This window comes from Papaver somniferum, chromosome 6 (assembly GCF_003573695.1).
Source record: "Papaver somniferum cultivar HN1 chromosome 6, ASM357369v1, whole genome shotgun sequence".
NCBI classification, from domain to species: domain Eukaryota; kingdom Viridiplantae; phylum Streptophyta; class Magnoliopsida; order Ranunculales; family Papaveraceae; genus Papaver; species Papaver somniferum.
In genome coordinates, this window is record NC_039363.1 from 149,487,988 (window position 1) to 149,560,076 (window position 72,089).

General features: G+C 38.4%; 2 long non-coding RNA genes and 1 pseudogene across 5 annotated transcripts; all 3 read right to left on the bottom strand.

The window, feature by feature from the left end:
• Positions 1 to 3,034: 3,034 nt before the first annotated feature.
• LOC113286303 lies at positions 3,035 to 5,020 on the bottom strand. The gene is made up of 5 exons (XR_003329208.1): positions 4,812 to 5,020; positions 4,547 to 4,665; positions 3,977 to 4,138; positions 3,719 to 3,799; positions 3,035 to 3,283 (listed from the first exon to the last, which is right to left on the bottom strand). It is a non-coding gene; the product is annotated as an uncharacterized LOC113286303 (long non-coding RNA).
• A 5,221-nt stretch (positions 5,021 to 10,241) lies between these two features.
• Positions 10,242 to 10,341, bottom strand: LOC113292152 (annotated as a pseudogene).
• Positions 10,342 to 51,654: 41,313 nt separating this feature from the next.
• On the bottom strand, positions 51,655 to 53,535 carry LOC113286304. Of its 4 annotated transcripts, XR_003329212.1 has the most exons (5): positions 53,344 to 53,535; positions 53,079 to 53,197; positions 52,773 to 52,851; positions 52,252 to 52,672; positions 51,656 to 51,815 (listed from the first exon to the last, which is right to left on the bottom strand). It is a non-coding gene; the product is annotated as an uncharacterized LOC113286304 (long non-coding RNA). The 4 variants fall into 4 exon arrangements; XR_003329209.1 differs by having other exon boundaries at positions 51,655 to 51,815; positions 52,252 to 52,851; XR_003329210.1 differs by having other exon boundaries at positions 51,655 to 51,815; positions 52,252 to 52,851; positions 53,339 to 53,535.
• Positions 53,536 to 72,089: the final 18,554 nt, after the last annotated feature.

A 72,089-nucleotide genomic window follows, 5' to 3' on the forward strand; every position in this document is an offset into this window, starting at 1 on the left:
TTAAAGAGTCGGTTGATTATATGCTAGAGTCAACTTCGTATAGGTTAGATTGAAAGTTTTAGGATATGAGACATTACAAGTATTACGTGAAGAATTGAAGAAGCGAAGAAGTAAGGAGCTACAACGACGACATCATCCTTCCTCTTGAGGTTAGTAATATTGAACTGAACTGTTTCATTACCTAAAGTATCATTCAAGTCGTGCATATTGAAAACATAGATGCGAAGATGTGAATGATTATACTCTAGTTAGACGTAGTATTAAGGAATACAATACGAAGTATAACGCTTATATTTTGAACTTCGTATATAAAACATCGACATAATCGTATGAATGCTATTGTGATTATCTATGGGTATGGGTGAAGATTTCGTCCTAGGAAACAATGTTTTACATTCGTTTAAAGGAAGTAAATTCATAAACTTGTTTTATGAATCGAAAGGTAAATCGCTAAGCTTATTGGTATTTGTTATTCATTGCAAATATTTGTATTACCAATATGTGTGATTAGTATAACCGCTCATGACTTGTTTACGTTCTTGGTAAAGTTATTCACAAATCCTGACTTTTGTATTGATATGACTTTTATTAATGACACGATCTTAAGTAATCACTTGAGATAGTATGATCGATTTGTTGTAATTGGTAGACCAACTCTAGACATTGGGTAACCAATCCTAGTAAGAGGTGCAACCGATCACAAGCAAGGGGAATCGATCCTTGTAAGAGGTCCAACATGATTTAGATATTGGTAACCGATCCTATGACTTATGAAACCGAATACAAGTTAGATACCATAAATATTTGGTAACCGATCCTAGTACCTAGTCAACCAAATTTTGGAAAGCTAGTGTGACCGATCCTAGTACCCACATGGAGGTAGAACCGAAACTTGTTTTGGTAGAACCGTGAAAGCTATGATTTGTGATTGAGTGTTCTTGATCAATCACGTAGTTCTTGGAAGTCAGATGAACCAATTCTAAACTTGTTTGGAAGTGTGGAAAATCGGTTCCAAGATTGTAAATATGAAAAAGGATTTACAAAGTTAAGATGTCGACATACTTTGAACATGTGCAGTAACTCTTATCTTTTATTGTTCAAAAATATTCCTTAATAGCTAAAGGAGAATCCCGGATCGAAATAAATTGAGAATATTTTAATTAAGGTTTTTAGTTTTATATGCTTTTAAAAGTTAAAATTAGTAATGTTCATTTATTAGTTGAAGATTTTCTACTGAGATTTATGTCAATATTTGGACAAAGCATTTCCAGGAATTATGGAAACCGAATTTGGAAATATATTGCATATCTTGAGAATATTTTCGGTTTTGGAAATTCCTTGGTTTCCAAACTTCTTTGGTCTATAAATATTGAAGCTTTAATTTCAAGAAAAATAATCCTCAGAGCCAGCAAAACTACCTTGTTGTGTTGTTACAGGTGGAGTCGTCTATTCGGAGAGGAAAGTAACCTAATTAGGCGAAATCTCTTACGACCGCCCGTTTTAAAGACTTCTTTGGGATTGGGAAGCTCTACGAGTAACGTTGGTGGGAAACTAGATAATTGCAATTTATTATTAGTTTTCGATTGATTTGATTGACTAACGGTTGTTAAACTTTGATTGCACCTAGTTTGTTTATGCTTGAGAATATTCTCTTCTGATATAAGATTCACTCAAACTAGATCGAAGTTTCGACGAGGATCTTTAGACCGTTTGTAGTTCTAAAGATGTCTTGTGATAATCCAACGTTAACAGACTCCGCTCTGTGTGTGATTAATCACAAGAGATTCAAGTTGATTGTGTGCAGGTGTTTGTTGAAGATCTAAGAAGATTTCTGATTTGGGCTCATAATCTTTGGTGTGCCCAAAACTTGATCGGTTGGGGATCCAACTATAATCGGTTTATATTTTGATGGATTTTATTGATTAGTTGTGTAGATCGGCATCAATACGTTTCTTCGTGATTCGAAATATTGATTGCATAGTCTTAACAATTACTTTGGTAGTTGTTGAAAAGATAGATCTTGAAACCCGACAAAGGAGTTTATTGGGATAAACGGAAGAGACTTTTGTCAAACTCATATCACTTTGATTGAAAAAAGTTGTTACCGAACAGATTTTTTGTTCCTTTACTGTTTGGAATACGAACCAAAGGAATTGTTCCAAGTGCGTGACTTATTGCAAGTTGAAGGCGCGGGGATACAGACGAAACTAGGTGAACTATATGTTTAGTTTCTTGGTCTCAACTATACGAAGTTGGTTTAGATTTTGTATAGCGGCTTAATCCTGAGAGTACTCAATTTTGGACAAGGTCCCGAGGTTTTTCTGCATTTGCTGTTTCTTCGTTAACAAAATCTTGCTGTGTCTTTTACTTTTCTAATTATAATTGTTTTATAATAATTAGAAGTAAAATACACAAATGTTAATTCCTATTTACTTGAAAGCAATCCTATTGTGTTTGGTTAAGTCTGAACCTATTATCAAGTAAACATACTTCGTTGTTGTATTGTCTCGATCTTGTATCCATAGGTAATCACGCAAGTTATCTTGTTGTCGTATTGTCTCGATCTTGTATCCATGGACGATCACACGAAGTACGAACCGATTAGTTTTATTGTCTCGACTCAGTCCATAGACAATCACTTTCGTATAAAGGACTTATAGGGGGAAAAGTTCACTACACCAAATTTAGTGATTAGCAACAATAACTGGCAGTTACAAAGTAGGCTTGCAACAGTTCAGCTCTATTACGAAGTCGATGTTGTAAATTTTCGGAACGGCTTATAAGCAGTTGTGAATTTTCGGTTGCCACAGTTTTAAACTGTTGCAACGTGAATTTGTCGCAACAGTTACGAAATTAGATGGTCGCAACAGTTTGAAACAGTTGCGACACTGGAATTTCGCAACAGATTATAACTAGGGCTGCACATGGTTCGGTTCGGTACGGTTGTTGGAAAAAAAACAACCGAAACCGAAGTACCCGGTTTTCCAATATTAGAAACCGATTAAACCATTTAGGCTACTCGGTTTCTTTCGGTTTTGAACCTCCCGGTTTCGGTTAACTGAAGAACTGACAGATAATTTTACTAAAAAAGAGTTATAAATTAACATGTTAAACTAATTGTTTTAAAATATCAAATACATCACTCCAACAGACATTGCCAAAACAAAAAAATCTAATAACTAAAACATAAAATCCATCAGATTTAGTAAAAATCGTTGTTCTTGACGGCATGAACGGTCGGGCATCCAAAGTCTCCAACTGCACTTGCCACTCCAATTGAAGCCTGCATCATAAGTCACAACCAACCAAATCTAAACATCAGGTGGAAGTTTCATGACTAGATAAGAAATCAGGAGTTAAAATATGCTAAGAATAAGAATTGTGCAATGAAATATTAGACATTTTCATATGCTTCTACAGATTCTGTGCTTGACAGATTAATTTGTTCAAGTGTAATGAGTTTTAATTTGCTCAAGTGTAATGACAGTTATGGATATGAATAAACAAATCTAGATTTTATTACTCAACAAAAACAAATGAACATGGTTGGGCAAAAGTGACTAGAAAAACAAATCTTCATAACCATCTTTAGATACATGCTAAGGAGGGGATTACTACTAGCATATGAAAAAAAATCATCTTCTACTATTAAAAGAATCTAGACACAGCAAAGGTTCTACATAGATTGATTGGAAAATTTTGATGTTAATGCTTTCACCTTAGATATAAATCTTGTTACTCCAAGTATCCTTAACAATAGCATCATACATACAATATCATACATCACTTCAACTCCAACCTGCGACTTCAAAAAAATAATCAATCAAAACACCATAATCCAAATTAGAGGCGGTTATGTCTCCAAGATTGCTACCTGATTAATATAATCCAGAGCAAATTAACATTCAATAACCAATCAAAACAAATATAGAAGGAAAAAATTACAGAGATTCAAAATAATGTAGACTGAAACAACCTTTTGAGTTATATCAATCCCATAAGAGCTCCAACAATTAGTGCTTGTCATTTTAGCACATCAATCTTGTCTGGAGCTCCCAATTTTAGCACACCTAGTTCTTTTTATTTCCTTTCTCTATGCTTTCAAGTTCAACCGTGCCATTAGAATCTCTGATGCTTCCTACAATTAACAAACACAAGTACATCAACACCAAAAAAATCCTGATATGTATGTTCGATTCCTCAAATAAAATTGAAAACCCAATACAAAACCTAACCAACCAAAAATCAAACTTTAGTGCTTCTCAGATCTCTTGGATGCAGGTCTCTAAAATGAAACCTTACCAATTGCAACAATCGCCTTCAAAATCAAGAAAAACCCTTAACCGGGTAACATAATTCGAATTAACACCCAAAACACATCAAACAATTCACCTCTTGAACTTTTAAATAGCTTCCATTTCTTCCTATTAAGTTCCTCTTACAAATCGAATCAAACAACTTACTAAAAATCCACTAAAAATTAAACAAATTAACTCAACAATCAAAAAAAATAAACAAAACCCATACTGCAAAATAAAGTTTTAACCTGTTCATCTTTCTCTTGAATTTTCACACTGAGTGATTTCAACCATTAACATCTGATTTGAACACTGCATCTGGTTATGCTGCTAGCCTGCTACAATTGTTGATTCCTTCATACGCATTCTAACCAAAGGCAAAAAAAGAAAACAAAATCAAAAACAGTTAACCTTTAATCCACTTCAAAAACTCATTAAGAAACCCATAAAAAGATGAAGACTAGCTACAATTACAGTATCCAAAAAATCAATTAGAAAACAATGAAACCTTACAATTAATCTTTCATGGACGTTTGGAGCTTAATTAGTTGATTCAAAGAAGAGGAAGAGGGTTGAGATGGATCTGATGATGGAGCGATGGTAAATCTCTCTTCTACGATCTGGTGATGGAGCGGTAGTGAATCTCTCTGTGTAGAAGAGAGAGGAATATCAATCGAGGATAAGAATAACAAGAGTGAAAGTTGTTTTGCTCTGTCGAGAAAAAATATAAGGAACTATTAAACCTAAGATGAAGAGCTATGATGAATTGTTTGTATAACATCGATGGCAACAACCGAAACTGAAACTGGGACAGTCGGTTTTCTTAAACTGACAACCGTGATTAAACCATGGGGATTCGGTTTCACTTCGGTTTGGTTAATAGACGCACGGTTTCGGTTAGATTCGTGGTTGTGGTTCGGTTTTGTGCAGCCCTGGACTCAGCAGCACCTTCATGACGATCAACCTTCATCTCCAGATTACCAGCGGATACGGTTTCCATGATTGGAGACACAATTACATCTTCATTTCCATGAATCTCCATCTCAGGGTTATCTTCAGAAGCGGCTTCTTCCTGTAAATATCACCAATTGAATATTTATTCCGTATAAATAAATAGTCCAATAAGAAAACGTGTGGGAAACTCACCGACTCATCTGCGGTCCCATTGGGACTGGAAGAAGACTCACTGCTAGGCTCTGAAGTACTTTTCTCATCACCGTTGGATTCTGAGCTTTCTTCTTCTTCTTTATCTTCCTCTTCACTGTTAAGGGGCTCAGTATCGCCAGAATTTTATTCAGAAGGCGCCTTTTTTTGGCCACGTGCAAGTCTGGTGGAGGTGTTTACCTTATTAAGACCCTGAGTCAAAAAGGGGAAGGGATGTTCAGTGGCGACAATTCAGAATATCTATGCAATGCGGCCAAATCAAAAAGAAAATCATACATACTTGCATGTTGGAAGAACTGAAAGTCATAAGGGCCGTCGAACCCGATTGGATGCCGCCTGCACGAATTTTCGACCTTCGCTCTTTTTCCCGGGGACTGTCAGATTTCCGCTTACCCGAAGAAAGCAACCTCAACAATCCGTGTTTTTCCAGAACTTTAGAAGAGGGATTGCCGCGTGGAACTGTCACAACATCCTGCACGAATTGATGAATAGAGAGGAAATCTTCCTTCCAGAAAACATTATATTTAGAGGTTTCACCGGTTTTCGTTCTGGGAGCAGAAAGGGGAGACTTTTATGGGACGCAAAGACACGACTACTGAAAACGGTTGGCAACAGTTCTTTTGGAGCCGTGAATGGATGGCGAAACGGAACCCCCTAATCAAAACCCATATGACGAGCAGACCTGTCAATGTTGTAAGGAACCACTTCACAGGATCCTTTGAAAAAATGACACATATCCAGGAATGCAGCTTCGCATAAACACAGTTTCTCCAATGCTCATGTTCTCTTCGGCAGAATGCAACGTCATGTTCGAGGCAGAAGCAAAAGTGTTCGGCTGAACTATAGACGTGCGAACTGGATCCCAAGGACGAAAGTCAACTCTATGCGCGTTGTCAAGAAATTCAATGAGATTTGAGCCAGGTTTTGGACGCCTCTCCAACCAACGAAGTATCATGGAGCCGCCATATGTATCAGCAAATGATGTTTTCGGTTTAGGAGCGTAATCTTTGAAATGCTCCCACAACCATGCTTAGAGAAAGGCGACATGGACATACGAGTCTTCTTTCATATACCCATTAGAAACATACATGTCAGTTTCTAAGTGATCCAGATGGGTGTACAAGGAGCCAAGGAACAAACTACCGATGGGAAGAGCAACGCCTTTCGCTAATTTGATAGCAAATTTGAAGATCTTCTGCCTTATCTCCTTCTTGCCAGAACCATCAAAAAAAATGTTCCTGGATAACCACAGAGCTAAAAATGCAGCAACATGGATTGTATCATCCAACACCTGATCCGGCTTTGGCTCATCAGGGAACCATTCGGACACCCACCAGTTATAGAAGCATTTTTCCTCATAATGTTACCGAACATATTCTGTTGATTTCGTGACCAGAGTAACATGACTTGTTCTTCTTCCTCAGACAAGACAACGTCCAGATTCCCCATTATTGGAAGACTCAACAGAACGACTACACTTTCTAAAGTAATGGTCATCTTTGACCATCTACATATAGCCGTGTGAATTTCCGAAAACCATATGGAGATGAAAGTAATAAAACCTGTAGCATCTTTTCTGATTTGAAGTGTGATAGACACATTTTTGTGTCCGATTTGTCTCGATTCTGTATATTGTCAGGGCTCATTTTTGTACTTATTATGGTGTTTTATTTATTTGTAGGTATTTTTGGCTAAGAAACATTTTTGGAAAAAATTGGCTCGAAAAGTTGTCGGAAAGCACCCGGAGGACATTTGATATTCAGACTCTCACTTTGGATAAGGGGTAACCTAATTACTAAGGGGCATCCCATTTCCAGGCAGTTGCTAATCGCACCCCTACTCTGGATAAGGGGCAACCATCTTCAACATTTCAAAAACCAGGTTTTTGGCGGGAAAATAGTGCAGTGAAGAACAGTTTTGGCAATCGTGATTTGAAGGAGTTTGAGGTCGATTAAACCTCTGATTTTCATAGGATAGACTCCTTATGGGTCTATGAATCTGATATGGGTGTTTAAATCGATTAGACTGGGCTCAATCGACGGATTCTTCTCACAACAGAAAATATGGAAAGTCACGTGTGTGACCTTTTTTAGGGAATTTTAGAGAGATTAAAGCACTGTAAACCTTCCCAAAGATTTCTATCTATCTAAGGAAGAGTTTAGAATAAAAAGGAAAGCTTAGAAACGCGTAGAAATCTTAAAACAAGAAATTGCAGCAACTTGGCCGTGAAGAGAAGGAAAGAGATTTTGGAAGATTTGGGAGAGATTTAATCGGTATTTTTGATATAAATAGATGTCTTGGATCATATAGAAGAGGTGTCAAGAGTTTGGGAACCTAAGGAGAGCCAGAGAAGAAGAAATCAGAGCTTTACCAAACTCTGTTTCTGCTGCTGCTGCTGCTGGAGAAGAAGAACGCGAAGAACATTGACGCACGGTAAACAGTCGCAGAACAGTGTCGTCGTTTAACAGCTGAAGAAAATTAAGCTGCGCAGGGCAGTCGTATTTTAGGGTCTTAAAATCAGTTACAAAGCAACAGTTTTTCTGTAACAGTTCCATTGTAACAGCTGTTTTGCAACACCAATACACTGTTGCAAACAGTCTGTGTTATTACTTTTCACTCTTCTAATCATCTTTTGAGCAACAAACACATATTTTGAGATCATGATTAATATGAGGAGCTAAACCCCATTGCTGAGGAGATAGAGGAAGCTATTTTTCCAACAAAAAGTGGTATATTCTATTTTATCTTTTTATTTTCAATAATTATATGATTATTTGCCTTGAACTATTATTAAATATGATTTTTATTTGAGTGATTGTGATCTATTTTGATGAAGTATGCTTAGTTTTAAGACTTTTGATGCTTCATACTTGGTATTTACAATTATTGCTTTTGAAAATCTACTTGTTGCAATACTTTAGAATCAAATTAAACAAGAAAATTGCATAAATATAAGTATTGATTTAATCACTTTGAACTTGGAAAATAGTGGAATCTTAGCCTCAGTGTTTCTTTTAGTATTGATATCATCTTTTATTGAGTTTGCTATATCTTTTAGTGAGTTTTCTATTTTAATATTAGAATTTAAGTCTAGTTAATATCCTTCACAAGTCTGAGAATCGAACCAGTTTTACCACTATCTACAAATCACATCAATTTTTGACGTCGCCGACGCGGACTCGTTTTTAGGGTTTTAGATTTATTTTATTTTTTATTTTTATTTTTATTTATTTTATTTTTTATTTTTGTCCTTTTTTATGTTTTTGGGTATTTATCTTGTGTCTACAGGTTCTGGATCATAAAGAAAATTGAGCCAAGGAGTTTGGTGATTTCATAAAGACTTGGAGCTAAAGATTAAAGCAAAAAGAACAGAAAAGAAGACAATTTTATTTTAGATGATTTTAGTTTTTTTTATTTTATTTAAAAAAAAAAACTGTATTAGGGTTTATTATTTTTGTAATTTTTCTTTATTTTTTTGGACTTTTGGACGTTATTTTTTTTTATTACCCTACGGAAAGGTACTTTAAATATAAACTGTTTGCAGAGAAGGAGGACAATTACGATATTGTCTCTGCACCTTGGGTTCGTACACTAGACATCGGAGTCAGTGACCCAAGTCGATTACAACCGATTCATCCCCCGTCTGGAACGGGAAGTAAGATTCTAAACACTCACGAATCCCCTGTCAGTGAGTTACTGGACTCCTTCGTATGCATATATGTTGAGGACTGAATACGGACATTTATTTTTCTAGTAAAGGGAAAGGCCTGGCCATACAAGATAAGGGTTCGGATTTCATCACCGTTCTCTTCTTGCCCGCTTTAGGAACACGTAACCTACGCGAACCTAAGCCTAAAATTTTGACTAGAACGAGACCGTTAGGGTAACGAGCTTAACAGGAAAGTCATTCGAAAAATATTGGTTACTCTTTTAAGCATACTTCGAAGTTCTTGACGATTTCTGTAAGTTGAATGTGTGACTGCGCCGCCTTGTAATACCGGTGAGGCCTTGGGTATCAAAGCTCCACCGAGCTTCCCTCACCTCTATTCAACTTACATTAACTCGGATTGATTCCAGAGGGGTTTGCTTAAGTTGTAACGAATTCCCGTTCGAAGGATTAGAAGCTAGTCTAGAAACAATCTAAGTGGATCCATCATGCTTTTTGTTTGCTAGAAATCAATAGGTTTGATTTGGTTGAGTCGGCCTTGATCTGTGTTTGCTTACCCTTCCAACTTAGAAAATTCTATTGTATGCCTGAACGTAAAAGAGACGCACTAGGTAGATTTGTTAAAGATAAACCTAGTAGTTCGAAGCGTCTCGATTACCTTAATCTAGAAAGTCCAGCTTTTGAAGAGTCTGTTTTTGAACGTTCTTTGACTGAGGAGAGAATCCGTGTTGCTCCGATAGCGCCAGAAATGGCAACTTTGAAAGATTTGTTGAATCCAACTAGGACTACCCGTCCTTCGTGTATTAAGTTAGCTGAAACGGAGGCACCCTATGAACTGAAACCTGGGACCTTACAGATGCTCCCAATCTTTTTAGGGAAAAAAAATGAAAACCCTTATTACCATGTTAGGGATTTTGAGGAAATTTGTAGTACTCTAAGAATTAGAGGCTTAGATGATGATGCTTTGAAACTTAGGTTATTCCCATTTTCCCTGAAAGATAAGGCCAAGTCGTGGATGTATAGTTTGGACTCCGAGTCAATTGAGACATATGAACCACTTACATCTGCCTTTTTCAATAAGTTTTTCCCTAGGCACAAAACATCGTCTATTAGGACGCAAATATGCACATTTTCACAACAAGAGGGAGAATCTTTATATAGGTATTTGGAAAGGTTCAATGATTTATTATCCCAGTGTCCTCATCATGGTTTGGAAAAGGTTAGGCTAGTTCAGATCCTTTATGAGGGTTTAGATTATTCCACAACGACCATGGTTGAGTCTCTATGCACTGGTGGATTTGAAAACCAAACTGTTGATGCGGCGATGAAATTTTTTAATGAAATCGCCGAAAAAACCCAGCAATGGGAAAATAGTAGGGCACCCCAGAAAAAATTCTTTTAAGTAGAGGAAACGTTAATAGGGTAGAAGGAGGCTATGAATCAGATGCCAAAATTGCTGCTATAGCAAAAAGGTTAGAAGCCTTAGAAGTGGGCCAGACTAGTGGTAGAGTGGAGCCTTTTTGGGAAGGCCAGAATATTGAAGAGCAGGCCAATGATCTTTATATATAACACTAGATTTGATAACGTCAAAAGATTGACCCATATTCAGAAACCTATAATCCTGGTTGGAGAAACCATCCGAACCTTTCGTGGTCTAAGGGCCAAAGTCAAGGTCAGTTTAGTAATTCTAATGCTCCCCCAGGTTTTGGCTATACTAAGAATCCTTCAGGACTAGCTCAGTTTCAGAATCAGTCAGATAAGAAAATCCTAAGTTTAGAGGAATCTCTCGCCTTGTTAACTCAGCAAACTGCAAAATTCAGTTATCCGTAGAACAGAGTCTACAAGCTAGTAACAGGATAGACGACAAGAAAATAGTCAGGCTATTTCCGAGTTAAAAACCCAGGTGGTCTGATAAGTGATTCTTTGAGAGAAAAAGGTAAGTTTCCTAGTCAAACACAACCCAACCCTAGAGGAGTTCATGAATTAGGTGCAAAACCATCGAATCAATTGAATGCTGTTAGAACCCTTAGAAGTGGTAGAGTTGTAGACAATAAGGTAACCATGCCCGATAGTGAACATACTGTAGTTCACCCCTCAGGATCTCACCTCTCAGGACCAGTAGCTGAAGAGACTGATAAAGTTTCTGATGATGTGAATTCGGTTCCTGAAAGGTCTGATTTTAGGCCTAGAGCCCCATTTCCTCAGCTATTAGTACCAACAAAGAAGGAATCGAACTTTAATGACATAGTGGAGGTTTTTAAGCAAGTTACCATAAACCTTCCCTTATTAGATGCAATTAGGCAAATTCCTGCTTATGCCAAGTTCCTTAAGGATATGTGTACGCGAAAGCGAAAACTTAGCGTCCATAAGAAAGCCTTTTTAGCTAGTCACGTAAGTTCAATCATTCAGAACACCACAACTCCAAAGTACAAAGACCCAGGTTCTCCTACCATTGCTTGCACAATAGGTAACTTCCGGGTAGAAAAAGCTTTACTTGACTTAGGAGCCAGTGTGAACTTACTGCCATTCCATGTATACTTACAGCTAGGACTTGGTGAAATGAAACCTACTCAGATGACACTGCAGTTAGCTGATAGGTCTGTTAAAATCCCTCGAGGTGTTATCGAGGATGTTCTTATTGAGGTCGACAAGTTTATTTATCCAGTGGATTTCGTGGTCCTAGATACCCAACCTGTCCCTGACCCAGAGAACCAGATACCTGTGATTTTAGGTCGCCCATTTTTAGCTACGTCTAATGCGATCATTAACTGTCGAAATGGTGTGATGAGTTTATCTTTTGGTAATATGACTATGGAGATGAACATTTTTAATGTCAGTAAGCAACCTCATGAGCTAGATGACACATGTGTTGAGGAGGTGAACATGATAGAAGCCTTAGTTCAGGAGTCATTACCAAACATCTTGTCTGAAGACCCATTAGAAAGTTGTCTATCCCATTTTGGTTTAGATTTTGACGACGATAGCACTATTGAACAGGTGAATGCTCTATTAGATTCTACCCCTGTGTTAGACACTGATAGATGGAAAGCTAGGTTCGAACCGTTACCAGTTTCTGAGACTACCCTAATTCCTTCTTTAGAAGAGCCCCCAAAGTTGGACCTTAAACCACTACCCGATACTCTAAAGTATGTGTTTTTAGGCCCATCTGAGACTTTACCTGTGATTGTAGCTTCCAATTTGGATAGTGATCAGGAAAGTAGGCTAGTAAATGTACTTCAAGACAATAAGGAAGCTTTAGGGTGGACTATAGCAGACATTAAGGGTATAAGTCCTACTGTGTGTATGCATCAGATTCATTTAGAGGAAGACTCCAAACCTTCTAGGGAGATGCAACGTCGACTGAACCCTAACATGAAAGAGGTAGTTCGAAAAGAGGTGCTTAAGTTGTTAGATGCGGGTATTATTTACCCAATTTCAGACAGTAAGTGGGTCAGCCCTGTTCAGGTTGTCCCCAAGAAATCAGGTATCACTGTAGTCCAGAATGATAATAATGAATTAATCCCAACCCGAGTGACCACGGGATGGCGTGTGTGTATTGACTATAGGAAATTGAACAAGGTCACAAGGAAGGATCACTTTCCCCTTCCTTTTATCGACCAAATGCTAGAGCGATTAGCTGGACATAGTCACTATTGCTTCTTAGATGGCTACTCCGGTTATAATCAGATCGTTATTGCCCCAGAAGACCAAGAGAAAACCACTTTTACCTGTCCCTTTGGTACCTTTGCGTATAGACGCATGCCTTTCGGGCTATGTAATGCCCCTGCAACTTTTCAGCGTTGTATGATGAGCATATTTTCTGATATGGGTAGAACGGTTCTTAGAGGTCTTTATGGATGATTTTTCAGTGTTTGGTTCATCTTTCGATGAGTGCTTGCATCATTTGACATTAGTGTTGACTAGGTGTAAGGAAAAAAATTTAGTGCTTAATTGGGAAAAATGCCATTTCATGGTTAAATCAGGAATTGTATTAGGGCACATCGTCTCTTCAAAGGGTATAGAGGTAGACAAAGCCAAAGTTGACCTTATTAAGACTTTACAGGTCCCAAAAACCGTAAAAGATATTAGGTCATTCCTAGGGCATGCAGGTTTTTACCGTCGATTCATTAAGGATTTTAGCTTGATTTCTAGACCTCTTTGCAATTTGCTTGCAAAAGATGTTAAGTTTGTCTTTGATGATGCTTGTTTAGAGGCTTTTGAGAAGCTTAAAACTTTACTCACTACTGCCCCGATAGTCCAGGCACCTAACTGGAACCTACCCTTTGAGATTATGTGTGATTCTTCAGATTATGCTATAGGCGTCGTTTTAGGACAACGAGAAAACAAATTACTTCATGTGATTTATTATGCTAGCAAAACTCTGAATGATGCCCAAATGAACTACACAACTACCGAGAAGGAACTTTTAGCCATCGTGTTTGCCTTGGATAAGTTTAGGTCCTACCTATTAGGTTCTAAGATCATAATCTATACAGATCATGCTGCTTTGAAATACCTTTTATCTAAGAAGGATACCAAACCTAGATTGATTAGATGGATCCTATTGTTACAGGAATTTTCCCCAGACATTAGAGACAAAAAGGGTGCAGAAAATGTAGTAGCAGATCACTTGTCTAGGCTAGTTGTTAGTTCCCCTAGTGATTCCCTTCCTATAAGGGATAGCTTTCCTGATGAACAATTGTTCTCTGTTTCCCAATCACCTTGGTATGCAAATATAGTGAATTATCTTGTTACTGGTCGAACCCCTCAACATTGGGGTAAGCAAGATCGTTCTAGGTTTTTAGCCGAGGTTAAGCATTTCTTTTGGGACGATCCTTATCTGTTTAAGTATTGTCCGGACCAGATTATTAGGAGATGTGTATCTGAGAGTGACCAGTCTAGTATTATCTCCTTTTGTCATGAACATGCATGTGGGGGTCATTTTAGTGCTAAGAAGACTGCTGCTAAGATTTTGCAGTGTGGATTTTACTGGCCTTCGTTGTTTAAAGATTCCCATAGTCATTGTGTTTCTTGTGAGCGTTGCCAGAAGTTAGGAACCATTTCCCGTAGAAATATGATGCCTTTGAACCCTATTTTAGTGATTGAGGTCTTTGATGTGTGGGGCATTGATTTTATGGGTCCATTTCCTATTTCGTTTGGTTATCTTTACATACTTGTCGCTGTAGACTATGTGTCTAAGTGGGTTGAGGCGGTTCCGTGTGTAGAACGAATGACCACAGGGTCGTAGTCCAGTTTTTGAAAGAGAATATACTTACACGTTTTGGTACGCCGCGAGCTATAATTAGTGATGGAGGTTCACACTTTTGTAATAGACCGTTTTCTCTTTTAATGAAACAATACGGTATTACCCATAAAGTAGCAACCCCATATCACCCTCAGACTAGTGGTCAGGTAGAGGTTTCCAATAGGGAAATTAAACGTATTCTAGAGAAAACAGTTAATCCAAATAGGAAAGACTGGTCGTCGAGGCTTACTGATGCCTTATGGGCTTACCGTACTGCGTTTAAGACACCCATTGGAATGTCACCTTATCGTTTAGTGTTTGGCAAGGCATGTCACCTGCCTGTTGAGTTAGAGCATCGAGCCTATTGGGCTATTAAGAACTTAAACTTTTCACTTGACAAGGCAGGAGCTCAAAGAAAGCTCCAGCTCAATGAGTTGGACGAGATTCGTAGAGATGCATACGATAGTGCTAAGGAGTATAAGAACAAAATGAAACTTGTGCATGATAGGAATATTTTACGAAAGTCATTTTCTCCAGGTCAAAAAGTTCTTCTGTATGACACTCGTTTGCATCTATTCCCCGGGAAGTTGCGCTCTCGGTGGACCGGTCCTTTTGTGGTCCGTACTGTTTTTCCTCATGGCGCTGTTGAGATTGAGACACCAGATGGTAGTAGTTCTTCGAAGGTTAACGGTCAGCGATTGAAGCCCTTTTTAGAGCCTTTTCCTACAGGTGATGTTGAGGAGGTCCCTCTGGAGGACCCTGTTTACCTTGATTGACCATCGAGGCGATTTTGTATGTTGTATAATATTTTTGTAGGTTTTTGGTTACACTTCACCCAGGTACTATCTTTCCGACTTCTCTCTTTACATTTCCTCATGTTCTTATATTTTGGTATTGTTCTTGATTAGAAACATTGAGGACAATGTTAGATTTAAGTTTGGGGGTGGGGTAGAAATTTTTGTTACCTTTTCGTTGCAATAAATAAACTCCAGATCCTAGAAATTTATCCCTATTAAGGATGGCACTAACCAATCTAAGTGGATGGAAGCATTTTGGTTGTAGGTGTTGAGTAACCAATCTGACTAGATGGCAACATCTAAAGAGTCTATTCATAAAAGCACAGAGCTCAGGTGTTAGAAATAACATGATAGTTTCACCATATCTCGTTGAGTCCTTTTCACTTCTGTTTTTATTTTATTTTGTTTTTAAACTATGTTTCTCTAAGTGATTAGGTGGGGCTCACGATTCAAGTTGTTACCAATGCTAGGGTGAATTAGAGTGATTGAGACAAAAAAAAAAAGACCAGACCAGACCATCAGACCAACTGGAATAAATTCAATAAAGTCGACCACTGGAACCCTTGTATATGTTAGTTGTGTTGACCTAGAGTTAGGATTATCAACCACTGTTACCCTTGTATATGCCAGTGTGTTGATATTAGTCAGACCGATATCTCATTCCATTAGGATAGGTTCATTTTGGAGGAGGCCTTCATACAGATATGAGAAACACCGTTCACCTAATAAACATCAAAACCATCTATGTTTTTCTATATTCATCTTCTTGATCTATCCATGTGATTAGTTTTGACTCCGGATATTGATGTCCATAGTGCGACTATCTGAGTAGAGCTCTGTCACTTCATATGAATTTTAGTATGCTTGAGTGCAAACTCGTGTACAACAATTGGAATTTCGCATCAAGGTACTTCCTCTTGTAGTCAATAAGTATGCCAACCAAGGAGATTCTTTAGTGCCTTCCAAGGTTCTGTGTAGATAGCTAGGGTCTGGAGTATAAAGGTTTTGTGGGTATACATCTGGTAAGCCCTCCGGAGACAACAATCCGCCATTAGGGACACCTAGGGGTTTAAAGGCTTAATGCATACGCTAAATGCAATCGACGATGCCTGCGACAGTGAGTTATTATTTTATTTTTGCTCGAGGACTAGCAAATAATAGGTTTGGGGGTATTTGATAGACACATTTTTGTGTCCGATTTGTCTCGATTCTATATATTGCCAGAGCTCATTTTTGTACTTATTATGGTGTTTTATTTATTTGTAGGTATTTTTGGCTAATAAACATTTTTGGAAAAATTGGCTCGAAAAGTTGTTGGAAAGCACCCGGAGGACATTTGCTATTCGGACTCTCGCTTTGGATAAGGGGTAACCTAATTACTAAGGGGCATCCCATTTCCAGGTAGTTGCTAATCGCACCCCTACTCTGGATAAGGGGCAACCATCTTCAACATTTCAAAAACCAGGTTTTTGGCGGGAAAATAGTGCAATGAAAAACAGTTTTGGCAATCGTGATTTGGAGGAGTTTGAGGTCGATTAAATTAAACCTCTGATTTTCATAGGATAGACTCCTTATGGGTCTAGGAATCTGATATGGGTGTTTAAATCGATTAGACTGGGCTCGATCGAAGGATTTTTCTCACAACTGAAAATATGGAAAGTCACGTGTGTGACCTGTTTTAGGGAATTTTAGAGAGATTAAAGCACTGTAAACCTTCCCAAAGATTTGTTTCTATCTAAGGAAGATTTTAGAATAAAAAGGAAAGCTCAGAAACGCGTAGAAATCCTAAAACAAGAAATTGACGCAACTTGGCCGTGAAGAGAAGGAAAGAGATTTTTGAAGATTTGGGAGAGATTTAATCGATATTTTTGATATAAATAGATGTCTTGGGTCATATAGAAAAGGTGTAGAGAGTTTTGGAACCTAAGGAGAGCCAGAGAAGAAGAAATCAGAGCTTTACCAAACTCTGTTTCTGATGCTGTTGCTGCTGGAGAAGAAGAACGCGAAGAACATTGACGCACGGTAAATAGTCGCAGAACAGTGTCGTTGTTTAACAGCTGAAGAACATTAAGCTGTGCAGGGAAGTCGTATTTTAGGGTCTTAAAATGAGTTACAAAGCAACAGTTTTTCTGTAACAGTTCCATTGTAACAGTTGTTTTGCAACACCAATACACTGTTGCAAACAGTCTGTGTTATTACTTTTAACTCTTCTAATCATCTTTTGAGCAACAAACACATATTTTGAGATCATGATTAATATGAGGAGCTAAACCCCATTGTTTAGGCGATAGAGGAATCTATTTTTCCAACAAAAAGTTGTATATTCTATTTTATCTTTTTGTTTGCAATAATTATATGATTATTTGCCTTGAACTATTATTGAATATGATTTTTATTTGAGTGATTGTGATCTATTTTGATGGAGTATGATTAGTTTTAAGACTTTTGATGCTTCATACTTGGTATTTACAATTATTACTTTTGAAAATCTACTTGTTGTAATATTTTAGAATCAAATTAAACAAGAAAATTGCATAAATATAAGTATTGGTTTAATCACTTTGAACTTGGAAAATAGTGGAATCTTAGCCTTAGTGTTTCTTTTATTATTGATATCATCTTTGATTGAGTTTGCTATAATTTTTAGTGAGTTTTCTATTTTAATATTAGAATTTAAGTCTAATTAATATCCTTCACAAGTCTGAGAATCGAACCACTTTTACCACTATCTACAAATCACATCAAAGTGTCACAGACACCATAACATCATTCATGATTTGCGCCCCAGTCAGATTACCCTTACATGGTCTTGGCCTATCATGAATTTCATCCATTTATCATAAGAGCGCAATGGACTATGATAGATTTTTAAGTCCATGGGAGAGGCCGGATACTCTTTCTTCTGGAGGAAAAACCTCATTATACGCCCTGGATAGACCGGTTGGACTTCTCCTTCATTCTCTGAATCAGTCAGAAGGGTCGCCACGAATTTGGGATGGGTCCTCGTAATTGCAGCAGATTTTGTAAAAAATTCGCCATCCATGTTCGGCTTGGTGTTGTTAGCATTTCTCGACGCAGCGGCAGAACTGCTTTCAGGTGACATCTTAACAAAATTCCTTATGCTGCTTTTCACTTTCGAAGTAACTACAACAGAGCAAAATTGGAAAAGTTACTACTTTGAAGAAAACCATGCATGGAGATTTTCTCAAAATCTGGGTACAATAATCGAGAGTCAACAATAAACTTTCTACGGGAAATTTCTCCTTTGGCCGCATGTTATAACACTCACGTCCAAAAATAATAGGGACTGATGCATGCTCAACGAGATATATGTGATGTCGCGGGAAATATGCTCTTGACCAAAATCATACAATGCCGCAGGAAATATGCTCTCGGCCATATCATGTTTTGCCACCGGAGTTGTACTCATGGACAAAAGGAAACCCTACAGCTAGGTTTTATGGAAGGAGCAAACATAGTTATCCGCGCATACATTCTCACATAACATATTGATTGGTTTCGTTGTTTTTCATGTTGTGGCTAACACTGCTACAATATCATGAGCGAAGAGGAATCATTCATATTGAAAGTATTTTTGTAAATACATAGAGGTCATACCTATGGCTAGGGTTTACACCAACACAGAAGAGCAAGCAAAAGAAGAAACGTCGAAATACGTACCTGAAATATGCTCGCCTGCTTTATTGCTGCTATTCCCTCCATTGATTTATACCTTTGCCACTAATACCAAGACGTGGAAACAAAACCAACAATAAAAAATAAAGAAGATAGGCAGTGCCTTTTATAGGCATATCACTTTTGGAGTTCGATTAGAGGAAGGTTTCTCGTTTGACCTATGCACGTAAGAAGGCATTCGGGCCCGAGGTAGCAACGCCCCATGACGCCAACAGTCCGTGGACAAGCCCGGGCCAAAATTTCGCGTCCAAGCCAGCAACGCCATCTCTGGCATTCCGTGGTCAAACTAGTAGTGCCATCTCTGTCGTTACGTGGTCTAGTCAGCAACGCCATCTCCGCCTTTCCATGGCCAAGGTTGTAGCGTCATCATCACTGTTCTGTGGCCAAGGTTGCAGCGCCAGCATCAACGGTTTGTGGACGAAGTTACAGCGCCAACGCCAGTACCATGTGGCCAAGTCAGAAATATGCCAAAGTTGCCAACACAAGTATCATAGACTGCTCGTGTCTCCTGCCAAAGGTTAGTCGAATTTTTCCTGACAATCTTTTCATGACTTGCCTTTTCGATTTTTATCCTTGTACGACACCATCTCATGCTTACCCCGCAACAAGGCCACTGTTACGTGCTAAGCAGGGGACTTAATGTCGATGGTGGTTTTTAGTTCAAGGCTAAATTTATAAAACCCTGCATTTAATATGCCGTCATTCTACAAAGAAACCGATCCATGTAAAAGTGAGGAGTGTTCAACCTCTTCACTGGCTCATTTATTGAGCAACTCAATATTTTCTTATGAAATTTACCCAGAATGGTGCATGTAGCAACAATCCCAGATATTCTGTAAATTTTGGCACCTTGCATGTATTATTCAGTTAATATAAGTTTATTTGAATGCCTTCTGTGCTATGTTCCCCGGCTGAACCCTTAATGTTGATATGGCATGACAATTTGTGTTCACTCGCAGAAGAGTAGCACAAATTTCCAAGTATCAAGGATAAGGTCTTTGCATAAAGTATTCAATCAGAAAGCATACTTCTCTCTGGCAATGAACTTAAAGAACTATGTGTCAACACATATAATTCAATCAACTTTGTGATAATTCACAAAATTCATATATTACCCTGATGAATTTGCAAAAATTAGGGTTTTGCGCCTTGCGCAGTATATCAGACCTTGCCTGTCGAAATTAAGCCTAGGCAAACTAGGTAATCAATCCGCCATGGATTAGTAGGTGCAAAACCTTGCCCAGAATCAGAAAACAAGAAATAAAGGAGTCGCAGAATAGGAACAGCAACAAAGGTAGGCGTGGTCATGCCTTAGGCCAGCCGGCGCCATTTTCCATTGGCCACGCCCCATGTTGCCTAACCGACCATATTTCCCTCGACCAATCAGGTCGCCTTAAACCCGCCACACACACACACACAAGTTGTGTCTGGGCCCATACTTTCCATCCTATTTCCCATCGACCAATCAGGTCGCTTTAAACTTGCCACACCCACACCAGAAGTATGGCCACTCCCGCGTTTGGCCGGACCTCTATTTTTCGACCAATCAGGTTGCTCTAAACCTGCCGCAGTATTAAAAAAGAGAGGCAAAATTGCACCAATACCAAATTGGCTTTCCAAAGTTGCGCCAATGCGCTAACTGACATACCAAATGTGCATTCCCAATGTGACGGACATGCCACTTTTCCACAGAAGCATTCCGAACGTGGAAACATACCATAAATAGTGCACTTACGTGACAACCCATCTTCTGTTCGTGGCTAACATCATAACAGTCTCAATGTGGTTATCCTAACCAGAAACACGACCTTGCATGGTCGAAACCCTAGTTTCCAGTCGTGGTACAAATTATGCCACTTCGGACCCACAACATGCCACGAGCCATGCGGGACCCAGGAAACCCTAATAAAGATGCCATATCATAGCCACCCACGGAAATCCTTACTCATGTGGCCGTTTTCACATGATGGTCTGGCTATGGTTCCTTTGGCGATTTGAAAAAAACTTCGATGCGCCACGGCCACATGCCGCATGCCGTATGCACTAATTAAGGTCTTGGCACGCCAAACCCTAATTTAGGAAAAGTTACTACGCCAACCAAGCCAAGTAACGTTTCCCATGGTATTTGGATTGATGTGGCAACATGGCCAATGTTTCCACGCCATATTTGGGTCTAACACTAATGAGCCAAAAATCTAGCGGTCATGGCTATGCCCGACGCTACTTGCACCATCGTCCCACTGGTATGCGCTAATTATATCATCCACGCCACCGTGCCGCAGCGCACGTGCTAATAAGGGTTTCGATACGCCAAACCTTAATTTAGCTAAAGTCGCCATACCAACTAGGTCAAGTGATTCTCCTAAGGCCTTAAGTTTGATTTAGCAACAAGGCCAATGTTACAGGAGCCATATTTGGGGTCTAACACCAATATGCCAAAACAGCTGCCATGGCTATGCCATTGGCATACCGCTATACCATGGCTACACCAGGCGTCACTATGCGAATGGCGCCGCTTTGCTATACAACAAGATGTGGCCATAATCAATGGTCATCATATCTCATAAGCTACAATCTCAGTTGTCCAAATTCGCCATGGAATTGACATGCCTGTGGCAAGTTTTAGGCGACCAGCCAAGGAAATCCTAATAGCATCACATGTTATTTTCCTATGGCAAGTATCCTGACTTTGACTTGCCACACGTAGCAATCTGCTACACGTTTTTCATGAAAACACTCGAGACATCAAACATGTCACAAACTGGGGGATGCTCATCAGAGTATTGGTCTGGCGGTTTACAGCGTGCGGCGTGCAACACGTCCATCATAAGAAAGGATCAGGAAAACAGGGCAGTTAGTGAAGGAAAGAAGTAGTTGGTGTAAATGAACCCGCTTCCTTCATAGTGGAGGCGTGGTTTCTGGCAGTTACACATTACTCCACTCTTCTATCACTTAATCACTCCCACTTCCTACAAAACCAGGATGTATTCAATTATGACTTGTATAAATAGGTTTTACCTATTTTCCATCAAAAAAAAAGTTTTGGTGAGAACAACAACACAGTATCAAGAAAAATACCAAAGAACTGATAGCTATCATTCCGCAAGCCAGTTCCAAATTCTGATACAAGTCATAAAATAGCCACACCTTCAGAATTAACCGTTCTGGTCTCAACACCTTCTTCGCTTCCATCCCTAATACCAACTTTTCTCTTTCACTTTGTGACCGAAGCAAGACTGGAACGACCATTTCTTGGTTTAGGCCAGCATTGTACAGATTGATCTCTCGAATCTAAAGTACTCCCGTGCAGTGCATTTTTTTTAGGTTTAGATTTGTTTCTCACCCACACACCCAAATTTACCAAAACCAGCAAAACATTTTTTACCCATAAACAAACCCTAATCAATCTCACACTGATTCAAGGTACAATTACGCTCCTTACGTCTCTGATCCCAGCAGGATACTACACACTTGATTCCCTTATATGATCTCACCCACAACCAAGAGTTGTTACGACCCAAAGTCGAAGACTTGATAGACAAATATGTCTCACACAGAAAAGTCTATAGGACTGAATAAATCTGTCTCCCACAGAAATACCCAAGAATTTTTGTTCCGTCTTTTGATAAATCAAGGTGAACAGGAACCAATTGATAAACCAGGCTTATATTCCTGAAGAATAGCCTAGTATTATCAATCACCTCACAATAAAATTAATCGACTAGCGAAACAAGTTATTGTGGAATCACAAACGATGAGACGAAGTTTGTTTGTGATTACTTTTCTATCTTGCCTATCGGAGATATAAAATCTCGAGCCAATTATTTCAATTGCACTCAACACGATAGAAACAACAAGATCAGATCACGCAACTACAAAGATAATAGTTGGGTCTGGCTTCACAATCCCAATGAAGTCTTCAAGTCGTTAACCTACAGGGTCTCGATAAGAAACCTAAGGTTAAAGGAGAATTGACTCTAGTTATGCAACTAGTAACGCACATGAGGTGTGGGGATTAGGTTTCCTAGTTTCTAGAGTTCACCTTTATATAGTTTTCAAATCATGGTTTGCAATCCAAGTTACCTTGGTAACAGAGCATTCAATATTCACTTTTAGATGAAAAACCTGATTCAACCAAGCTAATATCTTTCAAACATTAGATAGAACTTTGCTTGTTATACAAATGAAATGTACCCTCATTTAGGTTTATGTAACCGTACCTAAACGTGTACACCATGTTGGTTCACAAATAGTTAACCGAGGTTAGCCATATGATTACTCTCATATCAACCTTATTCATCTTAACCATAACTAGTTCAAATGACTCAAATGAAACTAGTTAAGAGTTGTTCAATTGTTTACAAAACACAATTGACATCAAATTGGTTTGATTCACTTGAATCAATCATGAACATTATAGACACGGTTTGCAAAGATTGCATTCCTTATGATTTAAATGTTTAAGTTCATGGACTTGACCAATTTGACAAAGTAACCAGCTTACGTATGCGTACTTAAGCAACCGGTTTTGAGTTTGGGAACTCCCAAACTCAGCAAAAAAAATTCGGTTCAAAAACTTCTGCTAGTATGAATACGGGTACGCATACATAAGGTGACTAGTTAAGAATTTTTCCAAAACCAAACTCAGCAGAAATTCTCGGTTCGAGAACTTCCGCCAGTATGCGTACGGGTACGCATACTTAACATGTCTCCTTCACCAATTTCGTATACACACATATGCATACTCTTGGTTTCCGTTTTATGGACTTATATATTAATGTGCGAACACACTATATATGCTTATATCCAAAGATGGTTACATCATCAACTCTTTATTTCAATCACTGAAATATTCTTCTATAATGTCAATAGCCGTTTTCACACACTATTAGCATCAAAGCAATTTTTTTTGATGAATCACACATTTTATTAAATTGAAAGGCAAAATCCAAAACAAAAGTTTTACAGGACTAAAGTACAGACCACTAAATTACAAGACTAAAACAGAACTTATTCAGGACCAAAATAGAGTGGAATAATAAAGATTGGACTCTTGAATTAGCATAAGCTAAGATAAGCTACTCCTGGCAATTCTATTCTCTTTAGGAAACATGGTCTTCCAACATGTATGATTTTCTCCCCTGCATTCAAACCTGCTCCTCTTTCTGCTAATTCATTTGCTGTGAAATTCATCTCCTTTGGGCGTTGAATAAATTCAACTTCAGCTAATTTCATGCTTACTTTCAACCAACTTTCTCTAATATACCAAGGTATTTTACTATATTTAAAACATTCAATAGCAGTACTTGAATCTGATTGAATTATTATATTGGTGCATTCTAGATAAACAACCCATTCAAGTGCACAGAGTATTGCATATTCCCCTGTAATAGAAGATAAAACAACACCAATTCCACCTGTAAGAGTGCCAATTGCCTGACTGTTGCAGTCTCTTGCAATTACTCCCATGCCTGCTTTTCCTGGTTCTCTGATAGACACATTTTTTATGTCTAAGTTGTCCTCAATTTTCTGTATTGTTGGTAATCGAATTTGTGCTTATTTTGGTGTTTTATGTGTTTGTAGGTATTTTTGGGAAATAAACATTTTTGGAAAAATCGTCTCGAAAAATTATGCGGAGCACCCCCGGAGGACATGTGTTATGCAGACTCTCATTTCGGTTAAGGGGTACCTCAGTTGGGCACCTGCTAAGGGCACCCCAGTTTTGTTTATGGGGAAACCATCTTCTTCTTCACGGGAATATGTTTTTGGCGGGAAAGTCACATTCAAATATTTACCACCTCCGTAACTTTCTGTATCAGATTTGGAGGAATTGTAGCGAGATCCAATCGCTAGTTTTGGCTGGGATAGACTTGATTCGATTCAACAGGGTCGGTATATGTGAAGAATTCAACTAAGTTGGGCTGGATGATCGGGAACCCGATGAAACATGGGAGGATAGTTTTCTCGGGTTTTCTGGTAATGATTGGAGGGAGATTTAACCGGAGTTTGACGCGAGATTTGATAGACCTGTTTCACTGAAACAAGACAGTTAAGTGAGCTGGAATCGAATACCAAGGGAAGTTACGTGTTTTTCCCACGAAACAGAGGATGAAGTATTCTAGGGATTATTCCGAGATACTTTTGGAATATCCGTGTGTTTGGAGAATTTAAAACACGTACTCAACGTGTTTATATTATGCCAGATGCAAGAAGCCACGAGATAACATCGTGAATGAGGAATAGAAGGAAATAATCCTGTGAAAATATATGTTATTAATACGGAGATATTTGGGATTTATGAGGGAAGAATCTTTTCACTATCTAAATAGCCCTGTCATCTTTTCTTTGTAACAGTAGGTTCTGTAACATCTGTGAAGCGTTACGAATCTCTGTTCCATAATAATTCTTCAATAAAAACACCTTTTTGAGCAATGAATTATCTTTTTGAGTGTGTTTTCACCATGCGGAGCTAGACCCCATCACTGGGACAACGGAGGAAGTTGTATTTCATCCTTGGGGTAATTTAGTTAATTCCTTATTTACTTTTTGCACCGATTTTAAATGATTTATGATTTCTATTAATCAATTGTTATCTTGTTTGATAGTGTACGCTTAGTCTTAGGTGCTTTTGATACACTATTCTTATAATTTACATTTGATGTTTTACGAAATATATTTTGTAAAAGAATAGAGTTAATATTTCTTGTGTTTGGAGATATAATTTCCTAGGATTAATTTATGAACCACTTGAATATGAAAAACAGTGAAATCCAGAGTCCCAGTAAATTCTTCATCCCGTGACATATTTTGTATATAATTTCTTATTTTTAGTATTTTTATATTTAAGCCTAGAATCAATTTCAACAAGTCCGAGTGAACGACAACCTTCTTACCACTATCTAAAATCCGATCAATTTTTGGCGTCACCGACGAGGACTTGTGTATTGATTTGTTTTTAGGTTTTATTTTTATTTTTATTATTTTTGTTCTTTTTTATGCCTTTTGGTATTTCTTGTTTGTTTTCAGATTTGGAATTGAGCTAAAGAAAAAGGGAGAAAGTGCTGAAAACAAAAGCGAAGCCAAAGAAGGAAAGAAAAAAGGAATCCAAAAGGAGTGAAGAAGAAGATTTTTTGTATATAGATATTTTATTTTATTTTGTTTTATTTTTAGAAACTGTAAATATGTTTTTATTTTTGTAATTTCATATTTTTTGGACTTTTTGAACTTTATTTTGGAACATTGGACATTAATATGTTTAAAACCCTAAGGAAGGGTGAATTAAATAAAACTGTTGCAGGGAAGGACGGCGATTACGATATCGCCTCGGCCCCTCGGGTTCGTACATGACATAGGAGTCGTGGCCCGAGTCGACTTCAACGGTTCATCGCCCGTCTGGTACGGGAGGTAAGACTCTATCCAACCACGAATCCCCTGTCAGTGGGTTTTATTTTGTTTTGAGAATGCCAAACTGGTACAATAGCCAATACAACGAATATTCAACTGAACAGAATGGACATTACTACTTTGACCATAGTGTGAATAGTGGTTGGGAACATCAACCTTTTGAAGGTTACGGGTCATACCATGGTGAGCCCAATTACTATCCACATGCGCACGGGTCATACGAGCAAAACGATCCTCCTATTTCTCTAGAAGAGTCTCTCAAGAGTTTCAATGAGTCAACACAGAAGTTTCACTTATTTATGAAGGAAACTTATAATATTCCGCTTCCAGAAGAGTCCTTAGATCAAACAATTAAGATGTCTCTAGAAGATTCCCTCAAGCAATTTACTGAAAGTACAAATAGGATTGTGGAAAGATTTGCTCAAGATAGTCTTAAATTCCAATATAGTGTTCCCAATACCACCCTTGAAAATAAAGATAGTTTTTATTCACATAATCAAGATGACGAGGTTATAATTGTTAACACTACTTGTTTAGATGAGGTTAGGTCATTTTCATGTTATTATAATCATGACTGTGATGAGGATAGTATTAATGAAGAATCTGAAATATATAGGCATAGTGATAAGGAATCTGTTACTCCCAATGAGCTTTATAATGATAATGTTAATTCTAGTACAAATCCAAATAATTTTAATTATTCACCTATTCAAAAGGATGAGTATTTGGCTAGAAATATCCCTGTTTTAGACGATGTAGTATTTCCTTTTCACGAAGCCAACAAAGGTTTAGAGGAACGAGTTTATTTTGAGTCTAGAGATTTAGAAACAATAGTCTTAGACAAAGAACTCGTAGAGATGAGTGAGGATGAACCTAACTTAGAAGAATCAATTGACCATTTCCAGGAATCTGATGACCTAGAAATTAGGGAAGTTGTAACTAGTCTTTCTAGAGACACTGAAAAACTCTAAGTTTGGGGGTGATTATCATTATCCATATGCTTTAACTCTTAGAAAGGTTCCTCACTTGGGACTTGATATATGTGCCTCAACCATTGTGCCAGATTACCTTCATGTTAGCTCTCCCGAACCTAATAATGTCCAGGAAGAAGTTCAGTTGTTAGAAACCCATCCTCTGGTTGATGTGGTTTAGCTAGGCGATAATACCCAGTTTGACTTTGTTTTCCCACCAAATATTTTTCAACCAATTTTGGGAACGTATAAGTTTCAGATGTGTCAATTATTAAGTTTTGAGACTAAACCTAATTACTTTAGGATATTAGGGTCGACATATTTGTTTAAGGAAGACCACCATTCTTATTGTGGACAGCTGTATAAGTCAAATCTGATTGACTTAGAAGATCCTCAATTATTCAGGTTATTATTATGTGCTTCTAAGTTTTTATTTGAGTTTTTCCAGACTCTAGAACCTGAACATTCGGATCTAACTTATGAGGAAACGCAATCCATGAAAATATTTTATCTAGACCCAATTATTGAACCTGAACCCGAACCACAGCTAGATGTAGTTGTCTTAAACAGGAAACTAGACAAGGGTGTGCTTTATTTGTTAATTTTCTTGGCATGTTGCAGATTCCTTTTGCTTGTGATATCTCTATTTGGTTTTGATGACCCACTAGATATTTCGGCTATTACTTTATGATTTTATAAGGTGACTAATCCTTTCTTGGTCTGGCTGAAGACGTTAAACTTAGCACTTCTTGGGAGGTAACCCAATCTCATGCAACACGGTAATATCTTTCCTTAACTCTTTTGCTTCAAATGGTAACAGTTTCTCCTTGTTCGTGCTTTTAATTTTATCTTTAGAACATTGAGGACAATGTTAGATTTAAGTTTGGAGGTATGGGAGAAACTTTTTAGTTACAATAAATAAACTCCAGAGCCTAGAAATTTATGTTTATTAAGGATGGCACTAACCAATTTAAGTGGATGGAAGCATCTTGGTTGTAGGAGTTGAGGAACCAATCTGAGTTGGATGGAAACATCTAAATAGAGTCTATTCATAAAAGCACGGAGCTCAGGTGTTAGGAAAAAAAAACATGGTAGTTTCGCCATATCTCGTCGAATCCCTTTCACTTCTGTTTTTTTATTTTCTTTTCTTTTAACTATGTTTCTAAGTGATTTGGTGGGGCACACGATTCAAGTTGTTACCATTTCTAGGGTGAAATAGAGTGATTGAGATACAAACAAGAAGAAGAGAGAAATTGAGACCATACCATCAGACCAACCAGAATAAATTCAATAAAGTCGACCATTGGTGCCCTTGTATATGCCAGTTGTGTTGACCTAGAGTTAGGATTATCACCCGCTGGTCCCTTTGTATATGCCAGCTATGTTGATATTAGTCAGACCGGTATCTCAGTGCATTAGGATAGGTTCATCCTAGTAGTGGCCTTCAGACAGATATGGGAAACACCGTTCACCTTAGTCAACATCGAAACCATCTACGTTTTTTTCTACATCCATCTTCTTAATCTTTTCATGTGATTGGTTGACTCCGGTTATGATTTCCAGAAACTATCTGAGTAGAGCTCTGTCACTTATATGAATTTTAGTATGCTTGAGTGCAAACTCGTGTACAACAATTGGAATTTCGCATCAGAGTACTTCCTCCTGTAGTCAATGAGAGTATGCCAACCAAGGAGATTCTTTAGTGCCTTCCAAGGTTCTGCGTAGATAGCTAGGGTATGGAGTAAAGGTTTTGTGGGTACACCTATGGTAAACCCTCCGGCCCTATTTAACGGCTTCCTGCACGTGCTAAGTGTAGTCATTTTATTTTCTAGATTAGATTTGCTAGAGGACTAGCAAATAATAAGTTTGGGGTATTTGATAGACATATTTTTTATGTCTAAGTTGTCCTCAATTTTCTGTATTGTTGGTACTCGAATTTGTGCTTATTTTGGTGTTTTGTGTGTTTGTAGGTATTTTTAGGAAATAAACATTTTTGGAAAAATCGGCTCGAAAAATTATGCGGAGCACCCCCGGAGGACGTGTTATGCAGACTCTCATTTCAGTTAAAGGGTACCTCAGTTGGGAACCTGCTAAGGGAACCCCAGTTTTGTTTATGGGGAAACCATCTTCTTCTTCACGGGAATATGTTTTTGGCGGGAAATTCACATTCAAATATTTACCACCTGCGTAACTTTCTGTACCAGATTTGAAGGAATTGTATCAAGATTCAATCACTAGTTTTGGCTGGGATAGACTTGATTCGATTCAACATGGTCGGTATACGTGAAGAATTCAACTAAGTTGGACTGGATGATCGGGAACTCGATGAAACATGGGAGGATAGTTTTCTCGGGTTCTGGTAATGATTGGAGGGAGATTTAACCGGAGTTCGAAGCGGGATTTGATAGACCTGTTTCACTGAAACAAGACTGTTAAGTGAGCTGGAATCGAATACCAAGGGAAGTTACGTGTTTTTCCCACGAAACAGAGGATGAAGTATTCTCGAGATTATTCCGAGATACTTTTGGAATATCCGTGTGTTTGGAGAATTTAAAACACGTACTCAACGTGTTTATATTATGCCAGATGCAAGAAGCCACGAGATAACATCGTGAATGAGGAATAGAAGGAAATAATCCTGTGAAAATATATGTTATTACTACGGAGATATTTGGGATTTATGAGGGAAGAATCTTTTCGCTGTGGAGTATAAAAAGGGTCTTGGATTAGCAGAGAGAGGATGGGGTGTTAGGGGGATACGGCAGAGACCTGAGGCCGGAGAAAGGAAAGTTGCAGAAGCCATTGCTGCACTTCCGGTGAAGAAGAAGACGAAGAATAGATCACTATCTAAATAGCCCTGTCATCTTTTCTTTGTAACAATAGGTTCTGTAACATCTGTGAAGCGTTACGAATCTATGTTCCATAATAATTCTTCAATAAAAACACCTTTTTGAGCAATGAATTATCTTTTTGAGTGTGTTTTCACCATGCGGAGCTAGACCCCATTACTGGGACAACGGAGGAAGCTGTATTTCATCCTTGGGGTAATTTAATTAATTCCTTATTTACTTTTTGCACCGATTTTAAATGATTTATGATTTATATTAATCAATTGTTATCTTGTTTGATAGTGTGTGCTTAGTGTTAGGTGCTTTTGATACACTATGCTTGTAATTTACAATTGATGTTTTACGAAATCTATTTTGGCAAAGAATATAGTTAATATTTCTTGTGTTTGGAGCTATAATTGCCTAGGATTAATTTCTGAACCACTTGAATATGAAATACAGTGAAATCCAGAGTCCCAGTAAATTCTTCATCCCGTGACATATTTTATATATAATTTCTTATTTTTAGTATTTTTATATTTAAGCCTAGAATCAATTTCAACAAGTCCGAGTGAATGACAACCTTCTTAACACTATCTAAAATCCGATCATTCTCCAAAATATTTTTCATCACAACAAAATAAAATAACGCCATTTGCAGGAGCAGTCCAGAAATTCTCTTTGATGTAGTTAAATTTGATGTTTCTGTCACCAATTTTGAAGAAAGATAGTACCTGAGAATCATAATCTTGACTCAATTTATTCCCTTTCATTCTGTGGCTTCCTTCCTGTATTAGTTTATATATTCTGCATTTAAACAGTTATTGCGAGGCTTCACTTCCTCAAATAAATTCTTATTTCTTTGGAACCACAATTCTCTCATGGTTGCACAGGCAACTGTCATCCATACCTCCTTTATAATGGGACTTTTGTTTTTTGCAGCTGCACTCAGAAATCACTTGTTAGCTCTCCCATATGTTATCTTTCCACTTTATGATACAAGTCGTCAAACAACTACTCTTCCCGAATCAACTATTCTGGTCTCAACACTTTCTTCGCTTCCCTACCTAGACCAACCCTTCTCCTTTACTTTGTGACCGAAGCAAGTCTGGAACGACCATTTCTTGGTTTATAACGAATTTGTACAGATTGATCCCTCGAATCAAAGTACTCCCTTACAGTACATTGTTTAGGTTTTAGACTCGTTTCTCACCCACACACTAGAAATTACCAAAATCAGCAGAAACTGTTTTTACCCTCAAACAGCGGGTGAGTTTATCAGCGACCTCCAAGAGATTCCTAGTCATGTAACATAGAATGCGAACGTCCAGCAGACCCGCCTTCGCCCTATGACCACCACCACGCTCCACGACATCTCTATAAGTAGTGGCAAAAACGGTTGGAACCCAAAAGTCGTGAACAAGGGTGTGAGTGGAGGGATCTACGCCAGCCTCGACGGCACTCACCACCGAAGGGAAATGAAGCTCCGCGTCTTCAGAATCTTCTGACACAACAGGGATATCCGGCGCGTTGACAACAGGAACATCAGTTTGTTTTTCCGAAAGAGCAGATGAACCGCTATCGTCCATCCGAGCACGTTTGGAAGACCCGTCGCCACTGGGGACTACGCGTCGTGCGCCGTCCATGTCACGATTCGCAGTTTCCTTGCGCTTTTTACTCATATCCTAATGCCAGTAATGAAGCTTTAGCACGAAAAAAAGCGAGAACAAAAGAAAAGAGAGAAGGGAGACTAACATCAGGAATTGACGAGTCAGGCGGGATATCAGTAGGTTTAGGACGAGATGCATAGGAGCTGGAAGATGACTCGGAATCAGTAGTGGAGCCTGAAAAACGAGAGATGAGTACCATTGCGAAAAACAACTTAGATTTAAAAAAAAAGGGGGGGAGAGGGAGGGGAAAGAAGGAAGAATGATAAATACGAAGACATGTATTAAATAGGAAGTTACCTGCAGGATCATTAACGGTTAATGCCACGTGGGATGAGGACCCACCAAAAACTGATCGGCTAGACCCAGACGGGCTCATTGATTGCAGAACGACACTGGGAGACACTGGAGGTTCTTCCCTAACACGGACAATCTCAGCCCGAAGAGGATGAACTGACGATACCTGAAGACGAGAAGACACCCAACCAGAACCCTTAGGAATTTCAACCCTAAGGTTTCTTAATTGATCTACAAATGAGGGAGTTGGACTGTTGCTCATACCCCTGGGAGACTGTGACACGCTTCTCTGATGACTTTGTCGAGGCTGTAAGGGAGAGGCGCTAGCAGAAAAACAAGGGCGCGGAGTTCTTTGCAAGGATCTTAGCAGTCCATTCGCTCTCAGGCATATTCAGATACTCTTCCATCACATAATAGGGGGCCTTCCACCCCAAGCGACTAGGATGGGGAACTTCCTGAGAATAACTCCCATCATTCATATAATTAAAGAGTAAAGGGGCGACGACAAACAACAGAAGAGTGTAAAAAAAAAGAGGGGTACCTGCGACGCCAAAGGGTTAGCAGACGGCTTTACTTCTATCGGAGAAGGCTTACGATCGTAAAATTATTTTGAATCCTTATTTGGCTTCGCGGGCTCAGGACCCTCAGGAGGAGCCTAAGAAGTCACCAGGGGTTCCAAGGGGCGACCTTTAGTGTCTAGAACGAGGCTGTGCTCAGCAGCTACGGCATCATCGAGTTTAATTCGCCCAGATGTATGGATTGTCGAAGATCTTGAACAGACAGGTCACTGGGAGGAGATGACTCGCGCATAAGAAAATTTAAAGCTCGACGCCATAATAGATCATGGTACTCGTGGGACCTTTCAGTAACCGCTAAGGGGCACGCGGAGATAGGCTGCTTAAATGAAAAATTGATCCCTCGATCAGACAGGCGCGTCGCCCCCTTAAAGACAAAACGATCAAAACTAGGGATGACATCCCCAATATCAGAGCTTTCCAAAGGAGGAAACCTATGGTGAACCCCTTGATCAAACCCAAATTGCTGAGATGCACGATCAGTGTTATAAGACATGGCGATAAGCTTACCAGCATAAAAACCAGGGAGGTAACCAGGCAACACAGCCATCGCTGAATCCAAATATGCCTCTGTTAGCAGCTTCATTGAGTCTAACTCCGTGTCAAAAGGCGCAATGAAATCATAATGCGCTGGACCTGATCGACCGTCATGGTAAGGAAACGGCGTGAAGTCCTTAGCCACGTCTAAGTGCTTGCCAACATTGACCTTGGGTATTTTCCTCTTAAGATTCCAAAGGGTCATCCGCGGATAGCCATAAATAACGGGGACCCTCTTGATCGAACCATCATCTTTCCTAACATCCTCCTCACGGTGAATTGCTAGCTCATTAGGATCAGGCGCGCATGGAGGAACATGCTTCCAATACCATGCTTGCATGAAGGAAGACGGGATATAATTTTCAATCTTGTGATACGAACCCACTGTCTGAAGGTCCTGACAGAACAAGTCTAGATGGCGATACAAGACACCTATGAACATCGGCGCAAGCGGGAAAGAAACGCCGCGAGACAGCGATACCGCCATCAGCACGAGTTCACCCTTAATGGTATCCTGTGGACTGTATTCAAACACATCATGACAAAGCCAAAATAAAATAAAAGTGTCCAACTCCGCGCTGGGATTTTTTTGTTTTTGCTTTGGGGGAAGAACTTTTCCATCAACTATCTGTGGAGCCCAATACTTCAGCCAAAGAGGAAAGGAAGCACGTCGGTTGGTTTTTATAACCCATTCATGACCAGCCTCTGTTGAAGGAGCTGACGAGCCATGAATCGCCTCATATGAGCGGATAGAGCTAGATAGTAGTCGCTCGCCCGTTGGGCGCGTCGAAGGAACCTTCTTTTCTTCAACCCACTTAGCCTTCCCCTTCACAACAGGTGAAGATGCCCCTTTCTTGTCTGAACCAAAAACTTTCTTGCCCTCACTTTGCTTCGGTAACACCTGGTATTTCCGCACCAATTCACGACGATAATCGTCCTTACATTTCAACAAATAAGTACACATCTCTTTTTCCTCGTTGTTCAGCGCTCCATAGACATCAGCTTCGTCATACGAGTGACTACCATGGATTGGTAGCCCTGTAAGGGAGACTATATCCTCCAGAACGATGGTTGCTTCTCCCCATGCTGTAAAAAGAGTATGAACAGGGGGAACCCAGCGCGAAAAAAGTCGTGTTAGATCACGTATACATCTCTTCACTTCCCGCTTGAGACGAGTTTATAGCTTCGTCAATACCCGCCCTACGAAGGGCAACCGCGTAACTAGGATTGAAGCATATGTGGGATACCCAATGCGGCCACACCAGATGAGTTTTTGACTTGTACCGAATATCAATGAGGGGAAGATCATAGTCGCCACGATGAATAGCTATTCGCGGCACCGTTTTAAACACAAAAGCATCCATAGTCTCTGACTCGGGTTGCATGAGCCATCCAGGGGCAGAAGGAAAAGGAAATATATGAGGATTTAGAACGCGAGGAACTAAGACATCGTCAAGAGGAAAAATGCGCTTACCTCCACGGAGCTCCTTCAGCCTCAACGCGTGTTTCAGAACGGACCCGCTTGTAAACTCTGCGATTGTATAGGATTTACCATCTGCTGGAGGAGGTAAATAGACTTCATCCTGCTCCGAGTACTCGGTCTCCTTGGAACCTTCGTTCACGGTCCCTTCAGATTCACTAGATTCTTCAGACGAACTACGGGCGGAACTGCTAGACATGGCGAGTGTATGGATACGTTCGAAGAGAGTGGAAGAAGAAGGAAGATGAAGTGAAAACAAACTAACACCCTTATATATAAGGAACCTCATCGACTGAACGTGGCAGTTATGCAGAGAGAATGGCAACCGACAGAAACCGAAATTTGCACGATGGAAGGTAAACGTCGCCCATGATCATAGAATCAATGGGGAAGAAAAAAAATCCTCATCTCAACCGTCTACGAAGAGAGAGGCGCCCAAAGAAGATTTTATATGACTATTGGGTCATTTAACAATTGACCCAACAGTCAGGGGACTAATGTTGATACATGAAAAATGAAACCCGCTAACGGGCTGGGGGTGCCCCTAAAGGGAAGGATAAATCTAGTATGAGATATGGGGACTTGGGGACTAGGCCCAAGTCCAATGAAGAGATACCCTTGAGGTAAGAAGGACAAATGAGGTTATATTAAGGAATGGCATGAAAAGTAATTAAGGAGGTTTAAGACACATGGCATGATGTCATAAAAGGAAGGGGCTTTTTGGAAAGTCTATATAAAGAAGGACAAGGTATAATGGAAACAGAACTCTCTCTCCTACTATCCTTGGTAAAGTGAGGTCATTTGGTTAGTTGGGATGGGTAGAACCTCAAACCTAAAATCACCCTTCAACAATTTACATTATCAAGATCGGCTAAAACTCATTTCGAAAGAGTGGTTTTGAGCCGATGTGAGACACTATCAGACGGACTTTACTCAGGTCGGAGAAAATATATAAGGGAAAAATGAGAGAAAGTATCTTCTTCTTTGGAAAATTGAACTCCAAGCTTTTTTATATATATATATATATATATATATATGTATATATAATTTTGTTCAACAAAAATTAAACATATCATATGATATAAGAATGATCATTAAAAATTGTACTCCATAAGTATCATTCTCTCTGTTTGGAATAGAAGCTTGTTCTTTAAGCGTTGCAGAAATATGTTCACCTTATTAAAAGATGAACAAATTAAGTTAAAATCTTTATGAGTGAGAATCTGTATCGATGATTTTAATGAGTTAACTCAGTCATCTTCTTGCTTGTATTTATGATTGTTAATTTTAGGCTTTTATGTATGATTGTTAATGGTAGGCCATAAGGTGTCTACTTCATGTCAGTTCTTCTTTCCTCCCTCTTGTTCTTTATATCATTTTCATATATCTCTAATTATTTATTTTTCAATGGCAATAACACTTCAAAGGTGGTACAAATAGAGTCAGAAATACAGATTCTATTGTAAATCTCCTTCCCAATCATTTTCAGAAAATAAATGCATGTTTTTAACCAACAGATAGTTATGAGTTCATTCAACATATTCTGCATTGTATTTCTGATTTTAACAATGAGGAACTTCTTCAAATCTCTGATAATATGAAATTTATGAAGCTTTCATGTCATTGGAACCTTTGATATCTCCAGAACTAGATGGTTTTATACCTGAATTCTATCAGACTCAACGACATTTGGTTAAACAAGATGTTTGTCAGAGAGTATATCTCCTTGAGTAGTTAAAAAACCAAGGTTTACTCTCATCCATAAAACTAAGACCTCACTATACCAAAAGAGTTTGATTTTTGTTTGAGGGAGAACAAACAATGATTCGAGGAGTGCAAAAATCGTATTTGATTTATTAACTAGGACAAGTTCGATACACATTTAACTCAGACACATTTATCCATGCTAATCACACCAGTAACAAAAATACCCACCCATCGTCATCACCGACCCACTACGCACTCTCAACTACAATATTACGGAGTACCTTTTTCCTTATATGTTGGGATTTCAATGACTAAAAATCTCTAAAATGGAAGTTGGACAACAATATGACAAATGAAATTATTTTCTTTTGGTTCGCTCCAACAGAGACAAAGTCCCATTACGAGCAAGTCTTGATTTAAATTTAATTTTATCTAATGATTAACGTACAGTCGTAACCAGCGGAGGAGGGTTTAGATCCCTCCATGAACAAATGTAAACACAACACGCTTTGTTAGAAAATCACGCTTACTTCCTTCGTTAAGCGATTATAAGAACCCATATCATAATCAAATCCTAATGAAAAGACGTGGATACCCAAATACACCACAATCGCTTAAATATCAACCTATAAGTTCGATACCAAGTGTGATAGTCCATGGACAAAGTCGAGACAACACGAAAACTATGGTATTCACTTTGAGTGATCGTCTATGGATATGAAATCGATATAATACGAAAACAAAGTGATCACTTAATAATAGGTACTGTGTTGAACTGAAACTCTATAGGATCAATATCAAGTGACTAGGATTAACATACGTGTGTAATTTACTTGATTATAATAACAATTATAATGCGGAAATAAAGTAAATGACACAACAAGATTTTGTTAACGAGGAAACCGCAAATGCATAAAAACTCCGGGACCTAATCCAGTTTTGAATACTCTCAGAATTAAGCCGCTATACAAAAGATAATACCAACTTGGTATAGTTGGGACCAAGTAGACTAACCCTAACTACTTAGTTTCCTCAGTATCCCTGCGCCTTCGACTTCTAGAGTCACGCACGTGAATCACCAATCCTTTTGATCGTATTCCAAACAATAAAGGATAAATCTGTTTGATAACCACTTTATTCAATCTTAGTAATAAGATATTACTAAGTCGTTGACAAAGGCTCTTCTGTTTAATCTAATAAACTCCTTTTTCTAGTTAAATCAATCTAAACTTTGATTACCGAGATAACCAAACTCTATATTTGCAATCAATCAATATAGATCTCAAAGAGAAACTATAAGGTGATGTTGATCTCACGCAACTAGCCAATCAAGTCTATCAAAGAGAAACACAACTCTAGTTGGAACTCAGCCGATCAAGGTTTGTGCACACAATTCACAAGATATGAAAACTAATAAGAAAAACTCTGTCGTGTTCAGATCTTCATTTCTCTTTAATAATAACCTGCATAACACCACTTGAATCCTCTTGTGATCAATCACACACGGAACGGAGTATGTTAACAATGGATTATCACAAGATGTATTTAAATCCTAAAATGGTTCTAAAGATCCCGTCAATACTTTGATCTAGTTTTAGTAAGCCTTATATCATAAGAGAATGTTCTCAAGAATAAACAAACTAAGTGCAATCAAAGTTTCAACAACCGTTAGTCAATCAAATCAATAATCGAAAATGAAAATGCGGGGGTCTAACAACCACACCCAATAATTCGTTTCGCAATCTGAGAGGACTTATCCAATACACTTTCTAGAGAATATACTAGACAGTTAGACTCAATCTAGAATAAAGTATATCAAAGAGTTTAATATCTCTAACTCTTAATCCAATCCGCAATCAACAAATAGAAATCTGCGAGCCTGATTGAATATAAGAGGAGTTACTTGAACGGTATCAAAGACCAATGTTCAAGTGTCAATCAATGTAAATCAACAACCAAAGGCTGTATATTCTAATTGATTGATCTTAACGCACAACCTGTGATATTTCAATTATATAACAAAATGTAATGCGGAAAAGAAATAACACAGACACCATAATTTTTTTAACGAGGAAACCGCAAATGCAGAAAAACCCCGGGACCTAGTCCAGATTGAACACCACATTGTATTAAGCCGCTACAGACACTAACCAATTAACTTCGGACTGGACTGTAGTTGAACCCTGTTGATGGTGGTTTTTAGTTCAGGGATAAATTTGTAAAACCCTGCATTTAATGTGCCGTCACTCTACAAAGAAACGAAGCCATGTAAAAGTGATGAGTGTTCAACCTCTTCACTGGCTCATTTATTGAGCAACTCAATATTTTCTTATGAAATTTACCCAGAATGGTGCATGTAGCAACAATCCAAGATATTCTGTAAATTTTGGCACCTTGCCTGTATTATTCAGTTAATATAAGTTTCTTTGAATGCCTTATGTGCTATGTTACCTGGCTGAACCCTTAATGTTGATATGGCATGAAAATTTGTGTTCACTCGCAGCAGAGTAGCACGAATTTCCAAGTATCAAGGATAAGGTCTTTGCATAAAGTATTCAATCAGAAAGCATACTGCTCTCAGGAAATGAACTTAAAGAACTCTGTGTCAACACATAGAATTCAATCAATTTTGTGATAATTCACAAGATTGAGATATTACCCCGACTAATTTGAAAAAATTAGGGCTTTGCGCCTTGCGCAGTATATCAGACCTTGCCTTTCGAAATTAAGCCTTGGCAAACTAGGTAATCAATCCGCCATGGATTAGTAGGTGCAAAATCTTTCCCAGAATCAGAAAACAAGAAATAAAGGAGTGATAGCTAAGGAATTATACCTAAAACTATGTTCTAATTTTCCTGCAAGTATACAGGGATGTTATAGCTAGTAAATAAGCAGGGTAAGTCCTCAGGGACAAGGAGGGAACTGATGTTGTTTTTCTAATATTTTCCTAACTAATTTCTGACCTACAGTGACAATGACTAAGGAATTTGGGATATGTGAGGGACTGCTAGGCTTTGAATCCACCTCTAGCCCTATACTAAGCATTCAACTGAGTATGATACTCTTTTCCTTGTAACAGATAAGGAAGAAGTGTCAAGTCCATCACTTACCTAAGGTGTTTCACCAATGGATAGTTCTATCGCAACCAAAGTATTAACCCGGAGCACTAATTGTCTAATCAAGCACAACTAGTCAAAGGATTAACAATAATCTATCAAACATGAGTTGCAGTTCAATCAACACAATATTATCCTAACTACAATGGATGCTTGACATACATTGTGAGAGCAGAGTATTGATGCACTGAGATTAAATCTATCATACAACATTTTAAGCATTCAAGAATCACACAAACATCATAAATAACATAGTACAAAGCTATGGTTTCATCTCAACCTTATCTTAGTGAACTAAAACATGATCAAATTAAACTACTGGATGAAACAGATGAAATAGTAAAATTACAGAACACTAAGAGCTTGGTGCTCCGGCTATCCCGGACATACCCACACACACACAATACCATCTTCTATTTATAGTTTTACATGAAATCCCTAATTTATAAACCCGAATTTTGAAAGAACCCGAATTTTGAAAATTGAGAATTCACTCACTGATTCTCTGAATTTGTCTCCTTTGCTCTCGTGCTCGTCCTTCCTTTCCTCTTCTGCTACGAACCCATGCCTTCTTGGTCTTCTCTGCGCTCCTAGTTAACCCTAGCTTCTCACTGCCTAATTCATAACATCCAGGAATGATGCTAGGAATGAGAGAGAGGGAGACTAGGGAGATGGGTTTTTGTCGGGTTATTGTGGTGGTGGAACTCGAGGGATGGGAGATGGTGGAGCAGACGCTGGTGGTGTCGGGGAGAGGGATTTGCAGGCTCTGCAATTTTTGGGAAGAAGGGGAAGAAGAGCTCGAGAGAAGAATGGGTTAGGGGATGTTTGTTTTGGGGAATAGGTATTATAGGTTATGGTGTTGAGCGGGCTCATCAAATTTTGATGTCAGCGAAGGGAAGATGTTGGATGAAAAGATGAGAGAATGATCCAACGACGCGATGGAAGTGGATATGGAGCGACCGTTGGATATGGAATACATCAAAACTGACGGTCCAAGATGGAGTTAGGTGCTATAGTGTTAGACAGGAACATCAAAGCTCGATGTACTCTGATGAAGCGACCGTTAGATGATGGAATGGATCCAATCTGACGGCTAAGGAGAGAAGCGGGTTTGGGTTTGGATTTTGGGTTTAGGATATGGGTTTGGGTTTAGGAAATGGATTTGGGATTAGGTAATCTTGAGCCCACTTCTTCTTTAAGAACAATTTCTTCCTTGTTAAGCCCATTTTCATCCTTGAGTCTTCCATACCGCATTCTTCACTTCTTTTCCGCTAGAGTTTCCTTCGTCTTTTTCCCGTGTCTTTGCTCTTTTCACTCTGTGAGTTAACCAGGCTTTATTTAGTACCTAAAAATGCAAAATTAATTGAGAAAAGTATTTATTCTTGAAAACAACGAAAACACAGAATATGGGATAAAATGGAGCGTTAGTGCACAAATGATGAGTTAAATGCCAATAAAAAGGTGAAAATATATACAATATTTGGCACTCATCAAATACCCCCAAACCTGAATTTTACTTGTCCTCAAGTAAAACAAAACTAAGGAAATCCTACCTATACCACTGTCGCTGGTCTCTCGATTGCATTTAGCGAATGCAATAATCCTTTTAAACCACTAAGTGTCCCTAGTGGACGAGTTGAAGTCTCTTTGAAGGTTTGCTTAGAACGTACCTACAAAGTTCTAGGACAAAATATAAGCTCAGATTCCATGAAATGTGACATGTGCAAGACAGTAGAAGCTCACAGCAAAATGGAGATGTCAATCTAGCTATTAAAGGCACAATCCTAGCACTGATAACAAATAAAGACATGTGATAAGAGTGTAAAGTGTATCTACACATGTGTAAAGAAAGATCGGATGTTATGACTACTAATCACCAAGAGATAGTTTCTCAGGATAAAAACCGAGGTCGACATCTAGCTAGCTGTCCGGACTTTACGATAATTGTGAATGAGTTGGAGGTATTTCACAATTACTCGCGTTGTACATCAATGGCATACACCCTTCCTTGCTTGTAACACAAAAACACAAAAGATGACTCTTTACATGACTCTTATTTACATTGACTACTCTCTTTTATTTTTGGAACAAGAGAGGATGAAATTGATAACTACTTGATTTTTTTTTATTTTTTATTTTTCTTTTTGAAAAAATTATTTACAACATGGTAACTCTTTTGATACATAAGCAAAAAGAAACGAAAAATTACATGACACTTTGCAAGAGGTAGCCCTTTTTGATGCACCCAGTTAAATTCGATGGTTGTCTTTCTTAATGTAACCTCCACCTTCTATGCCAACCAACCAAAGAACAATCTAGTCAAGTTTCGTTCAGTATTCTAAAGTGATTGGCAATCGTGACTTCCGATAGAACACCTCAAGGATGAGGCTATACATGTATTGGTAGATCGTGCGCGTGCAAGTTTCTTATCACTATGTGAATTGTGCTAGAATCAGGGTGCCTAAATATCCAGACTAAGAATCCTTATGTTTACATACATGCACAAGAGTCAACATTTCAAGGTAAATGAGCTCCATTTTTATGTTTTTTTTTTTTTTCCGAAAAGAAAGAGTTCTGTTTTTCGATTATAGCATGTTATCAAAGTATTTACTTTTCACCCCCAAACCTAAACTAAACATTGTTCTCAATGTTTCAAAAGATAAACATGATTATAACACATACCATGAGGACGATGCTAAGTGTAGAAAAAGGAAAGAGATTATCGGATATTGGCGAAATCAAGTTTTGAACTCCATTATTCAAGGAAAAACCCAACAGTAACTCAACTGAATTCACATTGGGTTAGCACAATATATACAAGAAACATATGATTCCATTAAACATTACCTACCAGATTATATACAAACAATTCACTATATACATACAGTCTAAAGAGTTGAGGATCAACCCAAAAGACAAAGTGTTGAAACATAGACAGTTTCAAACAACTAAAATTGGACTTAAATGGGAGTGAGAGTGAAAAACCAAATGATCTACCCCTAAACCTGGATTTTACACTAGATAACTATTGGATACAAAATCTCGCAGTTTTGGGGGTTCATCATGCACAAGGTCTAACTCGAAATGGACTTTACTAGGGACGGGCAAACATGCATATTCCAACTGTGGCTCCTTAAAGGTATTGTATTTAGATGCAAAATAGTCCAAGAGGACTTGGGAGGCACACAGTTCCAGGCCTAGATTAGGTATTCTCATAAAATTTGGTTTTACAATATTGTTACAAACCAAATCTAGGTTGGGTGGAAGGCTATCATATTGTGACTTAAGTAGGAAGGTGACATCTAAGTTTCTCACATGCATGAGCTCAAGAGTACCAATATTATCAGTCACATCAGCATTTTCTAAGTCATAATCAAGTTGTGTAGCATGCTTATCATCACAAAACAATTGCACAAGTCCAAATTCAGAATCATAGTTATCCGAAATATCCAAATCAGCATCAAAAGAAGCAATATATTGTGGCTTAAGTATGGAATCAGACACATCAACTATATTTTCATGCATAGGATCATTAGTGTCAACAGAAGATTCAACCTTACCTAAGTCATGCTCTTCACAGGATAACTGCACAATATCTAAATCAATAGCCTCATCACATGTATATGGAATACTAGAAGAAACATCATTCATGAAGGTCGGGGTAGAAAAGCCTAATGTATTTGAACCCAAAGGTTCCATAACATTTTCAGCATAGACATGTTCTTCTAACATAACATCATCATCATCATCATCACAAATACATGAAAATCCTACTTTGTCAAAACCATTAGTGTTTTTCGTCCATACATCTGCTTCTAAAATAGGTGAATATGGATTGACATTTTCAGCAATAAGGTAGGAAACACTATATACAGAATTAAGCTCATTGGAAAAATCAACATCTGACTCATGGTGATTACCCATATCATGTGGCATGGTCCTAGTTTCCCTATAGGTTTCCCACTTATGGGTTTTCTCTGCAACTTCAGCTAGAAATGACCATGCATCGTCCACATTTTTATCAATGAACTCACCATTACACATAGATTCAACCAAGGCTCGAGACTTAAAGTCTAGTCCCTCATAAAGAATGGCGACCAGTCTCCACTTCTCAAGGCCATGGTGAGGACACTCAAACAACAAATCATTAAGCCGTTCAAAATAATGAAAAAGTGTCTCTCCATCTAACTGGACAAAACAATTAATACTTTGACGAATAGAGATGGTCATATGATGGGGAAAGAACTTTTTGACAAATTTATTTGTGAGTTGGTCCCAAGTGGTGATTGACTGCGGTCTCAGACTGTAAAACCATGTTTTAGCCCTTTCCTTTAAAGAAAATGTAAACAAACGCAATTTCAAAGAGTCTTCAGACATATAGTCAGGTTGTATAGCCCGGACAATTTGTTCAAACTCTCTTACATGATTATAGGGATTCTCAGAATCGAACCCTCGAAATATAGGAAGTATTTGTATCATGCTTGCGTTTAGTTCAAATGGGCCATCAGTCTGGGGTAAGACGATACATGATAACTGACTTATTCTGTTAGAGTGCATGTATTCATGGAGACTACGGGGTTTATTCACATACTCGCCCATTGTTTTCAGAAAAATTTGGTTTTGATGGGTTTTGAAATTTTTTGGATTTGTTGGGTTTTGAAAAGAAAATTTGGTTTGAATGTGGGAGAAAAATTTTGGTTATTGGGAGCAAATTTGGTTTTAAAATTGGGAGAAAGCCCACATTGGTGGAGCAAGAATTTGGTTTTGAGTTGGGAGAAAATTTTGGTTTTGTTGTTAGGAGCAAGCCCACATTGGTGGGAGAATGCAATTTGGTTTTTAGTTGGGTTTTGACTTTTGAAGTTGTGTTAAAAACTTTGATGGCTCACTGTTGGGTTGGAAGTTGGTTTGAAACTTTGAATTTTGTAGGCCCACTGTTGGTGAAGCCCAAATTTTTTTTTTTTAAAACTTTGAATTTTTGGTAATCCCACTGTTGGCTTTGGAAGTGGGTTTCAAAAAGTTTTGTTCCAATGGGTTTTGAAAATTTTGGTTTCAAATTTGAAAGGGAAGCCCACAGTTTTTGTTTGGAGACTTTGGTTTAGAGGCCCAGTTGGGCTTTTAAAAACTATTCAAAAGTTCAATTTTCAATTTAAAACAAGCCCACAGGTAATTAAAATTACAAATCCAACAGAAAATGGAAGCCCACAATTTGGGTTCTCTTAATGGGTTTAGGCTTACCTTTTGGAAGGGAAGCCCAGTTGGGCTTTGGTCCCTTTGTGTTTGTTGCAAAAGCCCAGTTGGGCTTGGTTCAAATTCTGTGCAACTCCACAAGCATCTCCAGTTGGTTCACAGCTTCTACTCCAACAAAATCACCCCAGCCCAGCCCAGCAGATCAGCAAGGCAGGGTCAGGCTTCAGCAACAGGCCCAGCAGGGTATTTGGACTACCACACCCAGTAAAATGGGTTAGATTTGTCTGATTTTTGCCTCAGCCCACAGCTACTGTTCCTCTCCCTTCCAACTTTGGCAGCAGCACCACAGGTTCAGGCTTCACAGCAGCACAGCAAGAGAAGCACAGCAGCAACAGAAGATGTTGCTCCACAGTAGGTACCTGCTGGCTCAGAAGAGAAGATCAGTCTCTTTGAAGCAAATGGGTGGAGCAAAGAAGCAATGAGGAAAAACAGCAAACAATAAGTGATGCAAGATGCAGGAATGCACTATGCAAGAATGCTAAGCTAGGCAGTAGCAGGAAAGCAATGCAGTATGCAATATGACAGATAGTGAAGTTATGCTAAAATGCAAGAATGCAAAGAGAAAGAGTAAGATGAAACAGTAAACTAGCAAAGATGATAGCAAACTAGCAAGATGCAGAAAATGATAGAAACAACACAGTGCCGCTACCGAGTCCCCGGCAGCGGCGCCAAAAACTTGATAGCTAAGGAATTATACCTAAAACTATGTTTTAATTTTCCTGCAAGTATACAGGGCTGTTATAGCTAGTAAATAAGCAGGGTAAGTCCTCAGGGACAAGGAGGGAACTGATGTTGTTTTTCTAATATTTCCCAAACTAATTTCTAACCTACAATGACAATGACTAAGGAATTTGGGATATGGGAGGGACTGCTAGGCTTTGAATCCACCTCTATCCCTATACTAAGCATTCAACGGAGTATGATACTCTTGTCCTTGTAACAAATAAGGAAGAAGTGTCAAGTCCGTCACTTACCTAAGGTGTTTCACCAATGGATAGTTCAATCGCAACTAAAGTATTAACCCGGAGCACTAATTGTCTAATCAAGCACAACTAGTCGAAGGATTAACAATAATATATCAAACATGAGTTGCAGTTCAATCAACACAATGTTATCCTAACTACAATAGATGCTTGACATACATTGTGAGAGCAGAGTATTGATGCACTGAGATTAAATCTATCATACAACATTTTAAGCATTCAAGAATCACACAAACAACATAAATAACATAGTACAAATCTATGGTTTCATCTCAACCTTAGCTTAGTGAACTAAAACATGATCAAATTATACTACTGGATGAAACAGATGAAATAGTAAAATTACATAACACTAAGAGCTTGGTGCTCCGTCTATACCGGGCATACCCACACACACAAGACCATCTTCTATTTATAGTTTTACATGAATCCCTAATTTCTAAACCCTAATTTTGAAAGAACCCGAATTTTGAAAATCGAGAATTCACTCACTGATTCTCTGAATTTGTCTCCCCTGCTCTCTTGCTCGTCCTTCCTTTCCTCTTCTGCTACGAACCCATGCCTTCTTGGTCTTCTCTGCGCTCCTAGTTAACACTAGCTTCTCACTGCCTAATTCATAACATCCAGGAATGATGCTAGGAATGAGAGATATGGAAACTAAGGAGATGGGTTTTTGTCGGGTGGTTGTGGTGGTGGAACTCGAGGGATGGGAGATGGTGGAGCAGACGCTGGTGGTGTCGGGGAGAGGGATTTGCAGGCTCTGCAATTTTTGGGAAGAAGGGGAAGAAGAGCTCGAGAGAAGAATGGGTTAGGGGCTGTTTGTTTTGGGGAATAGGTATTCTAGGTTATGGTGTTGAGCGGGCTCATCAAATTTTGATGTCAGCGAAGGGAAGATGTTGGATGAAAATATGAGAGAATGATCCGACGGCGCGATGGAAGTGGATGTGGAGCGACCGTTGGATATGGAATACATCAAAACTGACGGTCCAAGATGGAGTTAGGTGCTATAGTGTTAGAAAGGAACATCAAAGCTCGATGTACTCTGATGAAGCGACCGTTAGATGATGGAATGGATCCAATCTGACGGCTAAGGAGAGAAGCGGGTTTGGGTTTGGATTTTGGGTTTAGGATATGGGTTTGGGTTTAGGAAATGGATTTGGGCTTAGGTAATCTTAAGACCACTTCTTCTTTAAGAACAATTTCTTCCTTGTTAAGCCCATTTTCATCCTTGAGTCTTCCATACCGCATTCTTCACTTCTTTTCCGCTAGAGTTTCCTTCGGCTTTTTCCCGTGTCTTTGCTCTTTTCGCTCCGTGAGTTAACCAGGCTTTATTTAGTACCTAAAAATGCAAAATTAATTGAGAAAAGTATTTATTCTTGAAAACAACGAAAACACAGAATATGGGATAAAATGGAGCGTTAGTGCACAAATGATGAGTTAAATGCCAATAAAAAGGTGCAAATATATACAATATTTGGCACTCATCAAGGAGCCGCAGAATAGGAACAATAGCAAAGGGAGGCGTCGCCATGCCTTAGGCCAGCCGGCGCCATTTTCCGTTGGCCATGCCCCATGTTGCCTAACCGGGTCTATTTCCCTCGACCAATCAGGTCTCCTTAAACCCGCCACACACACACATAAGTTGTGGATGGGACCATACTTGCCGGCCCTATTTACCATCGACCAATCAGGTCGCTTTAAACTTGCCACACCCACACCAGAAGTGTGACCACTCCCGCGTTTGGCCGACCTTCTCTTTTTCGACCAATCAGGTTGCTCTAAACCTGCCGCAGTGTTAAAAAAGAGAGGAAAAATTGCGCCAATACCAAATTGGCTTTCCAAAGTTGCGCCAATGCGCTAACTGACATACCAAACGTGCATTCCCAACGTACCGTACATGCCACTTTGCCACACAAGCATGTCGAACGTGGCAACATACCATAAATAGTGCACTTACGTGCCAACCCATCTTCTGTTCGTGGCTAACGTCATAATAGACTTCAATGTGGTTATCCTAACCAGAAACACGACCTTACATAGCCGAAACCCTAGTTTCCATTCGTGGTACAAATGATGCCACTTCGGACCCCACAACATGCCACGAGCCATGCGGGACCCAGAAAACCCTAATAAAGACGCCATATCATAGCCACCCGCGGCAATCCTTACTCCTGTGGCCGTTTTCACATGATAGCCGGGCTATGGTTCCTTTGGAGTGGCTATGGCACCATTTGCAAAAAACGTCGATGCGCCATAGCCACATGCCGTATGCACTAATTAGGGTCTTGGCATGCCAAACCCTAATTTAGGAAAAGTTGATACGCCAACCAAACCAAGTAACGTTTCCCAGAGTATTGGGATTGATGTGGCAATAGCGCCAATATTTCCACGCCAAATTTGGGTCTAACACCAATGTGCCAAAATATAGCGGCCATGGCTACGCCCGGCGCTACTTGCACCATCGTGCCACTAGCATGCGCTAACTGTGTCAGCCACGCTGCCGTGTCGCAGCGCACATGCTAATAAGGTTTTCGATACGCCAAACCCTAATTTACCTAAAGTCGTCATGCCAACTAGTTCAAGTGATTCACCTAAGGACTTAAGTTTAATTTAGCAACAAGGCCAATGTTACCAGAGCCATATTTGGGGTCTAACACCAATATGCCAAAACAGCTGCCACGGCTATGCCACTGGCATACCGCTATACCATGGCTACGCTAGGTGCCACTATGCCAATGGCGTCACTTTTCTATATAAAAGTATGTGGCCATAATCAATGGTCATCCTTTCTCATAACCTACAATCTCAGTCGTCCAAATTCGCCATGAAATTGACAGGACTGTGGAAAGTTTTAGGCGGCCAACCAAGGCAAGCCTAATAGAACCACATGCTATTTTAATATGGCAAGTCTCCTGACTTTGACTTGCCACACGTAGCAATCTGCTACACGTTTTTCACGAAAACACTCGAGATATCAAACATGTCATAAACTGGGGATGCTCATCAGGGTATTGGTCTGGCGGTTTACAGCGTGCGGCGTGCAACACGTCCATCATAATAAAGTGTCAGGAAAACATGGCAGTTAGTTGAGGAAAGAAGTAGTGGGTGTAAACGAGCCCGCTTCCTTCATAGTTGAGGCGTGGTTTCTGGCAGTTACACATTACTCCACTCTTCCATCACTCAATCACTCCCACTTCCTACGAGACCAGGATATATTCAATTATGACTTGTATAAATAGGTTTTACCTATTTTACATCAAAAAACAAGTTTTGGTGAGAACAACAACACAGTATCCATAAAAATACCAAAGAACTGATAGCTTTCATTCCGCAAGCCAGTTCCAAATTATGATACAAGTCATAAAATAGCCACACCTTCAGAATTAACCATTCTGGTCTCAAAAACTTCTTCGCTTCCCTCCCTAAGACCAACCCTTCTCCTTCACTTTGTGACAGAAGCAAGACTGGAACAGACATTTCTTGGTTTAGGCCGGGATTGTACAGATTGATCTCTCAAATCTAAAGTACTGACGTGCAATGCATTTGTTTTAGGTTTAGATTTGTTTATCACCCACACACCCAAATTCACCAAAACCAACAGTAACAGTTTTTACCCATAAACAACTTGCGACCACAGTGGGAGACTAATCTCTCGGTTGCAATATCAGATTCAATTCTCGATTTCATTTCCATCCCAATTAGTCTTAGGTTTAATCCATTCATTAACTAAAACTCATTTCAGTCAAAGATTCCAATTTCCCAAATTTATCCTGATCATTCGAACATTTCAAAAGCAATGAACAGCCAGAAGACAACCACCATGGAAGGCGTGATAAAAATGATAGAGGATATGGCTGCAAACCAAGTTGATATTATTAGGCGGCAAAATGAAACGCTTCGTGGCCTAAATAGTATGTAAGTCGATTGAGGGAAGAATCGGCGAATACATGTCAGAAAGATCTCACCAATTTCCAGAATAATACGAAGGACGTTCAACCTCTGGACAAGTCTTGTATTTCTACCAATGAAGATGCAAATGGATCACGTAGCCACGAGCAGGCGAAGAACAACCAACTGGATTCCACCGGAGAGCCAAGACATTTTCGCAAGATCAAGGAAGGAGATTTGTCAAGTATGTCGCAGTGTCTACAGGACAAAAGTAAAGAGGCCGCCTATGAGTCTTTATTGGAAAACATTTACCTCCAAACCCTCGCGGAGGTTCAAAGGGTCGTCCAACAGTCCGCGGCCACGACTGCTTTACTTAAGAAAGAGGCATCTGAAGAGGGGAAAATCTGCCAAGACGCATATCCATCTCAACCACCTCGTGTTGCTGCCACTGATGCAGATCCCTCAAGAGAAATTAGCTTTCAGTAATATAGTAGAATAAAACGATCCACTCATGAATCAATGATCGCTCAAGCGTCAATTCCTCCCTCAAATAGAGCTTCATGCCAAAGCCTGCAGGAACTTCCGCCACGGCAGCCACCGATGCGAGAGAATCCAGACTCAAAATATCAACGCTTATTGTTGCCTATCAGAAGAGTTATAGAGCTACTGGAGATTTGGGTATAAGAGGGAGTAGTCCAACTACCCCCGTTATGGCCCCCACCCACTGATCAGGAAATGCTAGATTCAAGGTATTTACATTCTCACAGATTCATCCATCATCCCACCAGTGAATGCAATGCTTTGAAGCGCATCGTCCAAGAAAAGATAGATTCAGGAGAATTGCGTCTGGGGACTAGAGATTCTCCGCCTTATCGCGGATCGACATAAAGATGTTTCACAGACAATAAAGAACGACTGGGGACTTCTCACGACAAGGATGGCGTCACACAAAAACTCGGATTTACGCCCTGAAGATTCAGTTTTTGTGAAAGACCCTAAAGCGATTAAGTTTTGTCAGACAATATTTACACAACCTATTGTTTTGAACTTATTAAAAGTGTACACAGACATCAATTCCGTATTGACTGTGGAAACCGATAACCTAATTTTCCCAAGAGTTCATATCATCCCATATTTCCCCTTTTCATGCAATATTCACGGTTTCACAATTTTCCATAATAATTGTGCTACTTACATTCATAATTTGAATTCCAATATATCAATTGATCAAAGAGCCATTATTCCAAAATAAAAAAAAAATAAAAAAAAATAAAACCATAAAATGAGGCGTCTCTTGCCTTTCAAAACCTCAAGGGAAATTGACCAACAATGGCTTGTTCTTCTTGGAGAAAGCATCCTTCATGCTATGAAGAGCCGCATGTTTCATCTTCAACTCCCGAGACAACTTTTTGACTTCCGCCTCTTGTTGATTAATCAAATCCGTGGAAGGACTTTCAACCGCTTCAGCCTGCAGCTTTTGGATCTTGGAAAATACTTCAAAGAACCAGGAGACGTTAAACTCAAAGTCTACATACACATCCCGGTGGAACTTCAGCTCGAGATTACATCTTCAGAAATAGTGTGGCAAGTCGCGTTGCACATGTCATGAATTGAAGATAAGGCTTCTTCCACACGCTTAACCAACACAAACCGGTTGGTGATCTTTTTGGTTGTTGCGATATGTCCATACCTTTCCTATATTTTGGTGTATAGCCCGCATATTTCACTCGCACGCTGAATTCTACAATCAACACGTGACCCTCAAAAGGAGCCTCAAATGGAGGATCGAAAATGACACCTTCGATTGGATGTGTGACTAGCAAAGATTCTTTAGGAACAATCACGTCCGTCGCCACGACATCATTTTCCGCCATTGGAGACTCAACTAGGGTTGCACATGGTTCGGTTCGGTTGTTGGAAAAAAAAACGAAGAAGAAGTACCCAGTTTTCCAATATTAGAAACCGATTAACCCATTTAGCCTACTCGCTTTCGTTCGGTTTTGAACCTCTCGGTTTCGGTTAACTGAAAAACTGACAGATAATTTTACTAAAAAAGAGTTATAAATTAACATGTTAAACTAATTTTTTTTAAATATCAAATACATCACTCCAACAGACATTGCCAAAACAAAAAAATCTAATAACTAAAACATAAAATCCAACAGATTTAGTAAATATCGTTGTTCTTGACGGCATGAAAGGGCGGGCATCCAAAGTCTCCAACTTCACTTGCCACTCCAACCGAAGCCTGCATCGCAAGTCACAACCAACCAAATCTAAATATCAGGTGGAAGTTTCATGACTAGATAAGAAATTAGGAGTTAAAATATGCTAAGAATAAAAATTGTGCAATGAAATATTAGACTGTTTCATATGCTTCTACAGATTCTGTGCTTCACAGATTAATTTGTTCAAGTGTAATGAATTTTAATTTTTTCAAGTGTAATGAAAGTTATGGATATGAATAAACAAATCCAGATTTTATTGCTCAACAAAAACAAATGAACATGGTTGGGCAAAAGTGACTAGAAAAACAAATCTTCATAACCATCTTTAGCTACATGCTAAGGTGGGGATTACTACCAGCATATGACAAAAAAATCATCTTCTACTATTAAAAGAATCTAGACACAGCAAAGATTCTACACAGATTGATTGGAAAATTTTGATGTTAATGCTTTCACCTTAGAGATAAAGCTTGTTACTCCAAGTATCCTTAACAAAAACAGCATACATACAATATCATACATCACTTTCAACTCTAACCCGCGACTTCAACAAAATAATCAATCAAAACACCATAATCCAAATTAGAGGCGGTTATGTCTCCAAGATTGCTACCTGATCAGTATAATCTAGAGAAAATTAACATTCAATAACCAATCAAAACAAATATATAAGGAAAAAATTACAGAGATTCAAAATAGTGTAGACTGAAACAACCTTTTGAGTTGTATCAATCCCATAAGAGCTCCAACAATAAGTGCTTGTCATTTCAGCACATCAATCTTGTCTGGAGCTCCCAATTTTAGCACACCTAGTTCTTTTCATTTCCTTTCCCTATGCTTTCAAGTTCAACCGTGCCATTAGAATCTCTGATGCTTCCTACAATTAACAAACACAAGTACCTCAACACCAACAAAGCCTGATATGTATGTTCGGTTCCTCAAATAAAATTAAAAACCCAATACAAAACCTAACCAACCAAAAATCAAACTTTAGTGCTTCTCAGATCTCTTGGATGCAGGTCTCTCAAATGAAACCTTACCAATTGCAACAATCACCTTCAAAATAAAGAAAAACACTTAACCGGGTAACATAATTAGAATTAACACCCAAAACACATCAAACAATTTCACCGCTTGAACTTTTAAATAGCTTCCATTTCTTCCTATTAAGTTCCTCTTACAAATGAATCAAACAACTTACTAAAAATCCGCTAAAATTAAACAAATTAACTCAACAATCAAAAAAAAAAAACAAAACCCAAACTGCAAAATAAAGTTTTAACCTGTTCATCTTTCTCTTGAATTCTCAAACTGAGTGATTTCAACCATTAACATCTGATTTGAACACCGCATCTGGTTCTGCTGCTAGCCTGCTACAATTGTTGATTCCTTCATACGCATTCTAACCAAAAGCAAAAAAAGAAAACAAAATAAAAAACAGTTAACCTTTAATCCACTTCAAAAACTCATTAAGAAACCCATAAAAAGATGAAGACTAGCTACAATTACAGTATCCAAAAAATCAATTAGAAAACAATGAAACCTTACAATTAATCTTCCATGGCCGTTTGGAGCTTAATTAGTTGATTCAAAGAAGAGGAAGACGGTTGAGATGGATCTGATGATAGAGCGGTGGTAAATCTCTCTTCTATCATCTGGTGATGGAGTGGTGGTGAATCTCTCTGTGTAGAAGAGAGGGGAATAGAAATCGAGGATAAGAATAACAAGAGTGAAAGTTGTTCTGCTCTGTCGAGAAAAAATATAAGGAAACTATTAAACCTAAAATGAAGGGCTACGATAAATTGTTTATATAATATCGATGCCTAGAAATTTGTTACATCTATATACGGTTTTCTCGGTTGTTTCGGTACGGTTTTGAGCAACAACCGAAACTGGGACAGTCGATTTTCTTAAACTGAAACGTGATTAAACCACGGGGATTCGGTTTCACTTCGGTTCAGTTAATAGACACACGGTTTCGGTTCGGTTCGGTTCGTGGTTCGATTTTGTGCAGCCCTAATTATAACAATTGCGAAAATTTTGCAACAACAGAAAAATAGTGGTTTTGACTTGTCAAACCCTGGTTTTGACCTGGTCAAATCAAGTAAAAATTAGGTTTTAGACCGGTCAAAACCATTATTTATTTACTTTTGAATCAGGTTTTAATTCCTCAGTTCTCCAGTTCATTTTTTGGAAATCATTCTCCTGCAACAATTTCAGGAAGAATTACACTGAAATCCTTCAGCTCTTCTTAGGCAAAACATTCAAAGTATATAACCGTAAGTTTCTAAGAGATATAACTTAGGCAATACATAGTCATTTCATATGTTGAACTATACACACCAACATCCATTGAACTTAGGAAATTTATGAAATCATAAACTAAAGAGTTCTTCTATATACCTCTTAAAAGAACAACTTAGGAAATACATAAAAAATTCTTAATTTCCAAGCTGTAGCTAGAAATATTTCTTAAGTTCCAAGGACATACAAATTATGCGCCAAGTATCAAAAAAATGGCAGTATATAAACGTTTCCTAAGTTTTCAGAACATAGAAATTCTGCAGTTGCAGTTGTAATGTGAAGTATAATAGCAGTAGTAGATACAATTTTAAAGGCACAAAACTGGAGACAAACTCAACATTCATTACCTACATTGCTCAAACAAGTATAACTTCTTGTTGCTTCATAACCAGCCTTGTAAATAGTGGCATTAATGCTCATATCTGCGACCTGCAAAACCCATGTACACCATGAGAGTATCCATCGTCAAAAAGAATTGTAACAGTAATAGGAGGAAACAAATAACAGTTTTCATAGACAAACTAAAAAAGGTTAGCTAAAAAGATTAGTGGTAAAGAAAAAAAAATCAGTTTCTAAGTGATTTCAGAACTCGAGAACTACTGTTTTTCTTCCATATCTAAGTTTAATAGATATGAAAAAGGTTAACCAAAACGAAAGCTAGCGCAAATTATTTGTTTGCCTGTTTCAAAGTAGTTTCAGAAACTCACATGCCTATCTATCCAAACCAATTGCTTTTAGGATCAGATCCTTCATTAGCCGTATCCCACTCTTCTTCAGCTTCATTACTGTTTACAAGAAAAACACCATCTGTAAAATCAACATCGACCTCAACAGCCTCTTCTTCTTGGGTTCGCTGCTCTTCATGTTCTTTTCCGTTCTCTTCTACCTACCGAGACAAGAAAGTGAAACAAATCAACATCCAATTCCCATCATGGAAGATTAGAATAATAATAGGGACCATTTTGCATAGAGCACAAGCATACCTCGTGAGCTAATCATCAGTTCCATTAATGCGGTGGCACCTAATCTGCATTTAGAAGCCTAGACCCATTAGCACCCAGTTAAAAGATCATCATGGACAATAAACATAATCAACCTATACATGACTGGCATATTGATACATATACATATATATATAACAAAATATGCATTTAGTTAGTTCAGTACATGGTACATGTGACTTATGACTATCTAATGGATCTATGAATTCCCCTACCTATAAAAGAATTTAGGTTATTTGATGTTCACCGATCAGTAAAAAAACTTAAAAAAAAATTAAATCATATTGAAACATGAAAAACAACAGATAAATCAAACTGAATAAGCGCATTAAAATTTATATCAAATTAACAACTCGGGGAAATACTATCAACACCATCGGTACCAACAACAACTACACATATAGAAATATTGCCTCAAACTCCATTCCCGACGAACCATTTCAAGTCCTTTACATTCAATAACCTGGTGAATACATACATACAACTACACGACTTAAATAAGAAACCACACATGTGGGGAAAAAAGGCTCTTGGACTTGAGAGATATAACTGTACCTTGTTGACATGAGGATGAGATGCTAAAGAAGCACCAGCTTCAGGACTTGATCCAGTTATAATGTTGAGTACGCCATAAGGTAGACCAACTTCTCTATAGATATCCCCAACTCTAAACAAGTACTAAGAAAACAAATATGCAATGAGATAGTCACGACGAGCATGCACAAAAACAAAAACAAAAAAGAAAGATAAAAATAATAAAGGAAAGATTAAAAAAAAAGATAAGAAGGAAAGAGATATATTACATGGATTTCAACTAAAAGTCCTTTAGTATAGCTGCACTCCTAGCAACCAGAGCGTACCATAATGACAAACATATATCCCCTGAACTAGGGTTGAACATGGTTTCGGTTTTCCGCTGGAACCAGACCAAACCAGACCAATTAGGAAGAAACCAAACCGAACCATTTACTAATGGATTGGTTACGGTGTAGAAAGTGGAAAACCGATAGTGTTGGTTTTGGTTTGGTTTGATTTCTAAAACCGAACCAAAAACCATTGGAAAACCGATTAATTTTTATACTTAGTTTCTACCGTTGATTTACAAGTATTAGATTCTACCCATTTATTTAGAGGATAAATGAAAACCCTAAATATAATATTTCATTATGATACTCTCCCTCTTTCTCTTTATCCTTCTCTCAGTCGCCTCCATTCTCCCCCCCCCCCCCCCCCCCCAATTACAGCTGCTGCTACTCGACTTTTTTCTTCCCATCTTCCTTCTTTTTTAGTTTTCAATAACTAAATTAAGATATATTATATATCTTCTTTTAACAACCCTACCCTGAACCCTAAATACAGATTCAATGGTCCAAATTTAATGAGCAATTCAAAGAAAGAGACCTACAAACAAAACAAGGATTCAAACTTACTAAGAAATTCATGAAAATAGACCAAAAAATAATGAAAGAATAAAGGTGTTTCCAGGAGACCAACGACATCCACCAAAAACACCACACTAAACTGAACAATCACTCACAACTGTCAAAAGACCAACACCTCCACCCACAACCACTAACTGCCAGAACCACCATCCACAACCGCCAACTTTCAGTCACCAGAACCCCTGCCCAAATCCCGATACCCTAAAAGTTATACATTTAGCTCAATTCTCTAACCATTACCAGAGATCAAAGCAACCCCACACCATAATCCACGAAAACAAACCTGTACCTCATACAAAAACTCAAATTGAAATTATAAAATCAAACTAAAAATAAAGGGTTTGAGTTTTCAGAACTTACTCTCAATTAGAAGTATCAACGATTTGACAAATAGTAAGAGGAATCAAAGAAAATTTTCCAGTACCAGAATGAGTTTGAGAAATCACATCTCTACCTCATTAAAAGTGAGAGTTAGAAATCAAAAACTAAACACATAATTACAAACCGAAAAACCCAAAACTGAAATCAGATATCAGATTTACAGGTATGGATCTACCTGATTCTTCTTTTCGAGTCTCAAACGTGTAGAAAATCAGAGTAATTTTCTACGGTTTAAGAAATTAGGAAATAAATTAGGGCTCATTACTGAAAAGGGTTTTAGGTTTATATTTTAGTTTGATAATAAATCAGAAAACAAAAGTATAGATTTCAGGTTTCAATGATTTTTTAGTGGAATGAGAGAACTTTTTTTTCTGGTAGAAGAGAAAGAGAGAGGAGCGGAAACAGAAGAGAACGAGAGAGAGGAAGAGAGGAAAGAATGAGATGTGGAGAAGAGAACGAGGTGTTCTCGATAATCATATAGATCGAGTCAGTTTTGAAGCTGACTACGAGTATCTAAATGGGCTGAAACCGAGTCAGCTTGAAAGTGTGGCCAACCACATACACGGGTCGCACGCGTAGAAATCAATTCTGTTGCAAATCGTATAAGAAATAAATAGTTGCGAGTTTTGTAACAAATACAAACTGTTGCAAAAGGTTTGCAACTGAAATTCGCAACAGGGGCAAAGCTGTTGTGAAATCTAGTTACTAATCCTTGAATTTGGTGTAGTGGTTTTAGATTGAGGTATATTTGGGTACCCTCGTCTTTTCAATTGGTATCAGAGCAGGCAAACACAAAAAGATCTAACAATCTGTGTTTGGTGCGATCCAACCTATGAGAAAATGAATCTAATGAGTGATTCAGTTAACGTAAGTCAAGATGAAAAATCATCACTTGAGAATAACATATTCTGTGAACCTACTGAACAAGATGACCCCTATAATGTAGATTCTTGTGAGTGGAAAAGCTGTCTCGAAAAACAACTTGATGAGATTTCTGAAGATGGTGACTCAGAAATTGATCAAGATGTTGAAGAAGATCTATCTGAATTTTCCTCATTACTAGGTGTTGTCTCCACAAAAAGACTTTCTACCTCTGATGTAATTGGACTTCTTGCTCCTATTAGCAGAGAAAATAGGAAACTAAGAAAAATATTTTCCGGCTTCTTCTATGAATATCAGAATTCCAGATATCTCCTTAAGGACTGCAAAAAAAGTTTGAACTCAAAAACTCTTGAGTTTGAGAACCTCAGCAGGAAACATTATTTGTTGAACAAAAAAATTGTTGAAACCGAAGCAAGGATTAATTCTCAACACTTAGTGAATAAGGAAAAAGAAGAGTCTGTTTCCTTCAAAAAGAATCCACTTGAGGACAAACTAGCCTGTGCTCTTGAAAATATCAAGACACTTGAGGAAGAAGTTGCAAGACTAAAAAGACTCAATGATAGCACTATCAATTTGTCTTCTATGTTATAAGCAGGAAGAAGTCATGGCGACAAACGTGGATTAGGATATGATGGAATTGATACTTCGACAATCAACAAAGAAGTGAAATTCGTAAAGGCTGTTTGCTCCACCACTCAAGAAGATCCACCTGAACAAACCTGTACGCCTGCTTCACCCAAGTGCTCAAATGAGATTCCGACGGAAAACATCTCCAGAAACAGTCAGAGAAAAACTCCAACTAAGGGTCAGCATAGTAGACGAAAGTTTCATAAAGGTAAATCTAAAAACTTTACTCCTTTCAATAAGCATTTTTATTATTGTAGAGATAAAGGTCATATGCAAAGAGATTGTAAGATTCGAAAGATGCAGAATGCTCTATCTTTTGTTTCAAAAGAGTTAAACAGATTCACCTCTAGAAAAATCTCAGACCGTCACTGTCCTGTGAAACAAAAGAATCATTCCAATAATTAAAATTCCTATCCTAAAAGGCACGATGATATAAAGGGTAAGGCCTTTGTCAATAGGGGTATGAGATCTAATACTTAAGTTTGGAAAAATGCAATGTTGCAAGAAGTCAAGAACCTTCATTTAAAATCCACCTACAAGTAGATACTAAAGACTGAAATGGTACTCAAAATATAGTTGTCTAAAACAAACACTAAGAAAAACAATCCCTTTGTAATCTTAGATAAAGATGACTATGAAAGTCTAGTGTTTAGACTTAAAAGGGATCTAGATATATATAGTGATGTTAATGTGCAATCATCTTTCGATGATCTTCTACACAGTAGAAAAGAAAAATGGGAGTCAACCAGGACTCTATGACCTCTCAAATCTTAGCGATTTTTCCCTTACATGTGTAAGGTAAGTGTTTAATTTTCGGTAATTGTGTAGGGAATTCTTCCTTTTTGAGTTGTTGGTTTGAAAAAGAAAAGAAGGAAATATAAATAGGTTCGGTTATGCTCTTCTTGTGGTATCATAATCTTGTGATACAATGCTTTCACCTTATGTAGAAAGTAAGGAAAAATTGACAGAAGAAATTTCAGAAATAATTAGCTCATGCAATTCTTTGCCTCATTCAAAAACCCTTCATATGATTTCTTTCATTATGGAAGGAAAATAATGTGATGATGTTGTTTCTAGTTTTTGTGTGAAAAAGATTGCAAGAAATCTTGAGTCTCGCTCCATATATTTTGAGAAAAGAAAATATAGACTCTGTTCCGAATGTTGTTATTTCCCTATCAAGACATCTCTCAACTATTATTTCTCAAAATATGTTTGAGGGAACAATAGAACTCATTGGAAGAGGAGATCTTCTCAAAGATGATATTGTTGCAGCTAAGATGAGTATCTCTGGATATGAACAATCTATTGTTAAATATAGATGGCCTGAAGACCTCGGAGAATTTAAAATAAATTTAAAATATTCTGAAAAGGATCTAACCGAAACTGAGATTCTTCTAAAGAAATTCTCCAGCAAGGCACGCAAAGCAAAAATAAGATTAAATTCTTATTTGAAATTAGGTTACTCTATGTAAAGACTATTATGAATAAAACTATCTATCTTTTATGAATAAAAATATTAGTTTATAATTTTTCTTGTGATAGTTTTCGATTACATAACCTGTGCTTGAATGCTTTATCTTATTGCTATGTATGTTTATGGGATGTTTGATTTCGGGTTTCTAACCTTGATATTCGATCTCATATTTTGAACCCTTATGGTTTGGGTGACTTTTTGGTTTAGCGAGATTAAGTTCTAGCCCATGTTGGTAGGCTTTATCAAAGGATCATAAGGGGTTCTGATTGAAACTCATGTGTGAAAAAGTCACAATATGTTGAATCGTCTTGGTTTAGCATAAAAGCATATATGTTTCGGGGTTTTCAACTTTTGCTTTGCATTAGTTAAAAACCGGTTTTCAACCTTCCTCTGGTAAAGGTTGGTTGTTGTTGTTCTTTTTTCTTTCAAGAGAATGACAACATGATGATATCCTCCCTGGAAAAATGCGAAGAATTGGAGAAGAGGATGCAAAACTTGAGGTAACGACTTTGTTAGTTAATTTTTTTCCTGTTTAAGAAAAGCCTGATTTTATTGCATATATCTATTGTTTTTGCTTAACAAAATTTCAGTACAATTGATGTTTTATTCCATTATGTGTGTATGTATGTGTGTGTGTGATTCAATTGTTTCTGGCTAAGAAAAATTATTGTTATCTTGCTTTACTGTTTGGTATCAATTATTTACGCTTACGAAATTACAACGCAATTGTGGTGCTTTAATGTCTATGATTGTTTCAATTGCTTCAGGTTGAGATAAATAATTATGCAAGTTGATTTATTTGGTTTTTATGAATTGTTTATGGCTTAACAAAAGGTTTTCGAGATGAATTGTTTAGTCCAATTCGATCCCGGATAAGAGAAACTAAGTTAATTCTGATCTTAGTTAGACTTATCAAAGTGGAGGTTTGGGTTATTCAAGTTTAATCGAATGCCTTAACAAGAAATGCTGGTTAACTAACCTAGTACTTGTCTTGTTTAAAAGTGAAAGGTCTAAGTTATTGTTTGAATAATTAGAACCTGATGAGAAAAATAGATTTAATTCTGATCTTTATTTTGGTCTTATCGATCAAGCGATTGTATTTATGCAATCGTTTTAGCAAAGCAACTAAGGTGCTTAGTCAATTTTTTATTTGCTAAACTATTAGGGAAAATTTCTTCGGGCAATTGTTTCCTTGGTAACATATCAAAACAAAATTAATTTGTAGTTTCGGTTTTGATATTAGTTATCTAAAATGGTGTGTGGAACCATCGTGCTTAATTCTTATAGGTTGCAAGTCTTTTGAGATTTGTAAGATCCTTTCGGTTTGTCCTTTATTTGCTCGTATCTTTGTCATTTTGTGAAAAAAAATGGGAGAAATATATGGAGTAAACAAGTGATATTAGCATTGATTTGTATTGATTTGGTATCACTAAGGAAAGGAAAATGGTGCTTTAATGTTTTATCTAACGAAAAGAGTAAAGCATAGACTAAGTGGGAGTAGCATATCATATTGATAAAGGAAATAACAAGGACGTGCAGATTAAAAATATACCTATCTTACCTTTAGGGGGAATATTAGGTTTGTTATTATAATGTCAATAGCATCATTTATGGATTCAATGTATACAGGTTATTGTGCTGTTGAATTTGGGAATCAAGCGTATATGTAATGAATTCTTGTAATTTGTTTATCCATATGATGTAAGATTTTTGTCACTAAAATTGACAAAGGGGGAGATTGTTAGAGCATACCTCGGTTGAACCCACCATGCGTTGGTATGTCAAGTTTGGTTGTCATATTTTAGTGAACCAAAACTCATTTAAAGAGTCGCTTAACTATATGCTAGAGTCAACTTCGTATAGGTTAGCTTGAAAGTTTTAGGATGTAAGACATTACAAGTATTACGTGAATACTTGAAGAAGCGAAGAAGTAAGGATCTACAACGACGACATCATCCTTCCTCTTGAGGTTAGTAATATTTGACTTGAACTGTTTCATTACCTAACGTATCTTTCTAGTCGTGCATATTGAAAACATAACTGCGAAGCTGTGAATGACTATACTCTAGTTAGACGTAGTATTGAGGAATACAATACGAAGTATAACACTTATCTTTTGAACTTCGTATATAAGACATCGACATAATCGTATGAATTCTATTGTGATTATGTATGGGTATGGGTGAATATTTCGTCCTAGGAAACAATGTTTTACATTCGTTTTAAGGAAGTAAATTCATAAACTTCTTTTGTGAATCGAAAAGGAAATCCCTAGGCTTATTGGTATTTGTTATTCATTGAAAATATTTGGATTACCAATATGTGTGATTAGTATAACCGCTCATGACTTGTTTATGTTCTTGGTAAAACTATTCACAAGGCCTGACTTTTATGTTGGTGTGACTTTTATTAGTGAAACAGATCTTAAGTAATCACTTGAGATGGTATGATCGATTTGTTGTAATTGGTATGAACAACTATAGAAATTGGGGAACCAATCCCAGTAAGAGGTGCAACCGATCACAAGCAAGGGTAATTGATCCTTGTAAGAGGTGCAACAATTCATAGATATTGGTAACCGATCCTATGACTTGTGAAACCGAGTACAAGATAGATACCATAAATATGTGGTAACCTATCCTAGTACCTAGTCAACCAAATTTTGGAAAGCTAGTGTGACCGATCCTAGTACCCACACAGAGGTAGAACCGAAACTTGTTTTAGTAGAACCGTGAAACCTATGATTGGTGATTGAGTGTTCTTGATCAATCACATAGTTCTTGGAAGTCAGATGAACCAATTCTAAACTTGATTGGAAGTGTGGCAAATCGGTTCCAAGATTGTGAATATAAAAAGGATTTACAAAGTTAAGATGTCGACATACTTTGAACATGTGCAGTAACTCTTATCTTTTATTATTCAAAGATATTCCTCAATATCTAAAGGAGAATCCCGGATCGAAATAAATTCAGAATCTTTTGATTAAGGTTTTTAGTTTCATATGCTTTTAATTTCCAGTAATTAAATGCATATCTTTATAAAGTTAAAATTGGTAATGCACATTTACTAATTGAAGATTTTCTACTGACATTTCGGTCAATATTTGGACAAAGCATTTCCAGGAATTATGGAAACCGAATTTGGAAATATATTGCATATCTTGAGAATATTTTCGGTTTTGGAAATTCCTTGGTGTACAAACTTCCTTGGTCTATAAATATTGAAGTTTGAATTTCAAGCAAACTAATCCTCAGAGCCAGCAAAACTACCTTGTTGTGTTGTTACTGGTATAGCCGTCTATTCGGGGACGAAAGTAACCTAATTAGCCGAAATCTCTTACAACCGCTGGTTTTAAAGACCCCTTTGGGATTTGGAAGCTCTACGAGTACCATTGGTGGGAAACTAGATAATTGCAGTTTATTATTAGTTTTCGATTGATTTGATTGACTAACAGTTGTTGAACTTTGGTTGCACCTAGTTTGATTATGCTTGAGAATCTTCTCTTCTGATATAAGATTCACTCAAACTAGATCGAAGTTTCTACGAGGATCTTTAAACTGTTTGTAGTTCTAAAGACGTCTTGTGATAATCCAACATTAACAGACTCCGTTCTGTGTATGATTGATCACAAGAGATTCAAGTTGATTGTGTGCAGGTGTTTGTTGAAGATCTAAGAAGATTTCTGATTCGGGTTCATAATATTTGTTGTGCACAAAACTTCATCGGCTGGGGATCCAACTATAATCGGTTTATCTTTTGATATATTTGATTGAGTAGTTGTGTAGATCAGCATCAATACGTTTATTGATTGCATAGTCTTAACAATTATTTTTGGTAGTTGTTGAAAAGATAGATCTTGAAACCCAACAAAGGAGTTTATTGGGATAAACGGAAGAGCCTTTTGTCAAACTCATATCACGTTGATTGAAAAGAGTTGTTACCGAACAGATTTATTGTTCCTTTACTGTTTGGAATACGAACCAAAGGAATTGTTCCAAGTGCGTGACTTATTGCAAGTTGGAGGCGCAGGGATACAAACGGAACTAGGTGAACTATAGGTTTAGTTGCTTGGTCTCAACTATACGAAGTTGGTTTATATTTTGTATTGCGGTTTAATCCTGAGAGTATTCAATTCTGGACAAGGTCCCGGAGTTTTTCTGCATTTGTGGTTTCCTCGTTAACAAAATCTTGATGTGTCTTTTAATTTTCTATTTCCGCAATTTTAATTGTTTTTATTGTAATTAGAATTAAAATACACAAACGTTAATTCCTATTTACTTGATAGCAATCCTATTGTGTTTGGCTAAGTCCGAACCTATTATCAAGTAAACATACTTCGTTGTTGTATTGTATCGATCTTGTATCCGTAGTCAATCACGCAAGTTATCTTGTTGTCGTATTGTCTCGATCTCGTATCCATAGACAATCACACGAAGTGCGAACCGATTAGTTGTATTGTCTCGATTCAGTCCATAGATAATCACCTTCGGAGAAAGGACTTATAGGTGGAAAAGTTTTAGATTGAGGTATATTTGGGTACCCTCGTCTTTTCAAGTTCTCTGCTACTTCTCCATCTAGCGGTCTTAAAGGTGATCGATTGATCAAATTAACAGTGGTATTCATTGCTTCACCCTAAAAATGCTTCTCAACTTGGAATGAGATAACAACATCTAATTCTCTTAAGAATAGTGCGGTTCATCCTCTCTGCAACACCATTGTGTTGTGGAGTCTTTGCGACTGCTTGTTCATGACATATACACATGCTCTTGCAATACTCTTCAAGTGACCCAATATACTCTCCCTCGTTCTCCGAACGAAGTCACTTCAAGGTTCTACTTGGTTCTCTTTCCACCATGCTGTGAAACATTTTGAACGCAGGAACACCATCATCTTTGGTCTTGATTTCATATGACCAGACCATCCTTGAAGCATCATCAATGAACGTAATAAAATAAAAGGCATCACCAAGTGTTTTGACCCTTAAAGGTCCACATACGTCATAATGAACAAGATCAATATTACCGAAATTACGCTTGGGTAAAGCTTTATGAAAAGAAACTCGAGTTTGTTTACCAACTAAACATTGATTGCACTTATCTAATTGCATACCTTTGGCCTTTGGCAATACTTGTATTTTGGTGAGGATTTGAATTCCCTTCTCACTAAGATGACCAAGTCTTCGATGCCACAATTTGGAGGTTGAATCTTTGTCAACAACATTCAAATCACCTTTCAACCCCTTCATTTGTGTCTTATACAATGTGCCACGTTTCTTGCCTCTTACAATAACCATGGATCCCCTGGTTAGCTTCCATTTTCCATCACCTAAGTGATTGTTGTACCCTTCATCATCTAACACTCTTGGTGCCATTAGATTCAAACGAAGATCTGGAACATGTCGCACATTTCTGAAAACCAATGTGCAACCAATACTGGTCTCAACCTTCACATCACTCATTCCTACAATCTTCAAAACACCACTATTTCCCATTTTGACTGAACCAAAATCACCAGCCTTTAGGAGTTAAACACATCTTCTCAAGGAGTAGCATGATAGGATACACCGGAATCCACTATCCACTCTGAATTGGAAACTGCAGAACTCATATATACATCATTACAATCAGAAAATGAAGTAATATCACTACTTGTTACCACAATTGTAACATCATTGACTTGTCTATCATTTACATTCCCTTTCCTTGGTTCTTTATCTTGCTACCTGCATTCATTTGAATAATGACCATTCTTACAACAATCCACGTCTTATTTAGACTTTGATTTACTTCTTGACTTGTCACAGTCAAAAGCTTTGCCACAAGCAAATTTCTGATCATATAACTCCTCTAACTTTGTCCATAAAGAATATGATATCTTCTCACTACACATGATTAATAATATAATCATCAACCTATTGTAGAATAAAACTAACAACTTTACGGTTAACAACACTCCACACTTCATCTTCTATCTTCTTAGGCTTTTTTCCCCCTGCTCTCTATTGGACCATAGATATCTTCACAATATAACCAATCTTCCATCTTCACTTTCCATATCACATAGTTCTCACCGGTCAAAATTGTTAGAGCACTGCTTGGTCGAACTCGCAAGCGTTGCTATCTCAAGCTTGTTTGTCAAGTTTAGGTGATCAAAACTATAAGTCTTGATTTCTAGTCTACTTATAGCAACGTCTCAGACTAGGATACAATGTGTAGTTGAGCTTTAGACTTCACGACGTTCATCGATTGAAGACGAAGATTTACAAAGGAGATCTTGGAGGAACTTCATCAACAAAAGGTATGTGGAGACTAAAACTTATCTATCACTCGGAAGTCTATTATATTCTATCTCCTATTGAGACTAAGTCGTATAGCTATATAGACTTTTACATATACACATTTGATATTTCGAGCAGAATTTAACTCGCTTATATGTTTCTCGAAATATGTGTTGGAAGATTTTTGCTTTATCTAAGTTCATCATTATTTTTGACGAGTTTAGTTGGGAACAATTTATATTGTTGGAAACTAAATAATAAGTCAAAAGATGATCATGTGAAAATTTCCTTGAAACATCTTACATGATTCGTGTGAGACAGTCATTTGATGTCGTCTTGGAATGTTTCGTATTGATTAGTCGATTACTTGAAATTACTTATAAGCTAATAGTTTGTGTGAGATATGTATTGCCGTCTTCTAAGGATGTTTCAATTATTGAAATGAGAGTTTAGAACTTGTTAACCATTGTATGGATATAGAACAATATGCATACTCGCATGCAAACCGTTGTGGTATGATTCAGGCCTGGAAACCAAGTTTGTATACCAGTATGCGAACGGTTTTAACTATTAAAGTCCAGGAATATAGTTTGCATACCAGTATGCGAATGCTTCTACCTGAGTTAGGTGCGTGACGACAGTATGCGTACCCATTTGCGAACTGTCAGACAAGACCAAACTCCAGAACTTAAGTTTGTGTGCTCGTTTGCAAACTGAGTTGGTTTAAGTTCTAAAATCGGTTAAGTGTGATTTCATACTCATGAGAAAATATATATATAAATTAAGGAATGAAATCTTTGCAAACCGTGGCAAAATGTTCATGAATTGATTCTCTTGAATCAATCCGATTTTGTTTCAATTGTGTCTTGTATACTTCTACGAGAATATAAGCAATTGAACAATTATATGAGTAACACAATTAGATTCATTTGATTATCATTTGATATAGAAGTGTTAGATTAATGTGGTTAATACAAAAGTGTTCATATGGCTAACTTCGGTTAACTATTATTGAGCCAACTCAATATACACATTTAGGTACGGTTACCCATATCTAAATGAAGGTATATTTCATTTGTGCGTAACAAGCTAAGACCATCTAACGGTGGAGAGATATTGCTTTGGTTTTAAGCAAACTTAGCTTGAATCTTAAATCAGGATTTTATCTAACGTTGAATATTGATTGCTTTGTTTCAAAGCTATCAAACCCTGATTTGAAGACTATATAGGGGAAAACTCTAGCAACTGGGAAACCTAATCCCCACACCTCATGTGTGATACTAGTTGCGTACTAGAGTTGATTCTCCTTTAACCTAGGTTTTTCCTAAAACCATTATAGGTTAATGAATTAAATACTTCATTGGGATTCTGAAGCCAGACCCAACTATTTTCTTTGTAGTTGTGTTATCTGATATTACTTGTTCTATCATATTGAGTAATATTGTTTGTGGGTGAAAACCGTTTCTGGTGATTTTGGTAATTTTGGGTGTGTGGATGAGAAATGAGTCTAGACCCTAAACAATGTACTGCACGTGAGTACTTTTGATTCGAGAGATCAATCTGTACAATCCTGGCCTAAACCAAGAAATGGTCGTTCCAGGCTTGCTTCGGTCACAAAGTGAATGAGAATGGTTGGTCTTAGGGAGGGAAATGAAGAGAGTGTTGAGACTAAAATAGTTGATTCTGAAGGTGTGGTTGTTTATGACTTGTATCTGAAAGTAGAACTAGCGAGCAGAATGGAAAGCTACCAGGTGATTTCTAGATACTGCGTTGTTGCCGACCAAAACTTATCGTTTGGTGAAAATAGGTGAAGCCTATTTATACAATCCATATTGAAACATACCTTGGTCTCGTAGGAAGTGGAAACGATTGAGTGGTGAAGGATATGGTAACGTATAACTATCAGACGTTATGCTTCCATGATGAAGGAAGTGAATTCGTTTAACTGTCAGACATTACGCTTCCATGATGAAGGAAATGAATTGTTTACACCGTCACTTTTATCACCACTAATTGTCCCACTTCATGAAACTTTATTGTAACGGGCACATTGTACGCCGCACACTGTAAACCGCCAGACCAATACCCTGATGAGAATCCCCAAGTTTGTGACATGTTTGATATCTCGAATGTTTTCGTAGAAAACATGTAGCACTTTGCTACGTGTGGTAAGTCAAAGTGAAGGGACTTACCATAGGAAAATAGCATGTAAGGATATTGGCCTTGTTTTGTCTAGTCACCTAAAACTTGCCACAAGTTTTTTAGTTCGGTGGCGAACTTCAGTGGATGAGATCGCATCGCATGAAGGAGGGTATCCTTCGATTATGGCTACCTTGTATTGGCGCCTGATAATGGGGCAGTGGCAATGTGGTGTGGCTGGCATGGCTCGTGCATGCCAGTGGCACGTTAATGCAAGTGGCGCCTGGCGTAGCCATGGACACTAGATTTAGGCAGCTGGTCGCCTGAAACTTGTCACAAGTCTGTCAGTTCGGTGGAGAACTTGAATGGCTGAGATTGCATCTCATGAGGAAGGATGGCCATTGATTATGTCCTCATCTTGTTTTATAACGGAATGGCACCATTGGCATAGCGGCATGCCAATGACGTAGCTGTGGAATGGCGGCGTGCTAGTAGCCGTGGCATGGCGGTGTGCTAGTAGCTGTGACATAGCGGCGTGCTAGTAGCCGTGGCATGGCGGCATGCTAGTAGTCGTAGCATAGAAGTGTGCCAGTAGTCGTGGCATAGCGGTGTGCCAGTAGTCGTGGCATGGCGGCGTGCTAGTACCATGACATAGCGGCATGCCAGTGGCGTTATGGCATGGCCACGCCCGTGGTGTTGTAGCACGACCAAAGCTAAGATTTGGCTTTGTGGCCAAAGTTAGGGCTTGGTGGCATGGCCAAGGCTAGGGTTTGGCTTCATGGTATTGGACCCACATGTGGCGCGGAAACATTGGCCATGTTTCCACATGAATCCCATTGCTCTGGGAAATGTTATTTGTCTTTGGTAGCAACTTGCCCAAATTAGGGTTTGGCATGTCGAAACCCTAATTAGTGCGTGTGGCATGCGGCCGCGGCATGACGATACTTTTATGCGAATGGCGCCATGGCTATGCCAAGGCCGTAATGTGGAAACGTTCACAAGAGTAGGGATTGCCGTGTGGTGGCTATTTATGGCAGGTTGCCACGAAGTGGCATGTTACCGTGGCAGAGTGTCGTGTTGGAAAGTTACCGCAGTAGAGTGGCATGTTGGCATGTTTCCGCGGTAGAGTGGCATGTTGGCATGTTACCGCGGTAGAGTGGCATGTTGACATGTTATCGCGGTAGAGTGACATGTTGGCATGCCGATCAATATGTTGTCGTGGCAGGGCGCGTTTGGCTTGCCAGTTAGTATGGTGACGAGGCAGGGTGCGTTTGGCCTTTAATGTATGGTGGCAAGTTTAGAACAACTTGATTGGCCACGAAAAGGGGGGCGGCCAAACATAAGGAGCGGCTACACTTCTGGCGAGAGTGTGGCGGCTCTAGAGCAACCCGATTGGTCAATGGGAAGTGGGGTCGGCAAGCATGAGCCCATCCACAACTTATATGCGCATGCGAGTTTAAAGCGACCTGATTGGTCGAGGAAAATAGGGCCGGATTAGGGTGGGGTGTGTCCAATGTCAAGTGGCGCCAGCTGGCCTAAAGCATGGCCACGCTCCCTTTGCTACTATGACTCCCTGTTTTTCTGATTCTGGGCGAGGTTTTGCACCTGGTAATCCATGGTGAATTAATTACCTAGTTTGCCTAGGCTTAATTTTGACAAGCAAGGTCTGGTATACTGCGCGAGGCGCCAAACCCTAACTTCTGCAAGTTAATCAGGACAATTTATTGAATTATATGTGTTGACACAGAGTTCTTTTAAGTTCATTTCCAGAGAGCAGCATGTTTTTATGATTGAATACCTTATGCAAAGATCTTATCCTTGATATTTGGAGATTTTTGCCACTCTGCTGCGAGTGAACACAAATCGTGATGTCATATCAACATTAAGGGTTCAGCCGGAGAACATAGCATATAAGGCATTCGAATGAACTTAAATATAGGCAAGGCGACGAAATATACAGGACATTTGGGATGGTTGCTACATTCGCCAGTCTAGGTAAATTTCATGTAGATATATTGAACGGCTCAATAAATATGTCGGTGGAGAGGTTAGCACTCATGGCACCATTTCCTTGCAGAGTGACGTCACATCAGATGCAAGGTTTTACGATTTTAACCCTAAGCTAAAAACCACCATCAACATTAAGTCCCCTGCTTAGCACGTAACAGTGGAATTTTTGCGGGGTAAGCATGGGATGGTGACAAACAAGAGTAAAATCGAAAGAGCAAGACGTGAAGAGATTGCCAAGGAAATTCAAATAAACTTTGGTGAAAGGCATGAGGAATCCATGTTGGCGGCTCTACATAATTCCAACTTGGCCATAGGGTGTTGGCGTCAGCGCTGAAATTTTTACTACTGATTGGCAGAGATGGTACTGCAACTTGGTACGCGAAACGGGCGCTGGTTGGCTAGGAAACGTAGATGGCGCTGCTTTGGCTGGTTAGGTCAATGGCGTTGCTGCTACGGAAAGGTGAACGACGCTGCTTTGGATGGATATGAAGCGGGAAGATTGCGCTGCTTTGGCTGGTGAATATGGTGTTGCTTTGAACTGCTAAGATGGCACCGCTTTGGCAGGATAGGTCAATGACGCTGTTTTTAGCTGGCCAGGAGCAAGCGGCTATGGCGCTGTTTTGGCTAGACAGGGAACGGTCAACGGCGTTGCTGGCTACGGAGAGGTGGAGGGCGCTACTTTGGCTGAATAAGGAATAACCCATGACGCTGCTGGCTAAGACACGGAACGGCAGAGATGGATGCTAGCTAGGACGCAGACTGTTGGCGCTGGGAGTGTCCTGTTGGTACCGGTCGTGGTGCTAGATGGGACGCGGACTGTTGGCCCCGTCTTAGGCGTGAACTATGGGCGCTGGCTTGGCCGCGGCCTGTTGGCGCCATGGAGCGTTGTCAGCGCGGGACCGGTTAATGATCTCTTTATAATCTTCAATTATCATTTTTAGATTGTCTTCGCCATCTTTGCTTCTTTCTTCTGGATCCATTTTCACATCGAGAACAACATCATTTCTCTTTCTATCATAGGAAGATTTATGAACTCTTCTTTGATGAATTGATTTAGGAAGATTGTCTCTCCTTTGAACATCTAAGGAACATCTTGAACTGACCTTCCTGGTATAGAGCACAGGGAGAGTACTAAAACCAATTGGTTTAAACATGCGAATGTCAGTTACACCTTCAAGAATCAAATCTAAGATGTGTTGGAGACGATCAATAGATTTGTCATTCAACCTGGATTTTCTCTCTCGTTCATCATGTCCTTTTGAATTACAAAAGAGGCATACTTTCTGATCAAAGAGGTGATCAGGAGAAACAGTTTTACAACCATTGTTACGAGACTTCTTCCTTCCATGTGGTGTAGAGATTCCTTGATTAAAGGAAGACAGAATCACATCATTTCTTACAGGAAGGGATCCTGATATTACTTATGGTTTAGGAACGTTTTCAGTCGTAGCAGAAGTACTTGGTACATTAGACTGTTTAGAGCATCCTTGAATAGAGAGTTTACTCAAGCGATGTTCAATTTCCAAGGCATCCTTTTCCAGGCTAGCCTCAAGAGTCATACGTGAAAATGATCTTCAGTATTTTCCTTAAATTTGCAGTCTCTTATTACACCAAGAAGAATATTGACATGGTGTTTCAACCGATTAAATCTATCAGCTTGGATTCTAGCAAGATTTAGAATCAATTCACTCTCTTCAGCTGTTTCCCGTTCATTAATAGGGAAGGTCTCTTTTGAAGGGTAATCATAATCACACATG